The 72089-nt window shown below is 44.8% G+C and overlaps 2 protein-coding genes across 2 annotated transcripts; one reads left to right on the top strand and one right to left on the bottom strand.

Annotated features, from left to right (window-relative positions):
- Positions 1-47560: 47560 nt before the first annotated feature.
- Positions 47561-49402, bottom strand: LOC310780176 (uncharacterized protein). Its single transcript, XM_083640753.1, has 3 exons — positions 49205-49402; positions 48490-49064; positions 47561-48387 (listed from the first exon to the last, which is right to left on the bottom strand). The coding sequence occupies exons 1-3, from the start codon at positions 49313-49315 to the stop codon at positions 48138-48140; spliced, it is 936 nt and encodes a 311-aa protein (XP_083496879.1). The 5' UTR covers positions 49316-49402; the 3' UTR covers positions 47561-48137.
- A 2713-nt stretch (positions 49403-52115) lies between these two features.
- LOC310779405 (high affinity choline transporter 1-like) lies at positions 52116-65175 on the top strand (the record flags this gene model as incomplete). Its single annotated transcript, XM_083639941.1, has 5 exons — positions 52116-52246; positions 54163-54189; positions 54406-54485; positions 62720-62937; positions 64609-65175. The coding sequence occupies 5 exons, from the start codon at positions 52116-52118 to the stop codon at positions 65173-65175; spliced, it is 1023 nt and encodes a 340-aa protein (XP_083496067.1).
- Between the last annotated feature and the right edge of the window lie 6914 nt (positions 65176-72089).

Here is a 72089-nt window from a genome sequence, read left to right as displayed (position 1 = left end):
CACGCGCACGTTTTTCGCTCGTGCACAGGCGCGCGTCCACGCGAAAGAGGTGCGCTAGCCAATCACATTATGAACAGCTGAGTTGATCCACGCCCACACCCATTTCCACACCCATTTCCTCATTGAATGAAAAAGCGCAGCCACAGTGGGATCAGAGATTTTAGCGGATATTTAATGTAACCTATGGCAGAATGAAAATCCGCGTTGGATATAGTTGGGGGAAGGACTGTCTAAAGCTGCCGCTTGTATTCACATCAGTCATTTGATTTACTTTGATCAGCGATTTCTGTCTCCTACAGCTTTGTGCGAGTGTAAATGTACATTAAATGTGTAATCTCAGTCTATAAATTTCCATCTATCACTCATTATGTGTGTGTGGTTGCACTGATCGAATAATTCATATATAGGCTATAATAATGATATCCTAATATAAAAGAGAAAACTGCTGGACTGAATTGAGACGATGCGGGCATACTTTTCATTGATAAAAACTAGCCTATTTTTGCTCATATATTGGCATACAGCCTACAGGACACAGTTCCAGCTGAAACATGCAAGAAGCCTGCATATTTAGTATTGGGGCTATCCCATATTTATCCCATCTATATTATATGTATAGGCTTTTCTGGCATGTAGGAGAATATCACCCTCACTCCATTTGAGGCTCCGTTTAGCCTATGATATGCGCTGCGGTGATTAATAGTGATCATATTTCTCCACGCATAGTTGAGCTGTTAAGACATAAAGTGGTAAGTAGGCTTAATTTAATTATGTAGCCTACAGAGCCACAAATGTTTTTCTTGTTATATTCTCAGTTGACTGCAATCTATTTTTCATATGGCGATCTTATATGAACGGTGAGTGACTCCAGAGAGCCGATTATATGGGCCGATTATATGGGTCTGCAAAGCTAACCTGGTCGCGACCAGGTTAGCTTTGCAGCGTCAGTTGCCATGGTGATTGAAAGTTAACTTGCTTTGTAGTACGGCTAAACCAGGTTTAAACTCAAACTTACTCGGATAAGGCATTAAACTAGCTTCGTAGTACAGGCTACAGGTCTGAGAGCAGGTCACGTGGAGGCTGGGTTTACCCAGGCTAATATAACCCACCCTATAACCCATAGGGGATGGGTGATGGGCCAGATTGTTTCCCAAACTTTTTCACATCAAGGTCCCCTAAACTAGACCACAGACCCCCAATTTTGTGCCAGGGTCCCCCATCCAATAAAACTTTTGCTTTTAGATGTTTTCCTCATGGTTGCCATGGCAGCCATTTTACTTTCCACTATAACCTAATTATTTTTGCATCAAATCTCCTGAACCAAACATGATGACAGAAAAGGTGATGTCTACCCCTTACTGTATGTTTTCATGGTATGATCCAGTGTAGGAAATTAGCCAGGGGCAAGGCCAAATATGCTCTAATAAATCTCAGAATGCACCAAAAAAACATGATCAAGGGGCAAAAATTGTCCCCAAGATTTTGATAGGCCTAATTATATTCTCATTACATTAATTACATTTTCATTTGCTTCTCTAACACACACTAACACAATTAACTTTTGTAAAACACCCCAAAAAGGGACCTGGGCTTGGCCTGGACACGAAAGTTAAAATTAAATCCATGCCATGGACCAGCAGGGTACAGAGGAGGTCATTTCCATTGTGGAGCACTTCACAATCTCCTCCACCAGCATGACCATGCTGGTCAAGCAATCCCCAGCACAACCATGTTGGTCCACCAGCTTCACCATGCTGGTCCAGCAACTTCACCAGCTTCACCATGCTGGTCCACCAGCTTCACCATGCAGGTCCACCAGCTTCACCAGCTTCACCATGCTGGTCCACCTGCTTCACCATGCTGGTCCACCAGCTTCATCAGCATGACCATGCTGGTCCACCAGCTTCACCAGCTTCACCATGCTGGTCCACCAGCTTCACCATGCTGGTCCACCAGCTTCACCATGCTGGTCCACCAGCTTCACCATGCTGGTCCAGCAACTTCACCAGCAAGGCCATGGTAGTTTACCAGCTTCACCAGCAAGTGTTAGCTGGTGGACCAGCAAGGTAATGCTGGTCCACCAGCATCAGACCAGCACTAACCAGCATAGACCAGCATCAGACCAGCACTAACCAGCATAAACCAGCATAGACCAGCAAGAAATTCATGCTGGTCTATGCTGGTTTTTTCAGCAGGGAGAGTATAAAAGCTCCACACGTTTCCTCGTCAGGATTCCGTGTCTCTCATTTCCGTGCGGCCGGCCAAAGCGTCAAGCATAATCCAGGCTTAACTCATGCTACCTCCACAGTTAGCCCTCGGGCTCTTTCTATGTTTGTGTCAACACTACACTGTAGTAAGAGGCCTCCAGCTAATTTCCGTTAGGTAATCTGTGTCGTGCATTAAACTCATAGGTGTAGTGCCGGTAGAATGCGGGGGAACGCCGTTCCCATACTTCTCAAAGCGGTGTTTTGTGTGTGTCAACGTGTGTGTGTATGTGGAGCCAATAAAACTAGTGAATCTGGACAAAGTTGTCATTCGTCTATATTTAAGGTGGGCTGAATGATTCACACGGCATCAACTCGTGGCTTGCAGGAAGAAGGAAACATTCCACCTTAACTAGCTAGTGGCATTTTCAGCATCAAAATATGTTTTTTCCCCCAGTACCTCACGATAACAAGTAGCCTAAAGATGAAAAGGCAACCAAACATCCTTTCATTTTGCGGACCAGTTGCTAAAAAGGTACGTTTACAATCATTTACAAACAATGTTAAAAGCTGTTTTGGCACCAGGCAGGCACACGCCCCCTTAAGCCTGGAGCTAACAGTCAGGTAGGTTGGTTAGCTTCTGACGCTAGCTAGGCTAGCTGCTAGTACTAGCAGCATTGATGATGACGACTACAAAATTAGCACCAGCCAATGCTGGTAAAATATGCAATATGTACCTGGTAGATTTGCTTTACATTCATGCAGGGCTGCCAAGTTTCAGCCACAGTTAGGAGTGAGATTTGCCAGCATTTGGCCCTTTTTTAGGGTAGATTTAGAGGGATATCTCAATTTAAATTAACATTAGGATTACTGTTGTGATGTAATTATTCAGTCTTCACCCCCATGCCAGTTGCTCTCCCTGCACTGTCAGCCTCCTCGTGCTCTCTCTCTGTCTTTACTCTCTTCTACTCCCTCATCTCCTGTCTCCCCTGCAGTCTCATTCTCTGTCTCTTCCACTATTTCATCCTCTGTGTCTTCTGGAGTCTCATTTTCCTCCGCTCTGTCATTTTCTGTCAGATCCTCCACTGTTTCCTCTGACCTGGCAAGTTTGGCAGGGGGTGGTTGACCCTTCACTGCCCAGAATGACAGCAGATCTCTCTGCTGCTTCTTCTTCCCTGACATCTTTCAAACAGACAAAAATCCAAGTGTGCAGTTAATGTAAATCCCCTTAGCTCATAGTAAGTATCAATTAGCTCACACATGCGTGATGATTTTAATGAACACTGATTGTCACGGTTGTTTGATGTTAAACCCACAGCAGCAATGTGCCACGCTGTTCACTTACCCCGTTAGCCGGGCGCTTCTCGCTCATACTGAGCACATTAGTGCCCGGCGAACGTCACGCATTTCCCATCAAACACTCTGCCATTTTCACGGATATAACGCCAGCTCCTACCTGAGCCTTCACGTGAAGTGAAGACGCTATCCGATACGCAACATCCTCTATTATACGGCTCTGGTTAGATGTAGGCAGGGGGGACTGATGATTGGTTAAAGTTAGGGTAAGAATATCGGTCAGCCAATCAGAGGCAGAATAGGGCGGGCTCACCCTGTGACAGACTCGAACTACGGCAAGCCGCAAGCAGCAAGTTATGGAAATATAAGAAGTGAGAGGGGAACATTTATGAGCGTGTGAAATAGCAAGTGTGGCGTGTGCGCGTGTGAAGAGGTTAAATTGCGTGACTCTCACTCTCAATGGGTGAGACTTGGCAGCTCTGTTCATGCTTTACATTCATGCAGCAACAAATAAATAAATAAATAACAATTTAAGAGTTTATGTGCAAAAATAGATAAAAGACATTCTTAACATTAATAACCAAGTAAACAACAGCTGTTTGAAATTCCCACATTCGCCACAAAATGGTAAGTTACTAAAAGCCAGCCGCCGTGCCAAATCATGATCAATTATGCCTTGTGCAACTTGTGTGATGCTTGAGACTTGTTTAGCTTAGCTGTTTGTGATAACTGACTCTGTCATGGGCTACTTCTGCAGTGTCTAGAGGACACAATAAGTTAAGTCGTGTGTGTCAGTGTAGTGTGTGTGTGTGGGGGGACCTGTGCGTGTGCCGGGGGAGGGGGGTGTTCCGCATAATAGGTGCGTTCCCCCACTTCTCAAGATAGCACTACACCTCTGATTAAACTCACCTTATTTCTGCACTTTGAAGTCACAGGTAGCACCCGTTCTACTATGAATCACCTTGAAGCAATTATTTTCCATTGAATGAGGTGATTCATAGTAGATCAGGTAGCCTGGGGCAACCTGATTATAACTGAAGCCTAGTTGTGCCAAAAAGTGAGCGGTTGTTCTTTTAAAAGACAAAGTTTGACGAGAATCACCGAGCAAACTGGCATCATTTGGTGATTCCGCTGGGAAAAATAAATTGAGGTTGTGGGCTAGTGCATGTTAAAAGTTTCCACCGATTGTACCCTTTTGGGCATTTGTTTTTAAAGGTTGTTGGCAATTTGAGCAATGTGTCACATCTGCCATCTTTCTGACTATCTTTGCTGTCTCGCGTTTGGGGCGCTGTCTAAAATACATTGCAGAATGTCTGTAGAAGACGAAATGATGCCAGTGCGCATGCGTCTGGACTTGTGCGCTCCGTGTTTTGTGGGTGCCATGGCACTAGTCCGACACCTCACTAGTCCGAAAAATGACGCATTGGACAGACATCTCGTTAAACGAAAATCTCACTAATCCGACATCTCGTTCAGTCTAGACTGACTGATTCATTCAGTCTAGACTGATGCCTATAAACGGCAAATTTCTCCTCTGGTTTTCTCTTCTTTCTCTCTCACCTCTCCCTCCCCCCCTCTCTCTCATGAACATACTGTTTTTGATCATTCACTAATTCCAGTAGGCTACTGTATGCAGAGCCGGTCGGCCCTATACGCACACTACGCAGCCTGCGTAAAGGGCCCCAAAGCAGAAAAAGGCCCCGCCCCCGCAGATTGTGCAAAAGAAATTGCGTTGATCAGAAGTGACAACTAATCTATGCTTCCATTGCAACACCAGCGCACACCCATGGCGCACACAGGCAGCAAGTAGTGATGGGAATTACGGCTCTTTGAAGGGAGTCGGATCTTATGGCTCCGTTCCTTTCTGAGAGCCGTTCAAAATAGCGGCTCCTCGTTCCTTTTTTTTTTTTTTGGGGCGCGCACTACTGTTTCTCTGAGAAATCACTAATATAATGATATGGTATGATTTGGATCAGATTTGATTAGACCCACCACTATTTCATTTTGCATCAGTGGACTGCAGCAGCATGAAATTACTCATACAGTATTTCCAGACCTAATGTCAATAAACTGCATTGTAAACATTACACAAGGTGACACCATATCATCTGCTTATTTAGTCAGTGAATTTACTGACTAAGCTGAAAGTTGGCTGTCCTTGATGCATTTCATGCAACACTTCGCTACTCAGAAAGTCAGCAGATGCACTCCGGTTTTGATATTAAGCTGAGTCCGCCCACCCAGGCCAGCTACAGCATGCGCCTAACGAGTGCACCCGACCTATCCTCCCTGCCCCATGCTGCCTGCTCAGTGGACTAGCAGAGGGAGGGAGGAACCTGTGTGTGTGCTGGGGAGCGGCAGGCAGTAAAATTTGGGCACAACATTAAAACGAACGGCTCTCAAGTAGGACTCGGTTCCCTTCGTTTATAGCAAAGAGCCGTTCAATAGATTCGGGTCGTTCGCGAACGTCACATCGCTAGCAGCAAGCCTGCTGCCATTTTAGCCTGGCTGGAAGAGACACCTCTGATTGGCTGTCACGGTCCTGTGCTGTTGTCCCATTGGCCAAAAAAGTAAATGTTTCAACTCTTCTTGCCTTCAACAATCTTTGGCAGTTTGTACGCACGCACCCTCGCCTTCCCCAAACACGTGTTTGTTGAGCATCCATTGAGACAGTACAAGTTTGCTCTCTGAAATATGAAGCGTGTTTATCCCTTTGACCATGAAAAAAGAGAAGAAGAAGCAGCGTCAAACTGAATTGCGCCAACAGCAGTCAGGTAGGCAAGACATGTGTTGCACACTGTTGTTGTCAGTGACTGACGAGCTAACTAGCTGAGGTGCTAACGCAGCTTGCAATCTCTCTCTCTAGCTCGCTGTAGTCTGTATGTTTGCTAAACTAGTGCATGTTTGTTGTTGTAATACTAGCCACAGTCACAAACTTGCAACGGTGTTCATAGGCTACTATAAACGCGTTGCGAGTGCACAACAAAATTACACAGCACCACTAGTATTTATTCAGCAAAATAGACTGGATCACTCCTGATAGATAGATCTACAGACAGACAGACAGACAGACAGACAGACAGACAGACAGACAGACAGATAGATAGATAGATAGATAGATAGATAGATAGATAGATAGATAGATAATCTCAGGGAGAAAATGTTCTTCATAGTTGGGGGTGGTGCACTGTGCACACAAAAAAGAAAGACACAATGCAAAATAACAGCAAAACAAACAATAACAAGGCCAAAAACTAGATTTACAATAATAAACAAGACAACCTATAGTCTATCAAACTCAGTCAAGATTTAGTTAAAAGTCTATAATGCAAGATGGAAAGCAAGGTATTGACATTGACTAAATAGCTATTGATTAAATATCAACTTATAACTGTTGGGCATACTGTAAGCTAATTGCACAGTTGTATAGGTTTAGTATTTTTTAATGTACTACTATTTTGAGACAATGCTGCCTGCAGCCATAGCCTATAGGCTTATTTACATTGTACAGCAAAATAAGCTAATTGCACAGCTGTATGTTTAATATTTTTTTTACTGTTAATAGTATTTTGAGACAAAGCTGCCTGCAGCCATACTGTAGCCTATAGGACAAATCAGCGTGACGTCACTTGCCACGCAGAAATGCAGTTAATAGTATGAGTTGTGCCAAACAAACGTTAATATCTCCAAAACTATACATCACATCACTTATATTTTGATATTCTGAGTGAACGCAGAATTAGCTGCTCAAGAGTTTCATGTATAATATGGATGTTGTGCTAAAGTTGTGTGAACTGTCACAGTTTTAAAAATGTAAACAGAGTTGCCGGCTAGAGTCAGACACACAAGCCTCGTGCCACTTGGGCTCCATAGGGTTCCATTGCCGTTGCCACCCAGTGACGCGGTTTGTTTACCAAAATGCTGCTCGGCTGATCCCTCGTATAGGCTTATGTTTACATTGTATAGCCAAAGCTAATTTTGTGAAGACTAGACTAATTACCAGGCAGCAGAGCCAAAGCTCAGTGTTGTATTTTTCTACATTTTATATTTTCTACTATTTCTTGCTTAATGTTAGTATTCACTTATCTTAAGATTATATTCAAAATATTATATTCAATAAATAATGTTTGTTGGCCCCTGGACCAGACTTTAGGGTGAAGCACAGGCAATAAGCACCAACAGTCCTCCTCTGCCGAGGCATGGAGCACTGAGCAGTGAGCACATGGCCATAAGACCCAGGGGCACAATGTGCAGCTGTGGAACCCATCGGCCCCCAAGGAGCGGAGGCACCCTCTCCAGGTCACCAATGAACCGGGACAAGCAAGCCTGAAGGCGGCTTGTCCTCCAAGAGTTAAGGAAGTTCCCATTCTGACATCCCCGTATGTATGGATTGTATCCACAAACCAATGAAAGAGCCCTGCCTTGGAGACTGGTTTCCCAAGGCAGCTCGGTCTGTAATGGACTGAGTCCATTGCCCTGTGCGCACGTGTCCAGTGGAACTGCACTGTCAGGGCCCAACGGCCACAAGTGACTGCCCACTCCAGCCCTGCTTGACCATCCTGGAGAGGGTGGAAGGGCCAGTCTGACAGACTGACTGGTTTGAGCCTCGGACCAGACCTAAAGCGGGGAGCAGGCAATATGCAGCAACAGTCCCCATGTTCTGAAGAGCCAGGGGCACAATGTACCATGGAAGACCTCAGCCCTAAGGCAGGGACACGATCTTGCCCTGGTCCTCAACCAGACTGGAACAAGCCAGAGCCAAAGGCAGCTTGTCTTCCAGGTCTTAAGGAAGAGGCATCTTTTGAAGAGGCGGACATACTGGACCAACCTCAAGCAAAACCGTGGGCGGGAGAACCCGCTGACATGCCTATGGTTCTACCTCCACCTCCATGTCCCTGAGGGGAGGAGGATATCTGGCATCTGGGCCTGGTGAACCGGACTGCCTCTGTGCAAAGCTTGTAAGCTGCAGGTACCTCAGACTCGTCCACAGAGATGCTGCTGAACCCATATCACTCTCTCTAGAGTGGTGCATAACAGGTACCAAGGCAAGGCCAGTGACAGGCTAGGGTACGGTGAGCCCAGCTGTGTGTGTGCAGCCTCGTAAGCCACCTATACGCAGACCCATCGCCATTGCTGCTGACACATCGCACTCCCTGGAGTGGTGTGTGGCTGTCACTGAGGCACAATAGAGTGAGCTGCGTGTAAAGCTCCTAAGCTGCAGCACATCTGCTCATTATCTGTGTCACTGGAACCCCCTCCAATGAGAAATGGGACAAGCAAGCCGAGGGCGGCTTGTCTTCCAGGAATTCGGGAAACTCTTCCCGCTCTGACCTCCGATCCCCTATGCCTGTTGGAATATATTCCTAACCAAATAAAAGAGCCCAGCCTGGGAGACTGGTCACTCAAGGCAGCTTGGTCTGTGAAGGACAGAGGCCATCGCCCTGCGGGCACATGTCCGATTAAGATACACTGTCCGGCCCGATGTTACATAAGAGTGAACGCCCAGTCAGCCCTGCTTTACCGTCCTGAGGAGGGTGGCAGGGCACAGTTAAAGATTGACTGGTGTGGGCCTCGGACCAGACCTTAATATGGGGAGCAGTTAATAAGCAGCAACTGACTTGATGCATCGCAGGCATGGACCTGCTTCCCAACCTAACTGGGACAAGCAAAGGCTAAAGGCAGCTTGTCCTCCAGAAGTAAGGGAAAACATTTTGCCATAATTCACTCAGAAAGTGGAGGCACCATGATAACTCCCTGCTGACAATCGCTCTGTTGCACCTCCCTGATGGGAGACAAGTGGCACTAGGTGAACCCTGGTCCCCGACCTAGGGCCTTCTACTGGGACAAGCAAGCCTGAGGGCGGCTTATCTCCCAGGAGTCAGGGAAAGAATTTGCAGCATCCTTAAAGGCACTGTGTGTGATTTTTTTGTCCACTAGATGTCGCCATTTCAAACCATAACAAAACTTGTTTACCAAAACAATCTCGATCCCACCCACCAGCGCACAGCACTTCCTGGTTCCCCCACCTCCCTCCCTCCCAAGCAACGGAGATATAAACAACTATTTTGTGCATAGCCTACCTACTGCAGACGTAAGTACATAAAACAAGCACGAATGCATCTCGGCTATGTATTTGGCTTGAGTAATGACAAATTTCACATGATAGTCATAAACCTTTAGGATATTGACAATAGTCCGCTTGGTAAGACTTATTTGTATAATCTGCTAACCGATCAAAATCCATGTAATGGTTACATGGATTTTGAAAAGGTTACATTGTAACCTAACCTTTTGCATAGCCTGCCCTATTGCTAAGTACAGTTAGGCAAAACGTTGTCTAAAACCAGGTTGACATAGCTAAATTAGGATGATTTCAATTCAATGTTGGGGACATCGCTAGCTAACCACAGCTGTCTGTCAACAGTGAGTAGCTTAGCCTGTGTTTTTGTTCGTCTGCTAATACCAAGACATGGCCAAAATGTATTCATAGTGCAACGCTAGTATTTTCTCATTGTTAGAGTTGTTCAAACTAATTTCAAACGCTTGAATCACTGCTGTATTTTATAGGCAGGCAAACCAAGCTGTATGCCTGAAGCCCAGGCTAGCACCAGTGGGACAAAGAGGAGACAGGGTCGCAGAGAGGAAGGTCGGCTGTAGGACGATAGCAGATCTTGTCGACATCCTGAAGAACCGCATAGCTGATGGAACTGGTCACGTCATCCTGGTGTAGCCCATATTTTAGTTTTGCAAATAAAGTATTTTTTCTGATAAACGAAGTTGTGAAATCAATGTACTGAGAAACATCACATACACTGTCTATTATATAAAGTAGGCTATATATACACAGAAACACAAATACTGGTAGGCACTAGGCTACTGTAGCTAGACACACTCCGCTTTAGGCAAATCTAATGTTACAATGGAGAATAGTGGCCAAGAGACATGGATGAAGTCATATCAACTTTATTGGTGTACAGAAGATTGCAGACAGCAAACATCTAAACATCAAAGATGATAGAACATGTATTATACAGGTTTGCTATAAAAGCACAATTTCTCCATCTCAAATATCATAATGGTGGGTCCACTTGTTATGCCTCCGCCGGCGATAGCCAGGCCGGAGGCATTATGGATCCGGGTTGTCCGCCCGTACGGCCGTACGGCCGTACGTCCATCCGTACGGCCGTACGTCCGTCCGTACGATGTTTGTTAACGCGATATCTGAGGAACGCCTGGACGGAATTTCATCAAATTTGCCTCAAACATCGACTTAGACTCAAGGATGATTTGATTAGATTTTGGTGGTCAAAGGTCAAAGGTCAAGGTCACTGTGACCTCTCGAACGCCATTTTCAAGCTTGTTAACGCGATATCTCAGGAATGCCTTGACGGAATTTAATCAAACTTGTCTCAAACATCGACTTGGACTCAAGGATGAACTGATTAGATTTTGGTGGTCAAAGGTCAAAGGTCAAGGTCACTGTGACCTCTCGAATGCCATTTTCAAGCTTGTTAACGCGATATCTCAGGAATGCCTTGACGGAATTTAATCAAACTTGTCTCAAACATCGACTTGGACTCAAGGATGAACTGATTACATTTTGGTGGTCAAAGGTCAAGGTCACTGTGACCTCTCAAACGCCATTTTCCAGCTTGTTAACGCGATGTCTCATGAATACCTTGACGGAATTTCATCAAATTTGCCTCAAACATCGCCTTAGACTCAAGGATGATCTGATTAGATTTTGGTGGTCAAAGGTCAAAGGTCAAGGTGAGCTCTCGAACGCCATTTTCAAGCTTGTTAACGCGATATCTCAGGAATGCCTTGACGGAATTTAATCAAACTTGTCTCAAACACCGACTTGGACTCAAGGATGAACTGATTACATTTTGGTGGTCAAAGTTCAAGGTCACTGTGACCTCTCACACACCCAATTTCCAAGCTCTGTAACGCAACATCACAGGAGCGCCTTGACGGAATCTCTTCCAATTTGCCTCAAATGGCGATTTGGACGCCAGAATGAACTAATGGCGAAGGCATAAGTCCGCGTTGCGGTCGTTCTAGTTTTCTATCTTGTCATCTTCTGGATGACTGGATGACTGGCACCTTGAAAATCAGACAAATGGAAACGTGTTTAGTATTAATTTGAATCATCTATTTTGTAGCTGGTAGATATCAAGGCAGGGTTCCTCCACATTGTCATGAATTAGATACTTTTACCAAACCTTGATTTGTTTGGACGGTGTTACAGCTATTTTCTAATGTAACGTTGCTAGTGAGATAGAATAGAACAACAAACTGCTAACATTAGCGAAGCTAGCTTTTCTCCATGGCCTTTCTAAGTGTTTACACATTACTATACCGTTCTGCGTCATAGTGACAGCAACTGGACGTAATTATAAACAGAAAATGCATGCGAAATTTGTAATGGAAAGTAACGTTATGTCATTCATGTCAACTTGTCACCAGAATGTCTGTGTATAAGTTATACACGAACGACAAGCTAATCTAATCAGGCTACACTAGCAGTGTAAAGTCATTTGAATAGCCGTGAAAAGCAACAGTTAGCCAAGTGATTACAACATTCACAGAACAAATTCACAATATCGATAACAACTTGTACATTTCGCTATCATGCGTAACGTTACTGAAATGGGACATGCAAACGCGATAACGTTACTTACCACTGTGTACAGGAGAACACGCCAGCTCCGAGTCACTTTGCAGGCCAGATATAGCTGCTCGTAGGGCTCTCCATCTAGTGAAAGCCAGACCGGCAAGGTTGACTCTGGTCTGAGATATTTCTTTTCGGCGGCGATTTGGCTAAAGTATGAAACCGCATATATAAGGTGGATCAGGGAATGTGAAAAGTCAGGAATGCCCGCATCAGGGTTCCGCCATCTTGGTCTACAAAATTCTGTTTTGGGCTGTGGGCTGGGAGGGGCTCACTAGGTCGGCTTCTCGGGGGAGGGGTTTCTATGTAAACAGATTCGGGATGTTAGAGGGGAAGGACAGAGGGCCATCACAACACAGGGAGGGGGCGTGGCTTAGTTGTAAACACAGAAATAAATCACTATACCTCCTCTATATATACAAGGTATTAGTTTGGGGATATTTAATAGTGCAGAATCTTACACACAGTGCCTTTAAGGTAGCATGCAGGCAATAAGTAATCAATCCATTACTCATTTCACATTTATATAGCGCCAAATCATAACAAAGTTATCTAAAGGCGCTTTACAATAGAGTAGCTGGTCAAGACACGCTCTCTATATTAGGCCCACCAACAATTCTCACATGCACTGACTACAACCTCAATGGCATGGAGCACTGAGCGCATATTCAGAAGAGGCAGGGGCACAGTCCTCCTGCTCCTCCTCTACTCTGCTCTGCCTGCACACACACATTTTCCTTATTTCCCTCTATGCACCGGTTGTCCACATGCAAGCTCGTAGCTGCAAGTACGCGAGACTCTGAAACACATCGCAAACTTCAGTGGCGTGTACAGGTGCTAAGGCAAATCCGGTGGTAGGCCGGATGCATGATGGCGCGCAGACACATTGCATCTGTAGTGGTGTGTGTCAGCACTGAGGCACCCTGTCTTTTCTCTTCCCCAATGCCTCCCCTACACGGAGGCCATTACAAGAGCAACACTCCAGAGCCCCAAGCAATATTAAGCCTTACATTGCCTTTATGACCCCGCTCTCTAGGCATCCTTATCTCACCTGTCAAATTTCAACAGCCTAAGTTGATGAAAGATGGGGAGGGAGTGTAGTCGTTCCAAGTAGGCCTCACTCTGCCAGAGACACAGGGAATGATCTCCCTACTCTGCAATGTCATTAGAAACTAATGCCTACAGGCTTTGCCCTCTCCTCTGCTTCCTTCAACCAGCATAGTATACATAATATACATGAATGCTATTATGAACCATCTGGGACATGCCCAATGGCACCACTTCCCTCATATGTTCAACTTGGAAGCCAAATAACTGGGGTTATTTACATGTCACTGACAATGTACTATCTTACATACATCCCCAATACACATTATACATAATATGTATTATTTTTTATTTTTTTTAATATATATATGTGCGTGAACCATGCCACATATTTGACACACAATGCCCCCCATGGGAACAACAGAGACAAACCCTAGTGTGAATGTTTTGATGACTTCTTTAACATTTACAAACATCCCACACTTTCATCAAATATCTTTAAGATACATCACTCCTGGCATCTTATCATGTGAACATTTCTGAAGCCAGAGTCTGATGCAGGCATTGACCACATGCATAATCTTTATCTGGGTGAGCTACAGCCCACCTCGTTTCATTTCATTGTTATTTTTGTATTTAATTCATACATATATATGTATGCACCCTGTTCAGAGAAAGTTTGTCTCGTTTCCCCTCTTTTACCAGACTTTATCTGAAAAGGATCGATCACTGCTTAGTAGCACTATTATGTGAATGTTTGCTGATTCTACAATATTCATCCACTTCCCATTCCCAAGGAGAACACTGCTTCCCCCTTTTATCATGGCAACACTGTTTACAGGGAGAATCTGCAGAAAAAGGGAGGTTTTACTTCATTTCGAACCTCGAGCTCTCACTCTAATGAGAGCTGTTGTGCTCGTTATTTGGGTGAATTTAGTTAGGTAAAATAAAATATTAATAATCCGAAAATTATTAATATTTCATAAAATTATTAAAATCAAATATGTAATCCTTGGTAAGGATTAACCTAGGGGCACCACCGGCTTAATCACCGGACCTAATCTGAATCACCTTTAGTCTAATCTGAAAGGAGAGAGTTCTTACACCTTAGACAATAGTTTACCACAATTCCACAAAATCACTCTGAAACAGTTGAATTCTAATAAAAGTTGACAATATTTATTATATATAAAATAAAAGAGAGGGATTGGCAATACAGTCAGTGAATTCAAGTTGTAACTGAGTTACATTCTAAACATTTCAATGCATGGTCGGTAAATGTGAGGTAGGGGTATTTATCTGCATCAAAAGTGTAAAGCACCGGATGAACACTAGAGGGAGGCAGAGTGTGTGTGTGTGTGGGTGTGTGTGTGTGAGTGAGGGGTCTGTTCTCAAAATGGCCGACCCGGAAGGACCGACTAGACACAAAATGGAGGCTACGGGGGTGTGCTTTCGGGCCAAAATGGCGATCGGCCCAAGATGGAGACTAAGGGAATGTGTTCTCGGCACAAAATGGCGGTTAGCCGACTAATAGCTATGTGTGTGAGTATTTAGCAAGGAAGGGTCCGTTCACGCGCTTGCGCACGTGCCCGTGAGTGAGAAATAACACCGTCTAGATGAAAAACAGGGCCGTGAGGCTCTTACTTCGCCACGATTAGTTAATCGACTTTGAATTGGCGAAACAAGTTCCTCTCAGCTCGTTGGCTATATTAGATCCACTCCGTGGATCGGTGAAGAAGTAACTGGCTAGCGTCTAAACACTCGGATTCAGTAATGCATGTATAACCCACAGTCACAGTCAGATATAAACAGTCACAGATTCATTCACAGTATCATATCAGTCAATCATGTATATCTAAAGATATATATATCATCTAACTCTAACAATTCTAAGCCCGGACTTGAGTGATCAATTCAGTCAGCTTACTTGGCTTGTTCGTTCAGCTCTGCAAACGCGGATGCAGGTTTGTTGCGGTCGGACTCGCAAGGTTCCTCCAGCGGGGAGGAGGGGTGCTCGTGGAGCGGGCGGCCGCTTGTCTCGAAGAGGAAGACGTGGAGGAAGGAGCGGGGGTTTGAGAATAGGCAGTCGATCTCAGCTGGCCACGCTGGGTTCTTGCATCTGCTGTCGTCTCAGTGGAGAAAAGGGGGAACCTCACAGCTCGCTTCTTCGGGTTGAGGGCACTCAGGCGATGCGGGTCGGTTTCAGGATATCAGAGCTGGCTTAGCTCTGACGTGGAGGTCGTCGGCCTGGTTGCGGCCTTGGCTGCTCGGGTCCGGGCAGGGGGGAAGGGCGGTTTGTCTCGGGATACAAACGCACGTCCTGTCGCGACGATTAGTCACTTAGAACTGAAGTTTTCAGGTTCCAAACCTGTATATGTTTTGGGGTGCAGGGCGTGTCTTTGCTGTGGTTTAGGCACACCGATTGGTTCCCCTTATCTCGCTGCTGTGGGACAAAGGAATCGGCTCGCATCCCTGTGGCTTTATCACGGGTGTGGTATTCAAATTGCCCCAAATGGCCAGGTATGTGGGGGTTGGGTGCTCCCACTGTTTCCACTAGGACCAGCCAGTATTCAACAACATGTCTCTCATTCAATGTCAGTGTTCAAACAACATGTCTTTCATTCAATATCACTGTTAACTCAATATCAATATTAATTCAATATCAATATCAATACTCCAATATGTCTGGCCCAACAGAGCTCTCGTTCTCACTCGTAAAACCTGGGTTGTAGCACAACCCCAACATTTCCCTTCTTTTATTCTGAAACGTTCCCCAGGAAGTGTCACAACTAACACAGTCTAGCTTGACTGATTTTATCGCCGTTTACTTCCCCTTAAGAAGGCTAGTAGGCGAGTCTGCTTTGTGTGTGTGTACTTATTTGCAATTTTATGACTAAGCATGACTGAGGCCCGTCCATATATTCCCCCGCCTTGGGCGAGTTCGTCTATGGACTACAGGACAGCACACGGACCACAGACTCGCTGCTACCGCTGCCTCCTGCCCCAGCCTGCTTTTGCTGCTGCAACGTTCCTCCGCCGTGGGCAAATTCCAGTCACAACAACACAACAGTCAAGTGTGTGGACAACACTAAAAAGCATGCGCCCCGAGAGAGGCCGCTCGCGACCAGCTCTCTACTCTAAGTAGGCTATAGGCAGCGATGCTTTTTCCTTCTCTGTCCTACACACGTCTACTTCAGTCTCACACGACAACAAATGTCTGCTCGCTGGAAATCAGAAGAGCAAGAGCGCCGCACCTGAGAGTAGATTATATAGCCGAGTCCGGCCAAACAGCGTGCAGGCGCAATTGCACCCAGGTGGTGCTAGTTAGTGTCTTCAAGAGTAATCCATGACAGCTGCGCTGGATCAGATAATCTCATCATGAATGGAATTCATGAGGGAGAGAAGTCGACTGACAGGAAACACACACACACAGGTATGGCGGCTCAGAGAAGAGGTCTTCTTCAGTCGTGTTTGAAGAGCACCTTGCATTTTTCGCATTGACGTATCGTACTGCCTGTCATCAGGCCATTATAGTCTATAGCAGTACCGCAGCCTACTGGAATTATTGAATGATCAAAAACATTATTGTAATAAACCAGGCCGGAAAGGGCTCTGTCGGAGACCAAACAACACACAACACGGGAATATGGAAAATAGATAGGCTTAAGCTTGATTTTTTATGAATGTAACAAAGCTAAAATACGTGGAGGGAATCACAGGTGGATTACGGCGTTCCAAATGTCAGCGAGGGTCTATTCCCCTGTCTCAATGCAAACTACTAGAAACTGATTAGGTGAACCACTAGAGTTTTAGAGTTTTATTAGGATCCCCATTAGCTGCTGCAAAGCAGCCGCTAATCTTCCTGGGGTGCACACATAACATAAAAACTAGGGCTGTCAAACGATTAATTTGATTAACCGCGATTAAGATTAATCGCGATTAATCGCATCTTTGTATCGCAATTTTAAAATGCCATTATTTTGCATTTCAAAGCATTTTTAATTAGATATTAATCATTCTTAGTGTCATGATTGGGAATCAAATGAATGCAAATAAATGTACTTTGTGATCTTGAATTTTAGATTTGGAATGTAGACAGGAGGTAACAATGTCTACAAAATATATCTAGAACCGATACTTCCGGCGGCGGCGCTGTGGAGCAGTCGAAACCCAAAATGACACAGCCGAAGAAGGCTGTGTCTGAGCCATTATTCCATGTGAATAATGGCTCGGTATTGGAAACTGTGTATTGATAACGTGTATATCGCGTAAAGCCATTGGAGCCGACCTCCCAGTGGTTAGAGGACCCGTGCATCCGAGACTCTGAAGGAAGAATGAGTGATGAGTCTCGCGCTTGCTAGCTGGCTGCTAGCTGGCCGCTAGCTACTTTTAGGTGATGGCTCGCCTCAAACTCGATGTACTTCGGTGATATTTTAATTCCGTTTTACACAAGGTGCAAACTATGGCTCTTGACTTGTCCACTGTGACATTTGGGGAGTTTTTTTAAAGTAAAACGAGCAATTTAAAAGCGTATTGCTGTCGTTCTCTTCGGGGGCCACCCGCTATGCCGACCACCCGCTATGCCGACCACCCGCAATGCCGACCTTAGGTTTAGGCGTGGGGGTGGGAGAGGTTAGGTTTTGGGGGAGGTTAGGTTTAGGCATGGCATGGGGGGAGGTTAGGTTTGGCGTGGGGGCTGGGAGAGGTTAGGTTTTGGGTTAGGGTCTGGGGGAGGTTAGGTTTAGGCATGGGGGGAGGTTAGGTTTGGCGTGGGGGCTGGGAGAGGTTAGCTCCACCGACACGCTGCACGCCGCCTCGCTCAGCTGGTTCTGCTTGTGGGCTATCGGCATTGCGACCTGTCGGCACTGCGGCCTGTCGGCACATAGACGCGGCACCGTTCTCTTCCATGCCTCCTGCACAAGCAGGAGACAGGAAACCGAACGGCTTGACTACAAGTACGGGTGCGACGAAGGGACAAAATAGCAGCATGCGATTAACGCGCGATTAACGTGTTAACGCTGACAGCCCTAATAAAAACATTACATTAACTCAGACCATTACGATACAAGACATTAAAATTGACAGCCAATATTGGGACAAAGACAGTTACAGGACAAAGACATTAAAATAAACAATGAACGGAGAAATAATAACAAACAACACAAAATAAAATAACAAAATAAAACCGGATAATAATCTACCATACCTACTCCACCAACCTAACAAAAAGGAAAATAAATTCCTATCAATGAGTGTGTGTGTGTGTGTGTGTGTCTGTGTCTGTGTGTGTGTGTGCGCGCACGCACGCACGTGTGCATATGCCTGCATGCACTCTCTACGTACTGTATGTGTGTGTGTCTACGTCATGTTCCTTACTACTTTTGAGATGCTATAAGTGACTTTTCAGTTGCTTTTTAAAGCCTGGCTTAGTTTAGTCTTTGATGATCTTCTCTGGCAGTGCATTCCATGCTACCATTGCTCGATACAACACTGTCCTTTGCATTGACTCTTTTTTAGCTTTAGGCAGTTGATAGCAACCCCTGGTGGCATGTCTCGTCTTATATTCATGTGTATCTGAGCTTAATCTTAGTTGAGTATATGAACAGGTAGGGTATTTTGACACTCTGATATTTCTTAAAAAGACAAGGAGTGATACTGTCAGCCTGTCCTTGACTTTCATCCAGGACAGCTTGACATGCATCTCATTTACATTTGACCTTGATGTACATTGAAGGGCAAGCCGAGCTGCTCTGTTTTGAGCCAGCTGCAGTTTTCCCAGGTCCCTCTGGTTTGCGCTTGACCAGATAATTGAGCAGTAGTCTAGATGGGATAGGATACAAACGCAGTAATAGGATTACGCACAGCACGGCACACAACTGGGACAGATAGACGACTCCAACAGTAGGCTACCCACAGGTAAGTTGGCCGCCCACAGTAAAACCTCCGACTCTTCTTCCTCTCCTTTTACGCACGACATTTGATATATTTTACATTTATTTCATATAGCGCTTTTCAATGACCCAAAGACGCTTTCAATAGGAGACCACTGAAAACAAGAAAAATAGAAACGAGCAACAGGCAACAGATACAAATAACAACTAACACATCAAATCAGCGATATATGGAAAAACAGAGGGGAGGGAGGGACAGGGGAGAGAGGGAAGGGGAAAGAGAGGGTGGCAAGGGTGTTTAAATACCCTGGAAACCGAAATCCACAAAAACCTTCTAACTATGTAATTTCGGGTCTTATGTGAGTAATTATAAGCCTCCAAAAATTTGAGGCATTAGTTTCAACACAAATCCTAAATATCGCCATTTCAATATTTAACATTTTTCTGGAGGCAGCTTTGAATTGGGCGGTGCTGAACTGCTTAGAATTCCCCGCCTGTTGACATCACTAGGTGGAGCCAATCAGCTTGCAGTTGACCGTTCCGCAGCCCGCTGGGACTCTGTCTGAATGGGGCCGGCCGTGAGAGTACTGCTCCACCAAGCAGCAGACAGCAAACAGTCAGACGACTGTCTGAGCGAGTCAACTCACTTTCAGACCGAGAGAAAGAGAGAGAGAGAGAGAGAGAGATCCTATAATATGAGATGACACATCTACCTCTCTCTCTCTCTGTGCTGTGCATGCAGCCGCGGAGTGCAAAACGTGAGGGAAGGGGGGCGGACAAGAGAATACAGTAGTGGTCAGAGAGTGAAAATGAGAGGGTGGAGGTTGGAGATGGGTAGGGAGTAGTCTCGTTAGCCAGCCTCTCTTCCTTTCCGTCAGAGAGTCTGGCGCTGTGGAAACAGGCAACAGGGATCAGCCCGCCCCTGCTCTAAAGCTGCTCTCCCATTCGAGCGGCTGTTTCGGTGGCAGCAGGATATCCGCTCCCCCGCTTGCAAGCTCTGTCACGCTCTGTTCATTGGCTCCGACCATGTCAATCAGAGCGGCTTCCGCTCCCATGTGTGTCGCTGTAATGCTCCTGCCGAACGCTAACTAGCTAGCGTAGAAAGCTAACGGCAGAAACCTACAGGCTAACTCGTTGCTACACGCTGAAAATGGCAAGTTTTGAAGAAAATTTGGATTGTGCAATAAAGAAGGCCTGCTCGGCACAAGTTCCACCCCGAAACTATTTTCCAAGGGCACTAACGCTAAGCACCGCCCAAGACGAGGCTGATTGGTTAACGCAAACAGAGCATTTTTTTCGCAATCCCACAATGGAAACCTGCGACGCCAGACTCTCTGACAGAAAGGAAGAGAGGCTGGCTAGCGAGACTAGGTAGGGAGCAGAGTTGGGCAAGTTACTTTAAAAATGTAATATATTACATATTACTAGTTACTTTGATTTCAAAGTAATAAGTTACTTTACAATATTACTTTCTGTGTAGAGTAACTCGTTACTTATTACTTATTACTTTTGCGTTACTTTCACCAAAATAAGCGCAGAATTACAACTAGACATTATAAAATGAATAGTGTCTCAAATGGGGGTACCCTAGGGGATATGTAGGTAATGCAGGGGGTACTTTAGATAAAGGGGGGACATTGAATGGAAGAATGAATCATGAAAATAAATGAAACATTAAAATAAATCTGTCAGGAGGCACTAATTGCAACTATTCTACTCCATTTCTTATTCGTAAAAAGGTGGGCAATCATTCATTCATTGCATGATATGCTATAGTTTTCTCTTGCAGTTTTGCAAGCAAAACATTATAGACGGATAAAAGGGGTTCTTGGATTCCAAATTCAGGGAGGCTCACAGTCACAGAACGACAAATGGCATATGTGACTTCAAGAATGAATATAAAAGTGCGCTTGGAGGAAAACCAAATTGTATCCTGCCCTGAAATAGCAGCAAGCAGAGATCAACACAAACAACCAATTACTCATTGCAAAAATATGGCTACTTTCAGTCCCACATACAAACTTAGGCTCGGCTATGTTAAATTGATACATAGCCTATATCAGTGGTAGGCAAACTATGGCTACTATTTGAAAAATGCATTGGTGCTGAAATTAAACTTTATAAAAAATATAAGGTTTAATGTGACTAGAAAATAGACAACTTAATGACTGCTGCTCCAGACTACCACAAATGTAGTGACTGAAATTGTGTATAGCCTGATATACTTACAGGTAAGTGTCCAGAATAAACAGGGCGGGAGGCAGATAGCTCAAAAGTTATAGAAAGTTTACACAGCCACAGGATTTTTTTAAACATTATAAAGATGATAAAATGCAGAAGGTATTCATTTTATGTAGCCCTGCCCACTTGACCCAGTTGTGTTATGACCTGTTCAAAACACTGTCTGTTTTACCTGCTCACTAGTACTGTACTGTCACAAGTAACTGGCTGACCCCTGTGTTGGAACATAAGGTGAATAAGCTATTGTCTATTAAATTTAGGACCCAACAGAACACACAAACGTAGAAAATATAAATAGCACACACAAAATCACTGCACAGTCAGTGCACACGTTAAGAATCACAACAGAACACAAACAAAAATATTAATAGCAAAAACCACTGCCACTATATAAAATATAAAGAGCAAAAAACAACACTGCACACGTTAAGAATCACACAAATCAAAGCAAACCAGGAAGGGTGTCTAAATTTATAGAGCCTATAACTCCCGTTGAAATATTGCATTGCAATCCAGAAAGTAATTCAATAAAATAATACTTTTTTTTACAGTGAGTCTTATAAAAACAGGAGGGAGGGCTAGTCTATTCCTTACCACTAAAATACCTGTTAAAATGCATCAAGAGAAAGCCACTGAAAGCGTCCATCACAGAGACGGTTTCGTTTTGGTGTGAGAACAAGGTTCCCAAGACTGAAAAGTCTTTCGACTGGTGCACTGGATGGTGTTGGGGCATTATAGCGGAGTGCTATTTTTTTTATTATTGCGAACTGGTGCAGGCTTTCCATCGTAGGGGCAGATTTGAGATACTCCATCACCTCGGTTTCCACAGACACGGGGGAGTCAGTGGTGGCATCAGGCTGTACATCAAAGGAAAAAAAGTAGTCCTCGCTGGAGGCGGCAGCAGCGGGTTGAGGATCCGGCGTCAGGGCTACAGGCTCTTCTTCTGTAAGGGAGCAGCACTCCATAGTGAGCAGGTGCTTAATGTGCTCTCTTCTGGCTTCTTCTCTTACCCAGCGCAGCTCTCGTAACGGGACAAGCCCCGTCTCTCTCTCTCGTAACGGGACAAGCCCCGTCTTTTATTGTCACACGAACACCACAACACATGCATGCGGCCACAACACATTCCTGCTGACGGTGGCCGGTGAAAAGTGTCCTCTGCATTTAACCCATCCAGGCATGTCCTTTCCTCCGGGGGGCAGGCCAGGAGCAGTGGTCGCTTTCTCGTACAGCGCCCGGGGACCAACTTCGGATGTTGTCGTCACTGGTCGGATGACGATGACGATCTGATCTTCTGCATGTTTTTAGTGGGGGGGTTATATAAGGAGGAACCCCCTGGGGGAGCACGGGGAGAACATGCAAACTCCACACAGAGAGAAAGGCCCTTACGACGAGATACCCCACCTGGGCAGTAGGCACTGAAGATATGGGGGGAACACAACCACAGCGCTCACAGTGTCCCAGGCGAGAATCGAACTCAGCTTGAACTTGGGCAGTGAGACAGCGCCCAGCAGCGCATCCTTGGAGTCGAGAGTCGCGGCAATTAGACCTTTGATTGCCCCCACAATAAAGTCAGGCAGTCCAGCGGTCATTTGCGATAGGCCATGTTTCACTGCCAGGGTTTTGGTCATTAGACCTTCTAGCGTTGGTTGAAGCGTTCCATAAAAACAAGTGTCCTCACCCTGCAGAATGTCCAGCGCAACTGTGAAAGGCTTCGTAATGGAACAGTATTCTTCGAGAAACTGGTATTCCTTGTTGTTCATACATTTAATCAGAAACTGTGTGCAGAGGTTATTGATGTCGGCAAGAGGCATTTCTATGATCCGTGCATAGGCGTTATGGAATGAGTTCCACCGGGTTACTGTGGGGACAATCAGCTTTTTTTTACTGATCTCTTCCAGGCACTCTGATGCTACTGTGAGGCTACTGTGGAGCGGCTGGCCTTTGTCCACAGTGCTGAACATTTGCCTGTAGCACTACGATACACAGCCCTCGATTCTGGATTAGATGCCAGCTATTTATCAACCTCATTGTTCGCAATAAGATTAAGTGTTGGGCTGCACATCTATGGTGGGGAGGGAGTACACATGGACCGTTTTGGGCATCATCGGTGGTGAGCACACTGTGGAGGTCTGTAAAGTTCACCTCACCATCATCATCCTCCTCCTCATCAGACTCAGAGTTTACTTGCTGCTGTTGGTACTCCTTGAAGGCTTTCACAAAGTTACTTCCATTGTCCGTCACACATGCAGTCACTTTATTGTTGGTCAGTCCAGATCGGGAGAAAATGTCCTCTAGCTCTGTTGCAATTGCAGAGAACGTGTGCCGGCTGCTGAATCTTTTACATGCTATCGCCGCCTTCTCTCATTTCAAAGTATCTGCATCGATCCAGTGCACCGTCACCCCCATGAAACTCTTGTTGTTGGCAGTCCATATATCTGCTGTTGCTGATACATACTGCTGTGCTTCAAGGGTTCTCTTCAGCTCTTTTTCCATTAAAGCATATGACTTGTCCAAATCTTTGGCAAATGTCTTTCTGTCTGGTAGTACATGCTGAAAAATTAAGAAGATAGCGTGGTATTAAACTCATGCAATGGTTTAAATGAACAGTGATCTGTAACCACCAGTTGTTTTCAATTCAGTTTAGTTTCAGTTAGTTTTCAAAGTCTAGCTTGTTTCAGTGTAGTTTTTATTGTTTAAAAATGTTTAGTTTTTATTGCCGATAGTTTGAGTATTATTTTATTTTATTTATTGTAATGTGTGTGGGGGGGGGGTGTCAGGGGCAAGATTTAAGAAGTTCAGAATAGGTATTACAATAGACAACACTTTGTGAAGGCAATTCAGTCACAGTTACACATTTCAGGATCAATAAACACAAACAGTCATACAGAGTGACAACACAGTTTTGAAAGGGGCTAACGTTACATAACTTATGCTCCAAACAGGGGTCATCTCGCCATTCCGAAGTGTCGGCATTCCGATCATTGACTTCTATGCTTTCGGAGAGGCGGCCCTTTTTATCTCCAAAAAATGTTTCGCCATTGCGAAAGATATTAGGTCCGCCATTCCGACATAGTATATTGAGTTATTGAGCTTACAGGGGTGGGAGAGGTTAGGTTTAGGGTTAGGTTCTGGGGGAGGTTAGGCTTAGGCGTGGGGGGTGGGAGAGGTTAGGTTTAGGGTTAGGGTCTGGGGGAGGTTAGGTTACGTGGGGGCTGGGAGAGGTTAGCTCCAGCCGGTCCCCCGGGTTAGGGTTCTTTCGCAATGGCGAGACAGATCTCCATTCCGACAATTTTGTCGGAATGCCGGTATTTCGGAGTGCCGACATTTCGGAATGCCGAGGTGTCCCCCTCCAAACATCCCCTTTAATTTGGCAACCTACCAAATACATGGCAAGGCGATTCAGGGCGTCATGCAATTCAGGGCAGAAACTAGCCTCAACGCGAGAATCAGCCTTCATTCTTCAGACTGAAGTCTGAGGAATGAAGGCTGAGTTTCGCGTTGAGGCTAGGCACAAACTACCTAGTCCCGTTTGGAACTGTGTGTGTGGAGGGAAGCGACACAGTTCCAAAACAGGGCTAGTCGAGACTAGGCATAAAACAAAGCTGATAACTTTATTTAAATTAACGTTAACGTTAAATGACGGCCACTAGTGAAATACACAACAGGCAACGTTGTTAACTCACCTTGGTTTTGACAGGAATTTGGCTGATAAGCTTTATAAAAGCCGGTGATTCTACTGTTGACAGGGGCTTCATATCTTCCACAACATACTCTGCCACCAGCCTCCTCACGTCGGGAGCGTACCTATGTTCCCCGGGTTCTATGTTCCCCGGGTTCTATGTTCCCCGCTCCTGCTAAAAAGGGTCTTATGTTCCCCGGGTCCTATGTTCCCCGCTCCCGAAAAAGGGTCCTATGTTCCCCGGGTCCTATGTTCCCCGCTCGTATGCGTAAAGTCGGCGAGTAGCGCACCGCCGGACGCCTCCACAACCATCCTTCACTTCACCCCCAGCACCCAACACCCACTGCCCAGAGACAGCGCACCTTTTTCAGCGTGACTCCATACTACAGTGCACTGCCTCGGGTCTCTGGCTCTCTCTGGCTCATCTTGAAAATATGGGGTTCAGCTTGCAAAAGTTTCTGCGATGCGCTATGGCGCTGTAGGCTATGCCTCATGTTTTCCTGGCACAATGCCACGATAAGAAAGTTTTCCCTAGCAATTTGTAACATTTATACAGAGGCTAGAGAAGCATATGTCGGCCACGTAGTGATATAACACTTATTATTTCGCTTTATTTTTTCTTCGCCCATTATGCTTGCGAAGTAGCCTGTGGGAAGTAGCCTGTTGCAGAGGAAAGCAAAATTAAACAATTTATTTGAATGGCTTTACAGAACTTGTGCATGTCTGTGGGTTATATAGGAAGAGGCGATTTGTGCTGCGTGAATGTTGCAAATATTGATCTCTCTCTCTCTCTCTCTCTCTGAAAAATGTAATATTATGGATAGCATGTTGCTGCTCCTGCTGCTGAATGTGTGCATATATCTGAGCCTATAGACTCGAGCTTTCCCTCATGCAGTCTGTCAATGAAGTCTCACAACCTCGAGATATTGTGGTTTGCAGTGCACTCGCCGACTTTACGCATATGAGCGGGGAACATAGGACCCTTTTTCGGGAGCGGGGAACATAGGACCCGGGGAACATAGGACCCTTTTTCGGGAGCGGGGAACATAGGACCCGGGGAACATAGAACCCTTTTTAGCAGGAGCGGGGAACATAGAACCCGGGGAACATAGAACCCGGGGAACATAGGCATGACCCCCTCACGTCTCGGGGTCCAAGCACGTCAGAGACAGAGAAATCCAATTTCTGTTGTTTCGAGTTGCTTGCGATGTCATCCTCTGCCTTTCTCTTCTGCTTGCTAGCTTCTCCCTCAGTTAGCTTCGTGTTAGCATGAACCCTCTCCAGGGGTTTCTTCAGGTTACTTGTGCTATTTCTCGCCGTAGAAAGTTCCCTTCTGCTTCCCTACACAGAGTTTGCACTTGACCAGTATGTTGCTGTCCTTTTCTTTAACCTCTAAAGGATCGGGCCAAATTTGCAAAAAACGCCTATGCAATGCATACCCAAAGTAAATTGAAAGCTATTCTTGAACCATTTGTAGCTGATGCATAGTTTTGGCCTCTTTTGAAAGGAAACACCTCAGAATTTCTTCCACAACAGTCAGAATTACTCCAACTGCTACTGTCATAGAGTTACAGAGGTTTGACCACACTGAAATAAACGTTTTTTTAGTGTTCGTCTGAATTATTTTGCAAACAGATGCCTGCAGATGACTGTAGCTGGCAGTTATTAGCTGGAAAACACAATGGGGCCATAGCCTGAAGTCTTTCCTAGTTCAGGTCCAAATTTGATAACAATAACACAGAAAATGAGTGTTTTACACATGTTTTTCTAATGATATTTTTAGGCGAATTTCAAAAAAGGACATGGAGACTCCAAAAGGACACTTGGTATCCACAGTCACATTCCTATGATAAAATGCTATAACTTTTGAACGCTTCAACGTACAGTCATAATCTTGAGCTCTAATGAAAGGTTACACATAGAGCTATTGACTTTTTTTTTTTTTTTTTCACCATCCAGATTCACCCAGTATTACTGAAACAGCATTTTCCCCTTCGTGAAACTAAAGTTTGTGCATACAAAGGAGTCAGTACAAGTGCTATGGTAGAAAAAACGTTTTTTATTCAAACTGAGGTTTTGTAAAGTATCATTGAACATTTGAAATGGATACAATACTTATTTGCAACAGGTATCAATAGTAGGGGTGTCACGATACACTCAGTTCACGATACAATACACGATATTGGGTTCACAATAACGATACGATATTTTAACTTTTTTTTTTTTGTAATTTGAGGGGGCATCCTCCACGCTAATTTGAGTAATTTCACCATTATCATCCTCCGTGTCTGTAACGTCCCTCGTCTGTTCAAACAAAGCAATGAAAAGGAGAGCGAGCATGCAATCAGATGCAGATCAGTGCCACCATGTTCAGCTTCTTTTTCTCGCGATATGAGATTTCATCTCGACGATACATATTGTCACGTTTTGATATCGCAATATATTGTGGGACGATATATTGTGACATCCCTAATCGATAGTATCGATAAATATCAATACGAAAAATTGTAAATGGATGGACGCAAGTGCAAAGTTTTATCTGTGCGTGTGAAATGTGCGTCTGTCCGTCCATCTGTCTAACTTTATTTGTAAAAGGAAATCAAGAGGGCTGAGGCATTGCCTTGAAAGTCATGAATAAACGTCAGATTGCCTTTCTGTGCATACATCACAAGAAGACACTACCTGGAGGATTCCTCGCCCTCCCACACATGAAAAGGCAGCGAAATTACCCACCAAATCATGCAGCCGCGTGGATCAAAAACGGACCGCTGGGGGAGAGGAAGGGAGGGGCTGGAAGGGGGGGAGGTAGAGGGAGAAAATGAATCTCTTAGTAAAATGGATCCCTGTGTTAACGATAACCCATCTTCTCTCAGCTACAGAAAGCTGTAGCTCTTCACTGTAGCAAAATAATAATAATACTGCAATCATTTTTTTTATGATTAGAAGTTTTTATTATTTTCGTTAGACAAGCAAAACAGACATCCATCACAGGTAACAGCTTCCTGTTAACACTAGACAACAAAATAAAATAAAAAGACAGCAAGACACAACAAACAACAAAACACAACATATTGGTGATGTACAGAAAAGTAAAAGATCAAAAATACAGCCTGACCGTCATAAATTGGCAATTTATGTTCATCTGAGCTAGAGATGCCACTATTTTTCAATATATGCGTGATAATGCCCCCATTTCAAATTATATTCGTCCACCTTATCAAGCAGCCTGTATGATAGTTGTTCAAGGGCAGCCAGCTGCCCAAGAGAAATGTGCCATAAAGACGGTGCAGGAGCCGAAGAGGACTTCCACTCCTTAACCAATAATCTTCGTCCTAACATTAAAGCCGTCTGGATCCAATTAGCGAGTGGTGGAGTCAAATCACTCAATGTTGCGGAATCACCCAAAATAAATAGACTGGGGGTAAACGGAATATCGAGGCCAACAATTTTTTCCACAAGACCATGAATGGCTAACCAAAACTCCTGGACTTTTGGACATTCCCAAAGCATGTGCACCAGAGTGCCGCCTTCTTCTTTACACCTCCAACACTCCGAGCTGTCCACCAGACCCACCCTATGCAGCCTGGATGGTGTCCAGTAGATTCTGTTTATAATTTTGAATTGGATCAATCTCGTTCTCAATTCCCTTGACATTTTCTTTCCATTGTCGAGAATTCTTCCCCATTCAACCTCTGTAAATGATACCTTTAAATCAGTTTCCCAAGTCAGTTTAAGGGACATTGTGCTTGAATCTGAGACCGCCAAGATCATCGAATAGTAAGCAGAGGCTTCATGACCCAGCCCAAAAATTTTCAGAAACATCTCAAGTGTGTTACCCCTAGGTGGAGCAGTTGAGGGGGAGCCAAACGATTTCACCAGTAAGTGTCTTAACTGCAAATACTTCCAAAATTGATTGTGTGGCAAATCAAATTCCTGTCTGAGAGCATAATACTGCAATAATGATTGACCATTACAATGTGAATTTGCTTCTTTTGCATGTCTCCAGGGGCTATTTCTCAATTCCTCTAGTCCCTTTGCCAGTATAGATATTTGTTAGATATTTTCCTGGGCATCAGTAGAAATTCTAGTGCCACAGGTGTACCTACATTTTTTTTTATTTACATGTTATTTGCAACATGCCAGTTATTATAACAGTCACGGTTTGGTACAAAGCACAAAGGCACATCACAGGAGGAACACTTTATGGGTGTCTTGGCATGGCACAGCCTGCACTTCAGCCGACCTGCTGAGCTGCTCCCACTGATGTGTATCGGCCTGTGATGTGCTCCTTGTGGAGCAGGAGGAGGTACAGGTCTACTAGCTGTGGAGGGAGACGCCACCTCTGCTAGCTCGATGGCGAGGGTCTCTCTGAATGCCTTCTGGTGCATCGGCACTTCTCCTTTACCTTTTGCGATGTCCTTCTGGAGGAGGAAGGCGTTCACAATGGCGATGTCCATGAAGTGATAAAAAAATGTCTTATACCACTTCCGGGTCTTGTGGAGGACTTTATAGTATCCGATGAGGGCGTCTGAGAGGTCCACTCCGCCCATACACCTGTGTGAACAGAAAAAAACACATCATTGAGAAAAAAATACCAAAACATAAATATCAAACACACATTACATTACGTCATTTGGCAGACGCTTTTATCCAAAGCGACTTACAATAACACATTTTTGTCAGCAATAGAGCAATCAACTATGCAGCACAGTCTATGACAACTACAACTTCTGAAGGAACAGTGGTACAAGTTTAGTTTATATACATATAACTGAATGTTGAATATACGTACTGGTTGTACTCCTTCACTCCTTTTTCTTTTTTTTTTCTTTTTTTTTGTCACAGGCAAAGTGGCGCCGGGAGAGGGCGACCCGCTGAGCGCTCCATAACTTCCTAGACAAATAGGCTTTTTTATTTAGTGTAAACGCGTTTTAATTTAATTTCGTTGCCTCGATTCGCTTTGTAAATACCTAGTGTATATAACAGTGTTTTTAAATAGTGTACATAGTAGCGTCTTCGCACTTTTCTTTGCAAGAAACTACACAGACGGCTGTTCGCTGCAGCCGTCCGCTCCCCACAATGGAGGAGAACAAAGACGCCGACACCAGCGTCGGGCAAAAATACAACAGGGACGCGCTGATCCAATTCAGGAACACACGGATTTATCCCAACAGTAACTGGCGAGCTCCCGACCTCACGGAATTTCCTGAACTTATAAAATACCAACGGAAAAGAGGTAGGAGAGGTGGCATACTCGCCCGCCTAAGAAGGCGCGCCAACAAGCCCCCGTTACCAAGCGTCTTACTGGCAAATGTCCAATCTTTGGAGAATAAGCTTTGTGAATTAAGAGCGCGAGCACAATTCCAAAAAGACATAGCGCGATGTAACGTTTTATGTCTGACTGAAACCTGGCTCACCCCTGATACAACGGATCACTCTATCACTCTACCAGGATTCAATGTATTCAGAGCAGACAGAGATGAACGATCCGGGAAAATGAAAGGCGGAGGCGTCTGTCTAATGATTAACGAAAACTGGTGTGTAAACACCACAGACATTGGGAAACACTGCTCAGCAGATCTTGAATATGTAATGGTACAATGCGTGCCGTTCTGGAGTCCGAGGGAATTCACGACAGTCACCATCATGGGTGTATACGTTCCTCCACAAGCGAACGTGACTGTCGCACTGAAAGAGCTGCAACGCGCCATCAGCGCACAGGAGACAAAACACCCCGAAATGGCCCTGGTGGTGACTGGGGATTTTAACAGGGCAAACCTGAGAGGCAGAATGCACACATTGTACCAGCACATTCACTTCCCCACGCGAGGCAGTAACACACTGGACAAATGTTACTCAAACATCCGACATGGCTACAAAGCCATCCCTCGCCCCCCTTTCGGCAAATCGGACCACGCCTCCATTCTACTTGTACCCAGGTACCAACAAAAACTAAAAAGACAACCCCCAGCATTCCGAACCGCCCACTGCTGGTCAGACCAATCAGACGACATCCTGAGGGACTGCTTTGACCAAGTGGTGTGGGAGGAGTTCAAAGCTGCAGGAGACCTGGGCGAGTATGCAGATACGGTGTCATGCTTCATAAAGAAGTGTACCGACGATATAGTCCCCACAAAAAGAGTCAAAATAATGCCGAACCAAAAGCCTTGGGTCAACAGCGACGTCAGGGCTGCCCTTCACGCCAGGACCACCGCCTTCAGCTCTGGCACAACTGACCAATACAAGCAGGCACAATATGCCCTCCGGACCACTATAAAAATAGCACGGAGAGATTATGGAAGGCAGCTGGAGTCAAAACTGGACACTAACAACCCCAGACACCTGTGGAGAGGGCTCCATGCTGCCACAGACTTCAAAGAGGTGAAACGACAGAACCCCAGCACGTCACCCACCCTACCGGACGAACTCAACGCGTTCTACGCTAGGTTCGACCCCTCTGCCAGAGCGCCTCCCCTCCTCCCCCCCCCCTCTCCCACCCCTCTCCCCCTCTCCTCCCCCCCATCACCCCCCCCTCCCTCCTCCCCCCCAACACCCCTCCTCCCCCCCTCCCCACCCCCCCTCCTCCCCTCCCCCTTCACCTCTCCCCCCCATCACCCCTCTCCTCCCCCCCTGCCACCCCCCCCCCCCATCACCCCTCCCCCTCTCCGCCCCCCCCACCACCCCTCCTCCTCTCCCCCCCCGATCACCTCCCCTCCCCCCTTCCTCCCCCCCACCCCTCAGCACCCCCACCCCCCCCCCATTCCCACCTAACCACCAACCCCGCCCACCCTCCACCCCCCACAGACCGCCCCCTCACCATCACTGAGGATGAAGTGTGCCGGTCGTTCCTGCGTATCAACCCACGCAAGGCGGCCGGCCCGGACGGCATCCCCGGGCGGGTCCTCAAGGCCTGCGCCCACCAGCTGGCAGCCGTGTACACAGACATCTTCAACCAGTCCCTCTCCCTCCGACGAGTTCCCTCCTGCTTCAAGGCAGCAACAATCATCCCCATTCCCAAACAGCAAAAAGTGACCAGCCTCAATGACTGGCACCCTATAGCCCTCACGCCAATAGCCAGCAAGTGCCTTGAAAAGCTGGTCATATCAAAGATCCGTCCCACACTCCCCCCGGACCACGACCCGCTACAGTTTGCATACCGCCCCAACAGGAGCACAGCGGATGCAGTGGCACACGTGCTCCACACCGCCCTGTCCCACCTGGAGGGGAAGGACACCTATGTGAGAATGCTGTTCGTGGACTACAGCTCAGCATTCAACACCATAGTACCCTCCAGGCTGGTAAGCAAACTCAGGGACCTGGGACTAAACACAGCGATGTGCGACTGGATCCTGGACTTCCTGACAGACCGCCGCCAGGTGGTGAGGGTGGGCAACCTCACCTCCTCCCCGCTGACCATCAGCATAGGAGCGCCCCAGGGGTGCGTCTCCAGCCCCTTCTGGTACGACCTCTACACCCACGACTGCGTGGCGACTCAAACTTCAAACACCATCGTGAAGTTTGCAGACGACACAGCAGTCGTGGGGCTGATCTCGGGGGGCGACGAGACGGCCTACAGAGAGGAGGTGAGGGTCCTGGAACAATGGTGCCAGGACAACCACCTCTCTCTGAACGTCTCCAAGACCAAAGAGATCATTGTGGACTACAGGAGAGGGGAGGGCACACACCCCCCAATCACCATCAACGGCACAGTGGTGGAAAGGGTGGACAGCTTCAAGTACCTGGGAGTCAACATCCACCAGGACCTGACCTGGGCCGGCCACACCGCCACTGTTGTCAAAAAGGCCCAACAGCGAATACATGGACTCAGGCGCCTGAAGAAGTTTGGGCTAAGGAAATAAATCCTCAGGGACTTCTACAGAGGCACCATTGAAAGCCTGCTGACTGGCTGCTTCACCGCCTGGTACGGGAACTGTACCACCATGGACCGCAGGGCGCTACGGAGGGTGAGGCGCGCGGCCCAGCACGTAACAGGAGACGAGTTGCCAGAACTGCACGAACTGTATAACCAGCGGTGCCTCAGGAGGTCCCTGAAGATCATCAAAGACACAAACCATCCCCACAACAGCCTGTTCTCCCTGCTACCCTCAGGGAGGAGATACAGGGTTCCAAAAGCACGCACAAATCGCTTGAGGAACAGTTTCTTCCCGCAGGCCACGAGACTCCTTAACATACACAAATAGTGTAGTAGTCGTACCGTACCGTACTGCAGCTGCTACCATTATGTATGCCTAATGTTTAATTGTATGTCTAACAAGGTGCATGCTATTTGCACCTGTATGTCAATTACGTCGAATTTAAAATGTCTGAACACGTCTAACGTATGCACAATGCCTAATGTTTAATTGTATGTTTAATAAGGTACATGCTATTTGCACTGTATGTCAAATACGTCGAATTAAAATGTCCGAACACGTCTAACGTATGCACATGACGTGCACCTATGTGCAATGAATATGCCACTGACTTGTCTTATCGCTATTCTGCCTCATTGCCTATTGCTGCTTAGTATTGCTTATTGATGCCTATTTCTTATTGCCTATTGCTCATTGCTTGTTGCCTATTTGTACTATGTCGTAAACGGAGTCCACAGCACAAGAATTTCACACGTGATACTTGTACCATGGAGTGACAATAAAAATCTTGAATCTTGAATCTTGAATCTTGAACTGGGATGCCCTTCTTCTGCCAGGTCCCATCTGCACCTTGGACCCTCCTCTCTATCGTGTCACCTGCATGGGCCGTGTGGATTGTTGAGCACATGAAGACATCCCTTGTGTCTTTCCACTGGACAAAGATGAGGGAGTCCTTCCGGATCCAGCGAATGCTGCCACGGGGGTCTTTTGAGTGCAGACTGTTGGTTTTAGTTTTAGGGAATCCAATTCTGTTTGTGCGTATTGTTCCGCATGCCCAGATCCTCTTCTGAAGGAGGTCCCGGAAAAGGGTGGGACTTGTGTAAAAATTGTCTACAAACAGCTTGTAGCCAGTGCCAAGCAATTGTGTGTTGATTAGCTCCATCACCGACTCATAACTGAGCCCCTTCCCCGTGTTTCCCTGCAGCCTTCCCTCATAGACGAAGAAGTCCCAGGTATAACCATTTCTTGAGTCTGCTAGCACAAAGAGTTTATATCCCCAGCGAACAGGTTTGTTTTTCATGTACTGTTTTAGTGCAATGCGGGCTTTGGAGGCAACCATTCGCTCATCAATGGCAATTTCCTGGCCAGGGTGAAAGTTTCTTTTACATGCGTCCCTCATCTCCACATACAGTGGTTTTATTTTGCAGAGACGATCAAAGGCTGCCGTACCTCTCTTTCGCTCGTTTGCAGCGTCATCTACAAAGCTATTCAGGTGAAGGGACCTGCAGATCCTGAGGAACTTCCTACTACTCATTACACTTCTCGGGAACGGCAAGCTGTACAGTTTACCCCCTCGCCAGTAATCTTTAAGTGAAAAGCATTTCACTATGCCCATGTAAATGACCAAAGCTATGTATCCATACAGGTCATGCAAGGTAATGTCAACCCAGGGGTTTGAGGGTCGTGAGCGGTGCGTGGAGCCATAGTCATTGGTGTTTTGAACTATTGTCTGTAAAATTGAGTTTGTAAAAAAAAGCTGGAAGAGCTGCAGGGCTGTGTACGTAGCTGAATCTATGAGCCGGGGTCCTGGTGCAGGGACGTGCACAGAACATTAGAGGGGCAGGGGCTCAAATTCATAAAAGGGCACTACAGCCGCCGTCCGGAGGGCGAAATTTGAGGCAATTTGAAGGCCAATTTAGGGGTATAACTCATTTTAAATATTCCGATTTTAACCAGATTTAGAGGAATATCTCATTTTAGGATGAGACTTGTCATGGAAAAATAACTCCATAACTGAATAATATTAGTATATAAAAGTTGCATGCTGTTGCAATACTGTTGTGAAATCATTTAAGCATCAATATTTATTTGCTCCTTTTCTGCCTTTAGGTTGTTGTACTACAACAGATAGCAACACAGGCAGAAACATTGAACGATACTGAGTGAGGCTTGTAATATACCATGCATTTTAACCATAATTCTAAAAAGCAAGACAGAAGATTTAGAGGTGTATTAGATTTTTTTTTTTTTTTTTGCTGATTCAACAACACAACATCCCTTTCCAATAGTGTAAAGTAAAAAATATTTTCAAGAGCAACAATTCTGCATTTGTTCCCTATATTTTGGTTATTTATTTATTGGGTGGTTTATTTATTTATGTATTTATTTATTCATTCATTTTTGGGTTCATTTTTGGGTTGGTGCCTTCAGGGGCGGTTTAGACAAACACTGCTCCATGCAGAGGCCTATTACAAATGGTGCATTCAAGGCCAAGAGAGCTCGGAAAACGCATTTCTCTTTGAATGCTGCCTTCAGTGACGGCATGGAAAGGGCAATTTCCATACAAAGCACCATTAGAAATGCATTCATGGTCAGGAAAGGGCACTTTTTATTTTATTATATATTTATATTATTTTATCGTGTTTATTTTATGTGTCTGAGCTGTTTGTTTTGTTCATGTGTTGTTGGAATGAAAATGAAAAATGTACTATTATTAAAAAAAAGAAAAAAAAAAGAAAAAAAGGCACTTTTTACAGACTGAAAAAAAGGCAGGGGCTCAAGCCCCCTTTCATGTCTATGTGTGCACGTGCCTGTCCTGGTGGATTGGCTGGCCTGAAAGTTGGCTGTGGCGGTGTCATGTCTGGATCAATTACATCATTCCACTTCTCTTCAGGCGTGTCGGTTGATGTGCCTGCTACACTGCTGCCTCTTCCTCTCCCTCTTCCTCTCCCTCTCACCCATCCTCTTCCTCTCACCCTCCCTCGTTGCGTGGTTCGTCTGCTGCCACCTAAACCTCTCTTGGAATGGACAGGGAGCTCCTCCTCGCTGTCCGGCTCGTCCTCACTGTCTGGCGCCTCCAATCTGTGCTTGCTGACCGGCTCCCAATCCTCATCTTCATCAGATGATTGCCTGTTATATGAAAATAAACATCACTTAGTCATTTACAAAACTAGAGAAAACGTTTTTTTTTTATATCAGCTGATCACACAATAACCCCCCCCCCCCCCCCCCCACACACACACACACACACACACACACACACCCTAATGATCATTCAGTATTGCCAACTGTGAAAGCTAACCTAAACACATAGTTTTATGTAGGCTGTAGGTCAGAGCCCAAATAGTGACCTGTGCATTGTAATAAATGCACGGAATTGCAAGTCAAGATTCACGTCATCTATGCCCCATCGGGCTGGACGTTACAGTATATATTTATATAGAAACACAGTAATATAATAAAATACTCACGTGTCCAGTGTAATGTCCTCTGCTGCGCCCGAATCACAATGTAGAAATTCGTCACTGTCATGACTGTCTGACGATTCATTATCCTCCTCGTCACTCTCTCTTCCACGGAGAACTAATTCAAGTGCCTCTCCGGTGGTAAAACGTGTCTTTGACATTTTCCTCACTCAAAGCAAACAAAAAAACGATAGGACAAGCTTCACAGCTGAAGGCAATCTTTTTTACGCACTAATTACGCACCTACAATCTATTTTGCGCACACGTGTGGAAAGAGGTGTGTCAGTTTACGCAGTGAAATAAAGTTTATTTTCTTTCATTTCCCCGTTTACCACGCACATGGTTCTTTTCAGAATTTTAGTGGCTACTCGAACTGTCAATCATTTTCAGCGTCAGTTGTGATTGGACCAGTCGTTGAGAGGCGGAACCAGCTGACGTCACGTTTTCACAACTGAAGCTAGTTGGCTGTTTGAGCTTATATCCCGAGATTGGAAGCATATAATAGGTCAAGCATGGTGTCAATCAAACAACGACAAGCATAGCTTTCAAACGCTATGCTGGTTCAGTAAGACAATGGGCGCCAGCAGAGGGCAGTGAACACGTTTTAATGTGTGGCGGCTCAAAGTAATGGGAGTATATCCATTTCGAAAATGTAGTACCTGCCCGTTCTGCAGCCATGATGAACGCGTTAGCATACCGTCTTTTGTTAGCAGTCAGTCTTCTTCTTCGGGGGTTTTATCTCTTCTTCGTTGGGTGGTCCAGTGCACGGTGTGTTTCCGCCTTCCACCTGGTAACGCGCGTTACTTCACATTGTAACGGATACATATTACCCAAATCCCATTTGTAACGCGTTATATTACTGCGTTACTGCTAAAAGTAATATATTACATGTAATATATTACTTTTGTAACGCGTTACCCCCAACACTGGTAGGGAGGCAGAGCAGACTAGATCGAGTGTGTGGCCTTTTACATGGATGGGGAAGTTAATGTGCTCGGTAAGGTGCAAACAGTCAAGGAGAGAGACAAAATCACATGTGAGGTTACAGTTGGGTTGGGTGATGTGGATGTTAAAATCACTGTTGAGTAGGAGGTGGGTGGAAAGGGAGGGAGCAATGGTGAGGAGTTCAGATAGTTCAGAAAGAAAAGAGGGGTGAGGCTGCGGGGGGGGGGGGGTAGATTAGCAGTGCATTTATGGAGTTGGGTGTTCAAACGATGACATGGGACTTCCGCCAACAACACACGTCATTACCGCAAGTGACTTCAGTCTGAGCCAACACAAAAAACACCGTAATAAAAGTAGACCCGGCATCTAATTGAGACCGGCGTTTATTTACTGGTGCTGTTCCGCTGATGGAAATGCACTCTACAAGGCGCAACACTAACGTTACATTAACGTAACTTGTCCACCGCTCAAGTGTCCAGACAGCGTCTTCAGTATAACACGTACGTTGACTATTTCCATACTCCCACCGTACAATCCGCAACATCAAACAATGTGGTATGCATACTTGAAACATGTCGGTTAAGTATAAACAAAGCATAAAATGACAGGGGGTAGAAAGTAACAAGGTGCCTGACTTCTGCCAAAACATACTGTAATGGAAAAAAATACTGTATTTCTTCTAATAAACGCCCCGGCGTTTATTATGCTAAATTGGGTCAACGTGTTGGTCTTGTATAATGCAGAGATTGCGGGTTCTAAAACCAGCCTCGCCTGTGTCGTGACAGTATTTTCAAAATACAAAATACGTATTTGTATTTCAAATACATTTATCAGACCAGTGTTTCCTGTTTGTATTTTTTTAGCGAGTATTTGTCATTTGTATCAAAATACTTTTTGATGTATTTTCGCCCATGTGTGTGTGTGTTGTGTATTTATCCCTCAGCTACTTGGATTGGAGGAGGCTCCATTCTCGGCGCAGCAGAGTTGATTTACACCCCCCATTCAGGCCTAATCTGGACTTTCAACTGGGTTGCAGGAACTGTATTTGCTTTTATTCTCGGTAAGTCTGTCAACATCAGAGACATTATATTACATGCGTGACCAGGGGTGTTTCTAGGGTCTGAAGACCTTGGGGGCTTAGCCCAGCAGGGGCCCTGGCCGGCGCGCCGCCGAGCGAATTTCAGGCCCAAAATTCAGGCCAAAATGATGCCTACAAACACAACCCGAACTATACACCAAACTCATCTAACTTATAATTAAAGTGCAACTTGCACCCAAAACACTTTTTTTTCAGCTTTTAACCAATATATATGGCTTTTGGGGTGGTGTGTGTGTGTCTGGTCAAAATGTCCACATTTCCACAATTTGAGACCAAATTTATAATATTCTACAATCTTTATCATTTTCAACAGCATAAGTGCCCTCTATGGGTTCAACCCTGCTCTTTAAGAGAGCAATCCATCATGGGACCCTTAAATCTTGTGCTTATGTTTTCCTTAAAATGTTTAACATTAAAGTCGAGCTGAACCCAAAAATGACTTTTCTTTTCTTTTAGTTCAAATACCGGGGTATGCAGTGCACCTATTTAATGATGTATGCAAAAGAAAATCACAAAAATCTAATTCCTTTAGTTTTTCACACTTTTTCAAATCAAAAGTTCATTTTTCAAGATTTCATTGATAACACTAATCTACAGTTTGCTGACGTCACCTAGTACTATCAAATTTCTACCCCATTTCAACCAATCATATCACGACATGCAGCTGTCAATCAAATCTTCATTTCAGGATAATTTTCTCTTCCAAATGAAGTAGAAAATGGCGCCTAGTGCCTGTCATCTGGCAGAATTCCTATCCCATAAACTAACTACTAACTTGGCCAATTGCATGAAACATGAACAAAAAACAAAAACTATAATCTCTAAGAATGGCTCGTTAAAATGCGCATTCCAGGAATATCGTATTTACAGAAATAGCGTAAAAGGCGAGCGCTTGAGAGCGTGGTAGTCAGGGGTCTCCCCTCGGAGATTTCAGGCGGGTGGGCAGCACCCATGCATCGGATTGTCCGCTCGCTCCGCACGAAGCAAGTGGCTGCCTGGTACTCCGCGGATCCCACTCGCGTAGCACGACAACACGCTGAATCCCACTCGATGTGGGGGTGGAACACGCCATGATTGACCAATGCCAAAGCCAGTCGACAGAATTGTCAAATCAAATCATCGACGCGCATATGGTCCGCCTATCAATTTGTTTTCAGTCTCCGACGCTCGTGCTATTGCATTCGCCTCCGGTTCACTTCGACTTTAAGGAGAAGATTTTGTGTTTTTTGCAGCCGATTCTATTATATGGACACCTTAACTCTGACCCTAAGGGACATCTTAACCTAAGGTGCTTTGTGCAACTGGGCCCAGTACTGTAACTCATACCTCAAGTCAACCTAAGCATTCTGGTGAGTTACCCCCTTTTGGCGTTGCAGGGCAGAGCATTCAAGATTCAAGATTCAAGATTCAAGATTCAAGATTTTTATTGTCACTCCATGGTACAAGTACCACGTGTGAAATTCTTGTGCAGTGGACTCCGTTTACGACATAGTACAAATAGGCAACAGCAATAAGTAATAGGCAATAAGAAATAGGCATCAATAAGCAATAGGACAGCAATAAGGCAATAAGAAATAGGCATCTTATAAGCAATAAGACAAGTCGGTGGCTTATACGACAGTGGCATATTCATTGCACATAGGTGCACATGTCATGTGCATACGTTAGACGTGTTCAGACATTCCAAATTCGACGTTTTATACATACATGTGCAAATAGCATGTACCTTATTAAACATACACTTAAATTTACAATTAAACGTTAGGCACCTTATTAAACATACACTTAAATTTACAATTAAACGTTAGGCATCCGTAATAGTAGCAGCTGCAGTACGGTACTGCGGTACGACTACTGCACTATTTGTGCATATTTAGGAGTCTCGTGGCCTGCGGGAAGAAACTGTTCCTCAAGCGATTTGTGCGTGTTTTTGGAACCCTGAGAGAGTGCAGTCAAACCAAACCAAACAACCTGATGTTACCTCAGTCTGGCTTGGCTTCTCTCGGGCTTTTGGAAGTTACTGTAAATATGACCCCGTATTTTCTCAAAAACAACAACAACAACACAATTGACTCAAGATATTTTTCCACATGATAAAGGAGATCTTCAATGTTTTCATTTCTGACAAAAAAAAATGTGTTACTCCCTTTTGGCTTTGCAGGGCAGTATAGCCCCGGAAGCCCAGGCCTAACGATGCCACTGCGCCAGGCTGTCACAGAGTGTTTGGGAATTGGTTACCAGTGGTTATGATGGACTCACTCACCAAAAGGAGAGATTGTTATATCATCACTGATTCCTTCCTAATGACAAGAAAATAAATAAGCAGTACCTGGGTTGACAAGAATAAGTGGCCGTTCACACTATATGCCGAAGCAACGCCAAAGCCGCGCAGTTTCATTTCAGCATCCTTGTTAACAGGCAAGTCCATTCACACCGGCTGCACGCCACGCCATGCTGAAGCCACTCTGCGCCATGCCAATGCCACGCCGAACCCATAGATTCAGCTTCTGTTCTATTTTCCAAGCGTGCTGATCCCGAGCTGCCAGGCAGGCAGTCAATGCAATTCGTGAGGGGTGGGAGGGGCCGGAGCAGCAGCTCCGAGCCCAGCGCAGAGGAAAAGACACTGCTCCTGGCGTGACCGGTTAAGCATCGGATCAGCTAGAGCCTGCTTCAAGCTTCAGTTCTGCATGGCTTTGGGGTAAGTGTGTTTGGCCACTAAGATGTGATCTGTCTTGTTAACAGAATGCAACTCTGTCTTTGCTTTATTAGGAGGTCTTTTCATTGCGGGGCCAATGAGAGACAGAAAATATGTGACCATGATGGATCCTTTCCAGATGAAGTATGGAAAAGTACCCACGGCTGTTCTGTCGATGGCTTCACTTCTAGCTGACATTCTCTGGGTGACTGCAGCATTTATCAGTTTAGGTATGTAAGCAGGGAACGCTGAATGCCAACAAATACAGAGAGCATAATCACGGCTGTTACGGTCAGGGTTAGTTTGATCAATAACAATAACCAGGCTCATGGCTAGGGGTAACATGTAATAAGAACAGGCTGCTATCAAATGAGACACATTAGCTCACCTGGCCAGTTGTCTTGTTACAGCCCAGGCGATGAGACTGGGCTGGGATCAGTCTGTTTGGGTGCGTGAGGGCTCTATGACCATATTCCCTCATGATATTAGGTTTCAAGAATAACCCACAAAAAAATATATTGAGAATCAATCAATTAATTAGAACTTCTATTTCGGTTAAGCCAGTTCCAGTTCATCCGTTTCCTCAGTAAATTCCTCATCCTGCAGACCAAGAATTGGCAACGATAGCATTCTTGCAGACATTAGGCTTGGCCTAGTTTTGGGTGAGGCAGTTTCTCTCCTCCTGCTCAATGCTCTTATGGTGAGGTCAGCATCGTCTGTCTGCCTGTCTGTCTGTTATAGGTGCAACCATGAGTGTGATTCTGGATTTGTCCTACACTGTAAGCATCTGGATCTCCGCTGCAGTGGCCATTACATACACACTGATGGGAGGTCTGTACTCCGTGGCCTACACAGACATCATACAGCTCATTCTCATATTTACCAGCTTGGTGAGTCTGCTTCAATCCCAACATGTTCTAACTGTAATACCAGATGAATTGCCCCAAGGGGGATAAATAAAGATTCTCTCTACTCTCTACTCTACTGACCATCGGTCAGGACCCCTTTGCGTCACGTTTTAATGCACTGGGTAGGCTACCCTTTTTTGTTTAAAGATTAAAGATGCAATATATAAACTTCTGTAAGATTATTACATGAAATTATCTAAAAATGAGTAGACCTATGTCGTACACCTTTTCTTGTCTACTTACATTATCTTAAATGTTTTCAACAATGTTCCAACTGAGAGAAATCCTCAATTCTATTGAAAGACACAGAGCGTTTTACATGATTGCATGTAGATGACGCCATCGCCTCTTTACCGAAAACGCTGATTAGGAACCAAAGAGAAACATTTCAAGACTGAAGGAGGAGCCGGGACACAAAACACCAGCGCACAGCTCGCGCTCAGGACTTCACCCCCCCCCCCCCCCCCCCCCCCACCCCCACGTAGGCTAAATTAAGCTTCTCTGGGGGTAACTGGTGGGAACGTACCTATGTTCCCCGGGTTCTATGTTCCCCGGGTTCTATGTTCCCCGCTCCTGCTACAAAGGGTTCTATGTTCCCCGGGTCCTATGTTCCCCGCTCCTGAAAAAGGAGAAAACAATGAAATGAATGGCTTTCTTTAGCGGATAAATCACCTCCACCGGCAGCTAATAGGTGGTGGCCAGCAGTTTCTCACCAGTTCTTACTTAGACTACTTTGAATACCAAAATATAATAGCCTGGGGCTAGGCTACATATCAAGTGAAATTAAACAATTTATTTGAATGGCTTTACAGAACTTGTGCATGTCTGTGGGTTATATTGGCAGAGGCGATTTGTGCTGCGTGAATATTGCAAATATTGATCTCTCTCTCTCTCTCTCTCTGAAAAATGTAATATTATGGATAGCATGTTGCTGCTCCTGCTGCTGAATGTGTGCATATATCTGAGCCTATAGACTCGAGCTTTCCCTCATGCAGTCTGTCAATGAAGTCTCACAACCTCGAGATATTGCGGTTTGCACTCGCCGACTTTACGCATACGAGTGGGGAACATAGGACCCGGGGAACATAGGACCCTTTTTCGGGAGTGGGGAACATAGGACCCGGGGAACATAGGACCCTTTTTCGGGAGCGGGGAACATAGGACCCGGGGAACATAGGACCCTTTTTCGGGAGTGGGGAACATAGGACCCGGGGAACATAGGACCCTTTTTCGGGAGCGGGGAACATAGGACCCGGGGAACATAGAACCCTTTTTAGCAGGAGCGGGGAACATAGAACCCGGAGAACATAGGCATGACCCCTAACTGGTGACCAAAACATTAATTTGTTAGCAAGTACAAGTCACACCTTTCAATAAAATAAGTTATGAAAATGAAAATTCGTTGCTTGGTTGCTGAAGGAAGATGCTTTTTCCGTGGTCAGGTGGATTCATTCGCAGACACATGACGGTCGTAAAAGGCTTGAAGAGTAAACATGGACTGGCCATGGATGATTCTACAGTCTGAAAGTGTGAAGCTGGCAGAGCTGACTCTTATAGCCCTCGAACGTGACAACATTACCGTATGACATAAGTGAAATCACTAAACTGTCTCTTTGCAGTGGTTGTGTGTCCCATTTACTTTGATGAATCCTGTCTCATTGGACATCACCCAGACGGCCCTGAACAATACCCTCCAGGCCCCGTGGATCGGTACTCTGGAGGCAGAGAGAGCCTGGATTTGGGTTGACAGTCTCCTCATTTTGGTAAGATGAAATATCAAGGAAACATCAAAGTTCTAGTTAGGACTATATTCCTTCATAAATAACTGGTCATTGATTGTGTCTGAACACTAATGCTGAGTCACATGCAAGTTCAGATTTATACACACGTTGGTTAGGTACATGCTAAATTGCCTTCACTCCTCAAACTTTTTGGTGTTGTGAGAGAATTATCATGAAACTGAAACTAGGGAACGCTACTTACACAGGATGGGGGTCCCCGGACGCTGCGCGACATGCCCACCCCCTCCCCCGCCCTATCAGGATATTATTTATGAATGCTTGACTGTTTCATAAATTGATTTTACTCATACCATTGCAGGTACATAAAAAGTTCCTTAAATAAGATTGCCGATTGCTGATTTTTATACAAACTTGATGACACATTGATATTGTGTGATTGTGATTATAATTCCGTCCCCCTTCTCGTTCTCACTGTTCCCTCTCAACTTTTACTCTGGGAACTCCATTCCGGTCCCCCCCCCCCCCAACACTATTTCCACCACTGGTTGTTAGAGAATAATCATGAAAATGTCTAGTTCAAATTCACATGTCTTTATTTCTGTAGCCCCTTAATCACATGCATGTCTCAGAGGACTTTAACTCATTGAGTGCCATGGACGTCTTTCGACGTCCAATTAAATAGTGACGTAGAGTGCCATGGACGTCTTTCGACGTCCAATGCGTTTTTTGACGGTGGGGCGTCGATCAAAGCCTCCTGCATCTCCTGTACAATTATTGTAGGTATTGGAGGTCTATAACCTATTTTACAAACCCATTAGGTGGCGACAGTGCTCTCCCGATGAGATAAAGTGGAGTAGAAACACAGAAGAAGTCATTGGGGAAACGGAAACGCGGTGGTCCTTTGTAGTGAGCGGCGATCCTTTGATGAGGCAGACATGGCGAAGCGTAAGAGGAAACCCGAGAAGTACAAGCAGCTTACTCTGCAAGAGAGCTTGTATTCTGTGCCTAAACGTGTGGCGATCGCTGGAGAAGGCACTAGTGGTGATACCGGTGCCACCACTTCTGGTGGCGACCAGGAAAAAACTTTTCCCACTGCAGAAACCACGGTGCAGCTTGGTGGAGCTAACGGTAGCCCAGCGCGCTCTTCCTCTCAGCGTATAGTGATCGATGCACAGATGGGACTGGCTGCCTCTGTTGCTAGTGCTACCACGGCACCCCGTATAGTGATCGATGCACAGATGGGACTGGCTGCCTCTGTTGCTAGTGCTACCACGGCACCCCGTAGAGTGATCGATGCACAGATGGGACTGGCTGCCTCTGTTGCTATCACGGCACCCACCACCAGAGGTAACGTTAGACCTGGACGCTCTTCCTCTCAGCGTATCGATGCACAGATGGGACTGGCTGCCTCTGTTGCTAGTGCTACCACGGCACCCCGTATAGTGATCGATGCACAGATGGGACTGGCTGCCTCTGTTGCTAGTGCTACCACGGCACCCCGTAGAGTGATCGATGCACAGATGGGACTGGCTGCCTCTGTTGCTATCACGGCACCCACCACCAGAGGTAACGTTAGACCTGGACGCTCTTCCTCTCAGCGTATCGATGCACAGATGGGACTGGCTGCCTCTGTTGCTAGTGCTACCACGGCACCCCGTAGAGTGATCGATGCACAGATGGGACTGGCTGCCTCTGTTGCTACCACGGCACCCACCACCAGAGGTAACGTTAGACCGGCGGCCTCTTTTACTGCCACGGCACCCACCACCAGAGCTAACGTTAGATCTGGGCGCTCTTCACAGATGGGACCGGCGGCCTCTGTTACCACCACCACAGAGCGTGGGAGAGCTAGGAGTAGGCGGGTGCGTTATCCCTCTCAGCGTGCAGAAGAACAAGTGATCGATGTAGACACCAGAGCCGTTAGACCGGGGTGCTCTTCCTCTCAGCGTAGCGTTAGCTCTCCACCCACCACAGTGAAGCATGGTGGAGTGCGCGCTTCCTCTCAGCGTGCAGAAGAAAGAGATGAAGAAGACGATGGTACTGGTGAAGAATCGGACATATTTTCATCTCAGCAAACTGAAACTTCAGATACGTCGGATGAATTCAGTGAGCCAGATCCCGATTCATCCGACGAGTGGTTGCCTGATTATGGATCTGCAGGTAGCAGAGATTCGTCGCCTGACGGAGGTAGCAGAGATTCGTCGCCTGACACACGCAGCAGAGCAGGTAAAACTTTTTTTCTAAATAGCCATAACATTGCAATAACACAATGTATATTTATGGTAGATATATTTCCACAGATCATGGATTGAGCAGGTTCAGGCATTATAGTCAGTAAAACTACAGCAATAAAACTGTGGTCAATTGTGGTTGATAATTGTAGCCTATATATTTCTACAGACTGTGGATCGAGCAGAGACACTCCCACGGCTTCCACGGGCAGTGCAAGGAAGACAGGTAATATATATATATATATCCTACACATCATAAAACCAAGCAATAATGAAATGTATTTATGATAATTTATATATATATTTCAATAATTTACAGCTCCTACATCGAGGAGAACACCCACTCCCACTCCCACATGCAGTAGAAGGAAGAAAGGTAAAAAAATATATACATATATATATATATATATATATATATATATACACATAACCAAGCAATAAAAAATGTATTTGATAATTATATATATTTCAATCATTTACAGTTGCATCGAGCAGAGGTGGGGAAGATGCAGGCTGGCAGCAGGCAGACTGGGAACCAAACCCGATCCCCTTCAGTGCAACGCGTGGACCCCAGAATGCTGCTGCGGAGCTGGATTCCGGCCTGCCAGCTGACTTCCTGGAGCTGTTCCTGACCGATGAGCTGCTCCAGCACATTGTGGACCAGACAAACAATTTTGCCACTCAGTATTTCCAAGCACACCCGGACAGTCTGCCACATAGCAGGGGTAATGCTTGGAAACCAGTGTCAGTCCTAGAACTGAAAACATTTTTTGGACTCACGTTCATCACTGGTTACATAAAGAAACCAAGCATTGCATTGTATTGGAGTACTGACGAAATAGATGCAACTCCCTATTTCAACAAGACAATGGCAAGGAACCGGTTTCAACTGATCTGGCGCTTCCTTCACTACAGTGACAGTGCAGCACAGGATGCGACGGACAAAATGTGACACCAGCTGGTGTTTTGACCCTCAATTAGGCCTAGGGCATTTTTCTGATTTTTACAGATTCTGAAATGGCAGACTGTAAGCTTTCAAATGATGTGTCACACATTGTAATCTGAAAAAAATTGAAGGAGATATGCTTATTTGATTGTTCACAATCTGGGAAGGTCTGGGGAGAAGAAACCTGAGAAAACCCCTCTCAAAGATTGTGAACTTTTCACACCTGGATGAGCCAGGCAGGGGGGAGTTAACAATGGCTCCTCATTTACATTGACCACTCCCAAACCATTAAGCAGTCAGTCTCTGTCACTAAGAATGACAGATGAGAGAGAGAGAGAGTGCACACAACTGTGGGTAATTTATTTTCACTATTATTCCACTATTATTCCATCCATAAGTAACAGAATAATAGATGGTCATGGGTGTCATACATTTCTGTATTAAAATATCTAAAAGCAAAAATGGGGGTCTGCGGTCTATTTTTAGGTGAAGTTTTGATGTGAAAGTTTGAGAACTATTGACCTTTTCCTTAAAGTTGTAAGCAGAAAACATATACCATTCAGTCAGTGAAAATGTGAAAATAAACTACAAAAATATTATCCTAAAAAGGCATTTATTATAACAAAAGGCATTTAATATAAAACCAATATTCAGTAATACCAGAGATGCTCACAGGTCATTTTTTGCAAGTCAAAGTCAAGTTTCAAGTCTTTGGTCACAAGTCCAAGTCAAGTCTCAGGTCTTTGGTCACAAGTCCAAGTCAAGTCTCAAGTATCTTATGGATGAGCGTTCTATCATCTGCTGCATGCCATCTGGTCTGCTTAGAACACTGCATAGCTAAAACTAAGGAATTCAAAGCATGTACTGTATTATCCTCACTCCTTTATCTATTAGCATACATTATCAGCATTGATTGGATGACATCAGTATAGATTTCCTTAATGTTAATGCACCAAAAAAAAAGAAAAAAAAGAAGTAAAAAGTAAAAAAATTTACAAACGACAGAACACGACAGGAAGTGCCTTGCTATCCAGGTCGGTTTCGTATGACATTCTTAACTAAACCACCAGTCCTACTTAACTAAAAGTTAAGTAAAAAAATATCAAAAGAACTTTGACTTCAAAAGCTCAAAAACGTTTGTGGCATTGCCAAACCCCCCCGGAGCAGGGCTGGGTCTTGAATGCTGGTTTTTTCAGGCTGGCTAGCGAGGCCTCCCAGCCTGTAGACATGCAGGTGGAGGGCATGTGATGTCTTGTGCTTCATCAGAACAGAATTCTCTGATCTTCTCAAAAAGATACTTCTGCCTGGCCATGTCCAGTCCAGGCGGAGTCTGTACAGGAAGAGGCTTTAATGGCGGACGGGCATCTACGTTGCGTAGCAGCTGAAACTCCACTGGTTCTGCTTCACAGTGTTTTCTGGCGACAACCACACCAGGCCTCTGCGCATCAAAGCTGTAAAAGAAAGAAATGGCACATTTAAAATCTTAATAAAATAAAATAAAATAAAATAAAATAAAATAAAATAAAATAAAATAAAATGGGAATGATAATTACCTGAAGTGCTGGTAACTCTTTATGTGTGGCAGTTTTCTGAAGTATTGTGTCAGGTGTTCTTGCCAGTCGTAGGTTTTAAAACACACAGTGCCGTTCTCATGTCCGACAAGCTGGGGGATGTTCACATGTGCCACAGGAGAGCTGTCAGTCACAACCTTTTCGATGTCGGCCAAAGTGCACACTTTGCGCTTCCTGAAACACTGCTTGACCAGTCCAAAACACCAGTCGGGGCCAAACTTGGTGTGGCCTACAATCAGGAAGTGAATGCTCAGCTTTAAGTGTTGTTTGTGCATCGTTCTCCATGCGGCGTACCAAAGAACAAAGTTATTTTTGTTCTGCCCACTGCAGTTGTCACAGTGAAGGTCCACATCTTCTTCTCCAACTCCATATTTCTTGAAAAAATGATGCAGGTAATTGATGACTGCATTGCTTCCCTTGCCTGATGCCATGCCCTCATCAATCAGGTAATTCACTTGCTTAGGCATGCCTTCACAGTGGACACCAAAAAGGCCACACTTGCGTGGAGTCAAAAAATAGACAGGCCCAGGCTGTTGTGGATCAGAGGGGTAGTGCACCTGAGAGACGGAGAGATAGGAAAAAGATGAAATACAAACTGTAATCTGTGTGTGTGTGTGTGTGTGTGTGTGTGTGTGTGTGTGTGTGTGTGTGTGTGTGTGTGAGAGAGAGGTGTGATAAGATAAATATGTATTCTCACCTGTTGTGCAAAATCAAAACTGTAGTGCATGGTGATCGGCCTGGTTGCAGGTTTGTTCTTCCCAAATGACAGCTGCAACTCGTCACAGGTCTTTCTACAGGCGGCAGTCATCTCTTGATAAAGTTTTCGCTCCCTTGCAACAGAGTCGAGATGCACTTGCTGCTTCTTGACACTGTCAGATTTCAACTCATCTGGTTTGTTGATGCTCTGGATGATTCGGTCGTTGTTTTGTTGGCACTGCCAGCAGAGATCCGTTTTAGGCTTGGTGCTTGCAATGTGAGGGACCAGTGACTTCCACAGCCTTGTGAAGCTGCACTCGCCAACCGCACGCTGCCCTGCAAAGACAATGTTTTTATGAGCATCACTGTACTTTACTTATCAAAAACAGATCACATAGAATAGCCTAATGGTTAAAGACACACACACACACACACACACACACACACACACATTCATGTCGCATGTTTTATTGGGTCAGAGGTTTGGAATGGAGAAGGCTGCGGAATGTTTGCATAACTATGACAATAGAAGTGTGTGTGTGTGTGTGTGTGTGTGTGAGAGAGAGACTAATACAAACTTACCAAGCTGTTCCATAGCATCTTTGTACAGGCGCCAGACTGAAGCTTTAGAGGCAGAAGTTGGCAGAAGCTTAGCACTAAAGTCTCTATGCGCGGCATGACGACCGGGCAAAGGAATAGCGTGGTCCTCTGCATAGTTTGCTATGAATGTAACGACTCTTTTGATGTCATCATAGCCGAGGTAATTCTTGTTTGTGCGTGGTTGTGTCTTCCTCTGCCGTGGGACCAATCCATTCTCTTTGTAGGATTTGATAAGGGCTTTCAGAAGCTTTGTGCTGATGCTGGAATAAACAAAATAAAACATTAATAATCAGATTTATATTTTTTGAAACAGTCTTTATCCTGACATTATAGCCTAAGCTAGTTTGCAATGTTTGTCCCTTGCTTAGGCTATAAATGTCACGATATATAACAAAGACTGTTTCAAAACTTTCAATCTGTTTCAATAAACTCTTTCAATAAACTAAATCTTGTTTGTTTGCAAGGTTAGAATAACACTAGCGACTATCAGCTTACAAAGAGTATTTAATGCAAGAGTCGGAATTTCAGTCCTGAAAAACAATAGCGCGAACGCCATTTTGGCGCGCAACAAACAAAGACGACCCAACATGGCGGGTCTGCACGTTTGCACACATAGGTTGCCGCCATTTTGACAATGACCAACAATGCCATGAAGATGGCAGCTCTACACGCTTCTCTTGCAACATACTATCTTTGTACTGTAAACATGGGCACGCTCTCACACTATCTCACACAGACAGACAGACACACACACACACACACACACACACACGAGTTAAGATAGATATGAAACTCACCCAAACGCAAAGCAGAAGGTCTCACGGCAAACAACAGTCGCCTTAACCATGTATTGCGTTCGGTTCTTTTGTCGCTTTTTATTCACTTGCTTTGTGGCTTGAGTCATGTCAGAATCATTCGTCAAAGCGTGATACACAGCCATAATAGCGATATCTCTACATTCTGGCGACATAGCAGAGTAATCCAGCCTCGTGTTGTAAATGACGTTGTCACAAAGTTTCTTACTGCAGGAGATTGGCTGGTGAATAGAGTTCTCTTTACGCCTGGCCTGGCATTTGCAGTCAAAGTTCCGTATTTTCTCGATTTCCTGATCATAATCTGTGTCCACGGTTATGGGATCCACTGATGTTAAAATCGCTTGCACGCTTTCAATGACTGCGCTGTCGGGCATGATCTCCGCCTCGTCTGGGTCTGGATCTGCCACCACGTCTTCAGGAAAATATTCTTCATCGTCCTCATCGTCGCTTTCATCAGCGCCCTGTGTGCCGCCGGTCATGTAATCCAGGACATACGAATTCATCAATTCTTCACTGTCCATTCCACCTGGAATGGTGAATTTGTTGAGGAGAGCAGCAACGGCAGAATCATTTTTCTTCATTTTCGCCTGGTGCTTGTCCATCTTGTCTCAGTCTCAGTCAGCTGTTGAATGTTGATGTTGTGTACAGCTCAGGTGGCTACTGAATATTTATGCTGGTGCGCGTCCTATCGCGCGCCGTGATTGGCGGATAGAAACAAAGGCCGGCCGACACCCAATCGATACTACTTATGCAAATCCAAGACACAGCCTGGCTCACTCCCGTCTCCTTGACAAAACAGGGACTTTTATTTTACAAAATTAACGCATTTAATGACCCCAAAACGTCTTCATTTTATATGGAATGGATAGTTCAAATAATATATTTTGTACTATTGGGAAAAAGAAAAAAAAACATTTTTTCAAGAAAATACTTTTGACGCTCTGCTGTGAAGAACGGCCACGGCCGAATTACGGTCCCTCTCGCCAGCTGGTGTCACAAATGACTAAAGTCCGTCCTGTGTTGAACTATTTAGTCAACAAGTTCAAGGAGCTGTACCAACCAGGTCAAAACATTTGTATTGATGAGGGTATGATGCTGTGGAGGGGCCGTCTGTCTTTCAAGGTGTATAACCCACAGAAGCCGGTAAAGTATGGCATCAAATCGTATATACTGTGTGACTCTGCCACAGGGTACTGCTTCAACATGCAGCCTTATGTTGGGGTACCTAGCACTCTGCCAGACACTGTGTTCTCGCTCCTCGATCGCCTGCCAGGTCATGGTTACACGCTCTACATGGACAACTTTTACAACTCTGTTGCACTGTGTGAGCGTTTACTGGGAGCACAAACTAATGTGTGTGGAACGCTGAGGAAAAATAGGGGGGAACCTCCGATCATCAGGGAGGTGACAAAGGCTGAGCTGGGGGTGGGGGGAAAAGTTGTGCGTCACAATGAGAGGGTGATGGTTTTAGCTTGGCAGGACAAACGGCTGGTGAAGATGGTGACAACGTGCCACAAAGACACCATGCAGAGCGTGGACGTGTGGCAGAAGGGACAGACAAGCAAAGTGGCTCAGCTCAAGCCAGAGTGTGTTGTAGCATACAACTCCTCCATGAATGGGGTGGATAGGTTGGACCAAAACATAGCCTACTACCCCTTCATCCGGAAGACACTGAACTGGCCCAAGAAGTTTGTAGCATATCTGTTCCAAGTGTGCATGTTCAACGCCTACATCCTCTACAAAGCCAGGAACCCAGGGGAGTGTAAAACCCTCTTGGAGTTCATGCGGAGGGTGGTGAAGTCATGGACCTCAAAGCTACCTGTGGAGGAGGAGGAGGAGGAGGAGGAAGTTGCAGTTGAGGGGGGTGAGGCACGCAGGGCACCATACAGGACCGACCCAGACTGCAGGCTCAATATCCCGATTGGCAAACACATTCTGGATTACCTGCGGCCCACCAGCAAGGCAAGACCAGCAAGAAGGTGTAAGGTCTGCACAAGCAGGGGCAAGCGCAGCGAGACCAAAATAAGGTGCAAGACCTGTGATGTCGCCTTGCACTCAGGAGTGTGTTTCATAGCTTACCACACTCAGCTGGACTACTCACATCCATAACTGTACATCATAACAATAACTTTGAACTGGACTTGCATCGTTGCAGCATCCCATAGTACATACATACATAACTGTACAAATTTATTTTCTTTTTTCTCAAAATAACTGAACTGTACTTTGAACATTTGAACTGTTCGATGAAGACCATGGTACTACTGGTAAACAGATGGGACCGGCGGCCTCTGTTAGCACGGCGTGCTTTTCCTCTCAGCGTAGAGTAATCGATGAAGACCATGGTACTACTGGTAAACAGATGGGACCGGCGGCCTCTGTTAGCACGGCGTGCTTTTCCTCAGCGTAGAGTGATTGATGAAGACCATGGTACTACTGGTAAACAGATGGGACCGGCGGCCTCTGTTAGCACGGCGTGCTTTTCCTCTCAGCGTAGAGTAATCGATGAAGACCATGGTACTACTGGTAAACAGATGGGACCGGCGGCCTCTGTTACCATTTGAACTGTTCTTTGAACATTTTTGGTCAAGGGGATTTGAATTTGAATTATTCAAGAAAGTTGTGCATTTTGAAATGCTTACACATGTTGTACACACGTGTATAGCGCCACCTATGGATGAATCCTGCCCATTCTTTCTGGCTGTTACGACCCCAAGTCTAGGTCTGGGACCAGAACATGAAATACACAGAAACAAGTTCAAATATACAAAAACATGTTTATTTTTCAAATCATAAAAAGAAAAAGGAGACGATACGCTCTAGCTGACAGAGGATCTGGTCCAGCAGGCCAACACTTTACTATTACCTGATGTTACCGGTCGGCACTACTGGTCCCTAGCACAGACAGGCGCATCGCTCCTAAAACAACAAGAAAAACATGAATTAACACAGGCCAATACATGCAATGAAGAAAATACAATGTAATGAATGATGATGTGCGGATGAGAGAGTCTGGGCCTCACACATCCCAGAACAGCTCTGTCGCCATGTTGAATAATGACGCCTTTTATAGGCAGACAGACAGGGCTGCCATCCAATCAGCAGTCTCTGCAGGTGATTAGTGGATCCAATTCTCCAACCAGCTGCACCTGGTGAAAGACTGAACCAAAGACACACTTCTCTCTGAGAGCAACACCCACACACAGGAAGCATGTCAGGAGAAATAGCACATGAGTAAATGGACTGGACTCAAGTCCATTTACGAATCTACCTTTAATTAGAAATAACAAAGTACAATAAGAAAAGAAAACGACACAGTCGTAACACCCCCCAACCCAGAAAAAAGTTCCCCCCTCAAAAAAAAAAAAAAGAGAGGACAATCTAGAAAATACTTTTACCTTTACCTATCTGTGCCCGTTAATGCAGCACCAAAATCTAAAGGTCGTACTTTAATTCAAGGAGGCATCTCAATGCGCGAAAGAGCGTCCGCAAAAACATTGTCTGTGCCCTTTTTGTGTCGGATCTCGAGGTTGTAATCCTGTAGGAGTAATGACCACCCCATCAACCTCCGGTTAGCGTTCCTCATCTGATTCACAAACACAAGCGGATTATGATCAGTATATACCATCACAGGCAAATGTGTTGAACCAATGTATACTTCAAAAAACTGTAAGGAAAACAACAACGCAAGAGCTTCTTTCTCAATTGTACTGTAATTGCGTTGAGCATCCTTGAATTTCTTTGAAAAGTAACATACTGGATGAACACCTTGCTCATCTTCCTGCAGTAACACCGCCCCAGCGCCAAGATCACTCGCGTCCACCTCCAGCTGGAACGGCCGCGAGAAATCCGGGGCTGCCAACACCGGTGCACTGCAAAGGAGAGCTTTACAAGACAGGAAAGATTGTTGACAGGGCGGAGTCCACCCAAATGGCAGTTTCACACTGGTCATAGAAGTTAAAGGAGCAGTCACGTCAGCAAAATTTTTGCAAAAACTACGATAGTAGCTGGCCATGCCTACAAAACGGCGGAGCGCACGTCTAGAGCCTGGAACAGGATAATCCAGAATGGCCTGGATCTTTCCATTAACAGGTCGCACCTGTCCCTGTCCCACCTGCTTACCTAAATACGTTACCGTCGCTTTCCCGAATTCACATTTAGCCAGATTTAATGTAAGACCAGCTGTTTGTAATCGCCCAAAAACGTCTCTAAGGGTCCTTACATGGTCTTCCCAATTACTGGAGTACACCACAATGTCGTCGAGATATACATCTGTATCTGAAACACCGGCCAGCACTATGTGCATTAAACGTTGGAAAGTGGCCGGTGCATTACGCAACCCGAACGGCATTACAGTGTACTGGTAGAATCCATCTGGTGTTACAAATGCCGAAATTTCCGAGGCATGTGCAGACAATGGGACCTGCCAGTAGCCTTTAAGAAGGTCCAATTTGGTGACAAATTTTGCTGCTCCAACCCTGTCAACACAATCCTCCATCCGTGGCAACGGATACGAATCAGCCTTTGTGACATTATTTATTTTACGATAATCAGTACAAAAGCGTGATGTCTTGTCAGGTTTAGGCACCAACAAACATGGTGAACTCCATGGACTGCAACTTGGCACTGCCAATCCATTGGTCAAAAGATATTCTAGCTGATATTCTACACCGATGCCACAGCAGAGGGCAGCACTACCCCACTCCCAACACCAGAAATCCCCACATCTTTCTCATTCCGAGATGCATACATTTTTATCATATTGATATGACAAACACGAGATTTTTTTCCACGATCAGGTGTACTTACCAAATAATCTGTTTCACTCAGGCATTTCTCGATCACATATGGACCACCAAATTTCGCCTGCAAAGAAGAAGTTACCAGAGGAAGGAAAACAAGCACCTTATCACCTACAGCAAAACTTCTTTTAACTGCTTTTGTCATAATTTTCCTTCATCTTTACCTGTGAATCTGCCAATGCACCACGAGCTAACTCGCAAGCAGAGTGCAAACGTTCTCTGAATTTGCACACATAATCCAATACATTTGTGGGAACACTGGCAGTTTCTGACAGGAACTTCTCCTTTAACACACGAAGCGGACCGCGTACCGTATGTCCAAATACAAGGTCTGCTGGACTAAAACCAGTAGACTCCTGTACACTTTCTCTAGCAGCCAAGAGAAGAAACGGCAGGCCTTCATCCCAATCTCGGCCTGTCTCTAGACAGTACTTTTTGATCATAGACTTTAACGTCTGATGAAACCTCTCCAGAGCACCTTGTGACTGAGGATGATAAGCACTAGAATTGTGATGTTTTATAGACAGTGTCTGTAGAACCTGAGCGAAACATTTGGACATGAAATTCGTACCCTGATCAGTTTGCACTGACTTTGGCAAACCAAATGTAGAAAAAAAACTCACCATAGCTTTGACAACACATTTTACCTTCAAATTGCGCAATGGCACTGCTTCTGGGTAACGTGTTGCCGCACACATCAAAGTCAAAAGATATTCACAGCCTGATTTTGTTCTTGGAAGTGGACCCACACAATCAAGAATTATGTGCTCAAACGGTTCCCCCAGCGCCGGAATAGGGCGCAATGGAGCAGGTGGGATAGTTTGATTAGGCTTCCCACAAAGCTGGCACACATGACATGACCTACAAAATCGCGCTACATCTGACTTTAAGCCAGGCCAAAAAAAATACTGCAAGATACGATGGTACGTCTTCCGGACACCTAGATGTCCTGCATCACCATCATGAGCCAAATTAAGTACCTGAGGTCTATACTCCTGGGGAACAAGTACTTGTTGTACCCCACCCCAGTCTACACGTGAAGAATCAGCAGACGGCTGCCAATTACGCACCAAAACTCCATCCTGGACACTATACATACTCACAGTATCTGAGTTGTGCGCTCCCGCCGCTGTCAAACAAGTGGACAGGCTTGGGTCAGCTTGCTGTGCTTGCACAAACATGCTGCGATCCACTTCCAAGCTCAAACTCGCTGCTGCAGTAGACAAAAAATCAACTTTGTCAGACTTTACTTTCAACATGTCAGACTTCAGATCTTTTTCCTCAGAAAACAAAAATGAGTCGGACAAATTCAATACATCATCAAATTTACGCGCCTGTGCACGCGTCACAGCACAGTCAGGAAATCTCTCTTCCCCATTTTCAGTAACAGATACTATGACAGGTTTCTCTCTAACTTCAAGCACAGGAGGATACACATTCTCACCGGCCAAATCGTTACCCAGAATCAGCGTAATACCATCCATTGGCAATCGTGTACGCAAAGCTACTTTAACCAGCCCGGTAACGAGCGGTGATCGTAAGAAAACTGTATGTAAAGGTGCACGGAATTCTGTCAACGCTACACCCCACAACAATGCATCAGAACCACATGACGTCTTTTCAGAAAACGGCAAGACTCCCTCCAGTACAAGCGACTGGAAAGCTCCAGTGTCCCGAAAAATGGTTACTGGTACCTGCTCTGTGTCTTTACCTGACAGCGAGACTGAGCCCTTGGAAACGAAGGGACGGTAGCTAAGCGCCACCTCATCACCGTCAGTCTCCCTGTCTGAAGACAGAGAAGGCACTACCTGCGTAAACACCACAGCTTTGGTAACAACGATTTCTTTTTTCGTACACTCCGCTATTAAATGTCCCACCTCGTTACAACCATGGCACCGGCGTTCCCGTCCACTGTAACTCGAGCGCGGCGACCCTGAAACAAAAGACTGTTTATATGGCACTTTCTGACCATTTCCATTCTCCCCTGAAGACGAAAAACCACTACGCCCCACGGACGCATTACCGTTTGGATTACGCACGAACGCGTTCTCGGCGCGCTCCCGACGCCCGAAATCTCCACGTTCACGGCGCACATTAACAAAACTGGCTCTATGGGTCAACTCAAACTCATCCGCCAACACACTTGCCTCGGACACAGTATCAACTTTTCGCTCATTTAAATAGCGAACCACCCTCTCTGAGATACAGTTTTTAAACTCCTCCAACAACAACAATTCTCGAAGTTGGGCAAAATCAACGACTTTACACGCTGCACACCATTTATCAAACAACATTGCCAGTCGTAACACTGGCATAGTCACTCATGGTCTCTACTTGCCGTATGTACATTTTTATATTTTTTGGTGAAGGGGTTTTTGAATTATTCAATAAAAACTTTGGAAACAGCCAAAGTGACGATCCCACAGAGCTGCTGTTGCAGCTAAAAAATAATATTTTGCTATGAAAATTCCTTTGTTTTTGCTGTTTTATTGAAGGAAATGACTGTTCAAATGTTTTAGGTGTCACTAAATCAGAAAATATTAGGTTCAGAGTCAGTGATGTGCTTGAAATATTTCCTTTCACAAAAGTGTGATTATCTCAGCTTCTAAGTTGAAACGGCTGTTTTTCCTCAAATCAACCCATCTTCTCCGGCTGATAACTAAAGAACGGAAAATGGTATCAATAAACTTTTTTTTGCTGATGATACAATAGAGTCTCCTTGTTCTTTTTGCATGTTCAGTGTTTACATAGTAATATCACACAATATTCTGTGGGCCTCGAGAAATCACTGAAAACGCTCTGAAAACTCTGGCACTGGGAGCGTCCGTTCTCCAAAAGTGGCTGGCACTCAATGAGTTAAGGAAGATGAGCCTAACTAGTTTGTCTTTGACTTTGTTTGTCACCTCATTTGATTTGAACTGACTTGACATTTCTTTGATTTGAAGAGTTTGGGTAATCTTGGCTATGCAGCATTCCACCAGAGGACATTGGCTGCATCTTCATCTGCCAGCGCCAAGATCAGCTGCTTGGTTGCTGGACCCATTTCCATTGTATTCCAAATTCCTCCTATTCTGATTGGGGCAACTGCTGCATCCACAGGTATAAACAAGTTATACTGTTATATTCTTGATCGTAACCGGGGGTCTCAATTATCAATACTAGGAACAGAGCGCGCATGCTCCTTTCTAGCCTACCGTGCATCGTGCTCTTCCTCTGTGTGTGTCTGTTCCCTCTTTGTTAAACTCTTTGTCTGGTCCAGAGCGGAAGTACCGGCAACAGTCACCGCCATGACAGTTGCGGGCACTTCCGGAAAAAAGTTTTAGAGTCACAATATTGTCCCTTGTTGGTTTCCCCTCGAGGTCTCGCCCGCCGAGAATCCCTACTAAAACTCTGAGTAACTCGTCCAGTGACTGTCTACTCGATCCAATCTGTGTTTCACAATCTAGTGTCGTCTTGCAAAGGTATTCAACGCGAAAAGTAGTGATGTAGGGGGGCACGGTGGCACAGTGGTAAGCGCTGTCGCCTCACAGCTAGAAGGTCCTGGCTTCGATTCCCACCTGGGACGCTGTGAGCGCTGAAGGAGTGCGTGCCCGTCCGCATGTCCTCGAGTGCCCACACTCCGGGTGGGGTCGTCAAAAGGGCCTTTCTGTGTGGAGTTTGCATGTTCTCCCCGTACCCCCTGGGGGTGTCCTTCATAGAAACCCCACACCAAAACATGCAATATCCTGGTCGCTGATGTGGTGCCTCCTCTGGTCATTAGGGGGGCGCCTGTTCGGAGGGAGGGGAACTCAAGATTCAAGATTTCAAGATTTTTTTTATTGTCACTCCGTATTACAAGTATCACGTGTGAAATTCTTCTACTGTAGACTCAGTTACAACATAGTGCAAAATAACAGGGCATATAGGTGCAGGAAAACAAGAGAAACAACAACCAAAGCAATAAAGCAATAAAGCAGTAAAGCAATAAGACAAGCCAAAGACAGTGACATATTCACTGCACATGGGTGCAACTGTCATGGACATACTTTAAACATAATTAAACATAATTAACATTCTGTTTGCACAGGTGCAAATAGCATATATACTTAATTAAACATACAATTAAACATTAGACATACGTAATGGTAGCAGCTACAGTACAGCTACTACATGATTGTTGGGAGTTTATTTGTGTATGTTAAGGAGTCTCGTGGCCTGCGGGAAGAAACTGCCCCTCAAGCGATTTGTGCATGCTTTTGGGACCCTGTATCTCCTCCGGTAACAGGGAGAACAGGCTGTTGTGGGGGTGGTTTGTGTCCTTGATGATATTCAGGGACCTCCTGAGGCACCGCTGGTTGTACAGTTCCTGCAGTTCTGGCAGCTCACATCCTGTTACGTGCTGGGCCGCGCGCCTCACTCTTCTTAGCGCCCTGCGGTCCATGGTGGTACAGTTCCCATACATACGTTTTTCAGTGAATTATAGTTGATTGCCTCACTGAATGGTGAGCTATGTGCCGACAGTCCGCTGTACCGACAGCCCACAATGCTGATAGCCCACAAGCAGAACCAGCTGAGCGAGGCAGCGTGTCGGCTGCATGGAGCTCCTGCACGGCTCCAGCGTGGTGGGATCCAGCCCTAACCCTAACACTACCGGGCTGTCGGCACTGCAGGTGGTCGGCGTAGCGAGCGGACCCCCAGTAAATAATCTGCGGATTTGAATCGCAAAATGTTATGTCCTGGCGTGGCACCTCCGTGCGTAATGACCTATCCAATAGGAATTCCCCTGCACTGCACTCCGCGACATGGAGAATAATGGTGCGCTCAAACGCAGCGGGTTATTTTTGCGCTAAGAGGTATTAGAAATCTAACACGTATAATAACTTTATGTGGAAGTTATGGGGGTTAGGTTTAGGGTTATGGTTAGGGTCAGAGTTAGGTTAAGGGTTTGGGTTAGTGGTTGCGAGTTTGTTAACGTTACTTGCCGCCATTGTTGCCGCCAAACTGCACGCCAAATCACGTTTCTGCGTATATATGACACGAGATAACACCCCGCGTGTCATACATACGCATTTCATGAGACTGGACTGTATAATTATAACAGGCATAGAGGTATTTAGCGCGGCAGGGAGAATACAACTGCACTTAACACATTAAGTGCCATAGACGACCTAACTCGTCTTACATAATCCAGCGCTTGAGTGCCAAGGACGAGCTAACTCGTCTTACATAAACATTTTTTTTTTTTGACGGTGGGACATCAATCAACCCCTTTTACATCTTCGAGATAACTATTGGAGCAAGAGAATGTGTGTAATCTATTTTACCGACCACTAAGTGGCGACAGAGACAGAGAGAAGCCACAGCCACGGGACCCGTGGACCAAAAGCAGCCGCCTCCCGCGGAAATCGCTTGGCGATTTTACAGTCAGAAACGAAGGAGCCTCATTCTCATACTGTAGGCGGGGACGCTTCGCGCTGCTGCGGTGGGGGGTTCCAGAAATGGACTGAATGAGCAGCATAAAGCCTAGAGTCGCACGGGGCTTAATCGGGGCTCTCAAACCCAAGAGACAGTGAGACCTATCCACACTCGCTGCCAGGGAGAGGCTGCTCAACTCGCTGGAAACTCCCAGCAGCACAGACGGAGGGAGGAGCCCGGAGACACACACACAGAACGGACAGAGATCCCCTCCCCCCAGAGCCGCGGAGCAACGCGCGAACACACACACACACACACACACACACACACAATACAGTATACAGACTCGCCCAAAGGCACCCACAATCACAGGCAGGTGACTGTTCTGCTGAGTTTCACAAAACTGCGATTATCTCAGCTTGCTGTCTCATACGCTAAAACCATGCTGTACTCAACGGCTAATATCTACATAACTACTAACTCTGCAAACTAACTCTTTTAGACAGAGAAAGCACACATTCTATTAGTTATTTTTAGATGATTGGTGTTCACGAAGTCTTAACAGAAAACAGATCCTCGGCTGTTGTAAAATGAGCCAGAATCCTCAAAAAAAAACCTGGCACAACTTACCCACAGGATTGAAAAAATGGCTGGCACTCAATGTGTTAAAGGCCGGCTTTACCGTGGGGAATATGAATATATATTCAATCTCACGCCCCTAAGGTTTTCGAATCCGTTTAAATTTTTGAAATTGGTTGTTTCCCGCCAGAGATATCACCAGAAATGCACTCTGTGTGTGTGTGTGTGGGGGGGGGGTGGTGGAGGGGAGGGGCGGGTGCGGGCACCCGAAATACTACATTTCCCACAATGCACTGGGCTCGCGTGGCCTTCGTTTCCAGGCCCACCCCTCAGGCATTTGGCTGATATCAAACTCCAGTAGGTGGCGGTAATGCACATATATGCTTGCCAACCGCCATAAAAGTCGAAGAAGAAGAAGGCTTCGACATAAAAAGATTTAGTAGAAGAAGAAAAAATTACAAAACATCAAAAAAAAAATTGCCTCCAAATTGCACCAAATTTAAACGGTAGTATATATGTCCGGAGATGTCTTCATAAAAAGAAATTCATGCATTTTAAGGCATTTTTGTAGGAGTTTGACGTTGTGACTAATTCATGTAAAAATGTGTAAAATCGGGTACATTGCTCAGCGTTGATTTCGTTACTTCAAGCCACATACTACTAGATGTAAAATTTGACGAGCTTTCCAATGCCGCCAGTCCCGTGTCTGTCCGTGCTTCCGTTCCAGAGATATGGTCTCTTTGCAAGGAGCTATGGAAAGCTAACCTAGCTACCATAGGCTAGGCGGTTGAACAAGATGGCTGCCTTTTGCTTTTCTTCGAGACCTCTGAAGGGGCGTGGAGGACCTCTAGAGGCGGGACCATGGCTCACAACACTTGTAGTTCATAGGCGCTCGACTTCCGCAAGGCGGACTCGGGCCAGATGACGCGTACCGCGTCGGCTGGCCTGAAAAATATATGAGAGATGGTTGATAGGTCAGGCAGGGAAGCACCAATTTCAAAAATTTCAACGGATTCGAAAACCTTAGGGGCGTGAGATTTAATATATATTCATATTCCCCACGGTAAAGCCGTCCTTTAAGCACGCCCCCATTTTACGCTGCGCTCGGAGTTAAACACACGCAAACGTAAAAATACAACGATAGGGCCCCACATCTTTTATTATCAAATCAAATTAACATCAACAACAAAAAGCACAACAGAAGACCAATAATTACACATAACAAAAACAACTTAGACCATGTCAACAGCAAATTATATCAATTACATAAATCTGAGTGAAACCAAGTCTATCTCAAATGTTTACATCTATGTGTCCATACCTCAGACTGGAACCTGACTACCTATGGTTCTCCATCTCCATTTGAACGTGGGGCGGCGGCACTAGTCTTGCCCCTTGTGCTGCAGCACCTCACCCCATCCTACATCTCCATCATCGGTATTGGAGCCATAGCCGCTGGTGCGATGTCATCATGTGACTCCGCCCTGTTGTCTGCAACCTCCATCTTCACCTCCAACATCTACAAGAACATCCTGAGGACCCAGGTGAGAAACATTACATCACGTCACCATACTACTACATGATATACATGTCATAAACCATACTAGATGTTGAAAACCACATCAAACACACTCAGGCTCACATTCACACCTATGCAACATTTCGGGCTCTATCGTCGCAAAGGCAGTAATTTTGCGCGTTTTGCGCCCGAATATGCCGTGCAATGCACTAATTGTGGGCGTGTCGGCCCGCTGCACTTGGCGTCACCTCAGGGCAAACCTCCATATAGGCGTGTTTAAAAAAGTATTCACAGGTGTGATCATGTCCTTCCCCCTTAAAAGCCACAGCATCACGTCTGTGACAGCTGCCATAGAGACGCAGCTTCCAACACGCTGAGTGCAGGGTGCTTTTACTGAGACATAGGGCAAGGGAAATTAGAGATAAGAAAGGCAGACTTGATACATGACAAGCAGGCCAATAGTTTCCTAAAGCACAATGCTATGACAGTGAAAATAATCCATCTGGGAGAAGGCAATTCTAGGCAAGTGAAAAAAAAAACAAGGATGAACTAGTTTGGATTCAATATACAGTAGATAAACGATATTCCATTTGAAACGCATCAAAGGGCTGCCACGCAGTGAATATCCCCTTGGTGTTATTATGTCCCAAAGCGTGCGCTTACTGTAATTTGATGTTTCGTTTATATAGGCTACATACACATGTAAACAATATTTGTGTCTTTAATAGGGTAGGGATGTGTGAGAATTTAATTCTAGCCTATATCAGAATTCTCCTCTCGTGAGAGAGAGAAAGAGGGACAGAGAAAAGATAGCCTAGATGGGGAGAGGGAGAGAGAGATGTGAGAATGTCATGCATATAAATCAAATAACGTGCTCATGCCCACCTGTGAATCACCTGTGTATTATTGCCATTTCATATGCTGAAAAAGGGCTGCTGCCCAAACGTCTGACTGTATGGACGTATGCTTATTCCTTTTCGGGCTCTCTTCTCCTGCATCTCCGCATGCCTACTGCATGCGTAATTGTGCAGCATACTCATGAGAGCCGGAGATGAGTGATGCTGCTCTATTTGAAGTTGAATTTCGATCCACCAGCACACATTTTATTAATCAGCTATTTTCTATGCGTTTCTATTAATATATATACATCGAATCCCACCAATTTAGCCCGTCATTTCCCCCTTGGCGCACATAAAGACAGATGCTTCCGTCACTGTCTGCTTGATGGGGAGAGGGTGTCTCTCTCTCTCTCTCCCCCGACGAGGGAAGTGGAGAGGGCTATATGGTTGGAAAAGATCAACATTTGCTTTTTATTTTCTCCTACCCTCTCCTACCTAAAGTAATCTAATGTTACACCACAGACCTGTATGGTTGGGAATTATGTAGCCTAATAAAACCATGACAAACAAATTCTAATTTTTAAAGCAAGGTGTGTTTTTTCTGCAATGTAGGCAATAGTTGACACGCTAGTTGACACGTTGACACTTGCGCGAGACACATGATAGGCTAGAGGCCCACCGACATGCTGCCTGGACCACAGCGCACAACTGGACGGTGGAGGCAGACGACAGCAATAAGAGGCGCGCAAACGCAGCGCAAATGAGAGCGCCATACAATGATAGGGCCCTAAAAGTCTCCAGTTCACCTGACCTCCATGTCTTTGGACTTTACTTCCTTACATGTCTTCTCCCTTCAGGCCTCAGAGAGAGAGCTCCAGTGGGTGATCCGTGTCACTGTGGTAGTTGTGGGTCTGGCCGGCACATCGCTTACCAACCTCAACAATAGTGTGATGGTGTTTTGGATTCTCGGTGTAGTGCTAACCTACATCGTAATCTTCCCTCAACTGGTCTGTGTCCTATTCTTCAACATCTCCAATGGTTACGGGGCCATTATGGGCTTTCTGGTGGGGCTGTTGTTAAGACTGTTGTCTGGAGAGCCACTGCTAGGGATACCAACTGTACTCCAATTGCCAGGAGGCACTCTTGAGGATGGTGTTTACGTCCAACGCGCTCCAGTCAATACCATCTGCATGCTGTGTGCCTTCATGGCCATCTTGCTGTTCTCCTACCTGGCTTCTCTGCTCTTCAACAAAGGCCTGCTTCCTGAGAAGTGGGATGTGTTGAAGATGAAAACCCAGCAGTTGCCAAAACGACTGGTCACACCAACAGGTGGCGCCAAAGGAGAGACCAAGAATGATGATGAGAAAAATGATGCTTATGTAGATCCCTCAGCACCGATGATGAGCACGAGCACTAGCTGCTAAAAACAAAAGGCTCATATGATAGACATGTTAGTGGATCTGCAGAAACAGTTTTTGACACAGGGCCATGACAAAATGTTACTTGTCTTCATTTTTCTGTGTGCATTGTTGTCTTTTACCCTTTCTGTATAAAATATAATAAAGATAAGTCAAATGTAATAAACAGAAAACTAAAAATGTGTCACTGAACAAAATGCAACTCATGAAAGTTTTTTTTTTTTCTCCATGTTTTTATTCCCTTGTTTTATAGAATTTTTTTTAAGTGATCTGCCTGGTAAAATAAAGGTTTATAATAGTCCATTTGGCTGAAAAGTTGCTGTATATGAAGGAAAACCAACAATAAAAATAACAACTAAAATGTTACAGATGGTGGGCAGAGTGGAAAAAAGCAAACCTATACATTCAGATTCTGAAATAGTAATCTGATTACTATTTCAAATACACTAATTATATTAGTTACTAATCCAAGTAATGCTGACTTACTTCGTTACATCATTGCATGCCAGAATGCAGTGTTTTTTGGCTTCTCTCTCACACACACACACACACACAGGTTTTGAATTCATCTTGATTGCAATGTTTGATGATTTTTAGCATATAACGAGGATACTTGACTTCGGATTAGTCAACAACAATGACTGATTTCAGCTTAAACAGTGACAAATAAATTGATACCCACTTTAGCCACCAACAATGGCTATATGATGATTTCCAGCTTAGCCCACCAACTATGACTGTTAGCCAAACCATGACTATGGCAATGATATTGAGCTTAGCCAGCAATGCTGTATGGGTCCGGAGTGACCGCATTGATCAGATGAGTTGATGAGCTGAAACAACAATGTTATGATGCCTGGATTGGATCACTAGCAAGAGAGACAGCCAAGATTACCCAATGCAATGAACTTTCATAAAAGCAAGGAAAACTATACCTGAACAAATAGGCAGAAATAAAATGCAAAACACGGACAGCACAGTGGATAAGTGGTGAGCCGTGCCGCCTCACGACAGAAGGTCCCGGGTACGACCCCCGGTCCATTTTTTAGACAGCTGTTGGGGCTTTGGACAGCAATGGATAGAAGGTCAGCAGAGACCTGTATTTAAGGTCAGTACTGAGTTGACCCAGATCAGCAACGACCTGCATAATCGGGGCTTTGGACGGCAGTGGATAAAAGGTCACAATGACCTGCATGAGCATAGCCAGCAATGGCTTAAAGGAATGGCAGTGGATAATCAACAACGCCTTTGAATTCAGCTGATTGGTCACGATGAATTTGATTTTCAGTTTAGACAACACAAGGACTTGATTTTTGCATAGTCAACATCAACAAACTGACTGAATACAGCTTAAGCAGAAGCTTTTTAAGATTTCCAGCTTAGCCAAACCATGACGGGTGATGAGATGATGATTTTGGGCTTAGCCAGCTGTATGGGTTAGCAGTCATCACATGATGATTGATGAGCTGAAAATAAACAATATGACACATGGACAGGATCTCTAGGTGGAGAGGCAGACAGAATTCACCTGATGCGAAATTCTTATAATAATAGCTTCAACACTTTTCAGCCCTTTCAAGGACAAATTATTTCAAGATTACATGCCAATAATTAATGGGAATGCATTCATAGGGGTGTCACAATATATCGTCCCACGAAATTTCACGATAGTAAAACGTCACGATATGTATCGTTGAGATGAAATCTATATCGCAATTTTTTTTTTTTTTTTTTTTTTTTCAAAAAATAGACTAAGAAACGTCTTTGTTTGTTGAAGTTCAATGTGTGGAAAGTAGTTCAGTTGAACAAGTCTCTGAAGAGACACATGAGAAGTTATACAGGAGACAAACCATTCAATTAAGTTTCTGGCAAAACTGTTTACTTGACAGGAAAAACTGAAGATGCATAAAAAATAGATTAAGAAAAGTCTTGTTGTTTGAGTTTGAAGAAAAACTGAAGATGCATAATGAGAATTTATACTGCTGAGAAACCTTTTAGTTCAAAGTAAATCTAAGTGACGGTGTAACTCATTCTATTTCAAGATAAGCCTTATCTCCAATCTCATGTTTTTTCTAGTTGTTATTGTAATAACAATTTCCCACAACAGCATGTTTTGTATTTGTGCATTTCAAATAAAATACTACTTTTCCAGTCATATATTGTCATTATTCAAGTTTAAAAAAATATTGTTAAAATCGTATCGTATCGTATCGTTATCGTGAACCCAGTATCGTGATACGTATCGTATCGTGAACTGAGTGTATCGTGACACCCCTAGAATGCAAGCATTATTAGTAGCTATTAAGTAAGATACAGTGACGATGAAGATGATGATGTCATCAGATAGCGACCATCTTTTTCCCCCAACAAACGCCTGTTTGCTATGGACTGCTCATAGCCCTGCTGGCGCAGCTGAGGCCAGACCATGTGGAAGTCTGGGCAGATTCATGGTGATTGAAGGGACCCAGCCTGGAGAAGCACTGATGCTGAAGTGCCATAGCATCTCGGACACGCAGACCAAAAGATCCATGGGGCAAACTGTTCATTCTGGTTGCAACCCTAGCGCTGAAACATAATGCTTAATGCATGAGATATAAAGAAACTGGTTAATAAACAAATAAAAGAAATAAAATGGTTTAACCGCCTTGCAAATACACTATAGACTGCTAGTTGCAACTCGCAGTGATATCTTATGGTTGGCAAACATATAACAATGGGATTCGCAGCCTCTTGCTACATGACTAGCATGTCACTGTATTAATTATTTTAGCTTTGGCATTATTTATGGTTAAAAGAAACGCCAAAGGCATTTTACTTTGAAATTCATTAAGAACAGGAAGTGGTGTGTTAAGACTGGGTAGCTTGACACGGAAAAAGACGTGAAATGACAGACAGCTGAATGTAAACAAAGATGCTGTTACTGTCGGAGTGGTAATAAAACAACACTGCCTCAATGCAACGTTTCCATATCACATGATCTCAACAACATGCTGACAAGAAGAATTATGAATGAAATATGCAATGTGCGGTGATCAGGCAGCGACGTAACAGCTTTCAACTGACACAACCTCCCGTTTATTTACGGTTTAAGTAAAGACTTAACTCCCCGGTGATAGCAGAGGGATCCACGCCTGCTGTACAACTGACCACAGGCAACGTGGAATGGAACGGCCTGGAGATGCCTGCTTGCTTGGAGAAGCCTGGAGACGCGATGATCGCTGCCCGGTGCGGAAGCCTGAACACCCACCCGCTGAAAGAATAGTGGGGCTGCATGCATTGCTGCTTGCTGAACAAAAATGTTTTTGGTCACTGATGTCCGTCTGAAGTCTGATGTTGACTTGAGATGGACTCCTGGCTGGAGGGAAATGGCCGCTTTGCTTGAGCCGATTTACTCCATGAATGGAGAGATAATCCTTAGCGAGTAAAGAGATTGATGACGAGCAAAACAACCAGAACATGAGGGACAGCGACTACAGCGAAGCCGGTAAGAGCGAAAACAACTGCTTCAGCGATGATGATCAGCAACTGAGAATGACACATGGCACATACACAGCACATAGCAAACAGAGTAATGATAGATTTCTCTCCCCAATCTATGGTATTTTGATTAAACATTTCCTCCATAGGCCCAGTTTGGACTCAACAGGAGGCAGATACTTCAGCATGGCGGCCCTGCATGCTGATATGAAAAATATGCAATTACAGAGATGATCTTGTCATTTGTTAATTCAAATATATCTTTGATTCCTGAAGTACACTTGTAGGTCATCGGAGGAGCGGCTGAGTTTGTGTAATGATGAACTTTCTCCATTTCCATTAGGAGACTGCTGACCATGGGGATTAACCAGTAGAGGGTTTAGTGGAAATTGAACAATGTTTTGTGTGTGACAAGCTGTTGTTTTAAGCCTTGTTTAAGGAAGGTCTGGAGAACATTACACAGGGTCTCGGATGGCCGGGTGGATAAGCTGCACAAGGACGGTCATTTAGGATATGGTCGGGGCAGAGGTCACGGAGATCGGCTGACAAAAGGACATTCTTTTAATGTCTCTGCTCAGTCACTTAGTCACTTTGGGATAGGGACTGGAAAACAACACAGAGTTTATGGCTTTCTCTAAGACAAATGGCTGCAGAGCATCAACAGAGGAGGTGGGAGACACATTCCACAAAGCCCCCAGAGCATGAGGGGTTTCTGTGAGAAGCATCACAGTGTTGTATGTATATTGATGCATATTGTGCATATATATCTTACTGATTGACTGAGATGATTGGATATCTGATATGAAATAAAGTTTAAGAGCATACATTAGATGCGCTGATTTTTCCACAGAAAAGAGAAGATATGCTCAAGGACACAGCACCAATGAGAGGAGAGTGATGTTGTGTGTTGATTAACTTCAATTTGTCCCACTTGCTGCACGATAGGAGAGTGCTATAATATTTAGATAAATGATAGCCTATTGATATTATTGTAATTATAGAATGGAAAATAAAGGTATAGTCGAATTAGTTAATAAGTGGTAATTGATAAGAGTTTCTCATCCGGGTTAATCAGGGTGAGTTTTTCTCTGTTTTGATTGAAGAATACGCTCTCATTCTGGTTACATCCTTATAAGGGTGGTTACAGACCGAGAGACAGTAAGTCTGAACTGTAAGATGTTTTAAATCCAGTTCAGACTGGGATTAACCCATGATTTAGCTGAATTTGATCTTATCCAGAATATAGTTTAAGTTTATCAAGTCTAACAATAACCTTACATAATGTTCTAAACTAGGACTTTAATAGGTAAATAGCTAAATTAGCTGACCCAAATTATAAGAATCAAAATAGGAATTTAAAGTAAATATATTGACAGTTGCTTTGGTAGATAGGAACCAATAGATAACTATTTCAAGGAGAAGGTTAGTGCTGTGACCTCCAGTGGAAGCCAGGTCACAGGATGTGGACAAGAGGGGGAGAAAAACACGCCTGTCAAGTAGGTGACGACCAATACCAGCCCAAGCAGTGAAGGATGTCCCCAGATGGAGGAGGAAACCTGCGGGGAGAGACCAGCCCACAAGAAAATGCAGTTTAAAAGTCCACGCAAAATATTAGAATGGGTCGGTTTGCAGGGGTCTTCTTTTGACCTGCTACATATTTTGCTGTGAGGGAAAGACCACTGGAAATCCACCTCAGAGATCTCTGATGGGGTAATATAAATACTTGACCTGTCTTTGTACTGAATATGCTAAATCCTCTATATAAAATAATGTTCTAAATATCAGAATTGCTTGTTGTATTGATTTTTCATATATCTGGAATAATTGGACACTGGAAAGGTATTAACATATGTCACACCTTCTGATTGGAGTGAGCTGTTTTTAATTAGGTTGAACGAGGTACAGAGAAATCCTTTCCATCAAATGGTGACCCCGACGTGATTATGATCCATATTTTGAAAAAGCAAGCATTCTGATCAAGCATTTCAGGAAAACAGTGGCTTAACATCCCGGGAAAATATCAATAAAGGGTTTACGGATTACCTTTTTCATAAAAAGATCTGCATTGGCTATTCTAAATTATTGTTACACTAACTGGATTCCACAAATGCTGTAATTTATCAATCAAATTTAGGAACCGTACAAAGCTGGTCAGACACGTGTTTTGATATTTTGGAAAGATTTGTAAAGTGACCGAGCGCGTGTGAGGGTCGTAATTAACCCCAAGACCATTGCCCATGACCGAGCACGTGTGAGAGAAGTGATTAATCTCAAGACCATTGTCAGACCGAATGCATGTGAGGCGAATAGTACATTATTATTATGATAATACTAATTTTCCAAGACCATAGCAAAATGTGTTATTTATACAGAACCGGCGTGTTCTGGGGGAGTCCGTTTTGTACAGAGAGCATTAATGCTCAGGTTTTTGCATTTTATTGTAATATATCTTGAAGGTTTTGGTATAATATGAATTGTGAAAAAATCAGCTAACTAAGATCATAAAAGATTATATAAAATGGGGAAGAAATAACACTGAATTGTCTAATAATAGTAATATTAATATCCATATTTTGAGTTGAATTTTAGATTCTTCCAATTTATGTTGCTATGTAAATTAGACACAAAGGTTTATGCTATAAATTCAAACAACAAGGTGAATTTAATGCAAGATTAGGTCACGTTGGGTTAGTATTCCTTTGTATTTTTGTGTTATACTGCTTTATGATCCATAACTTTGCTGTAAGTTTGAGAAGAAGAGAATGAATGTAAATGATTTTTAAATTCACTGTGCAGGGACGCCTGTCACAGTGGAACGGTAATATGTAAGAGTATAGTATATAAATAGAATCAACCATATTTTGACGCTTATGAAAAAACTGTTTGTGGAAGAACAACACACCATAAGTTGATGCGCGCAGCTTCTAACCAAGGGTCCGGGTGCAGGCAAATGGCCGCGGTGAGTGGGCTCTGGCGTCCATACAGGAGTAGCCTGTGAGTCTGTCTGGCGGAGTTGGGCTGCAGAGCGGAGAACCATAGATAGCCTATGAGTTATTTTGCCATCAAATTGGCGTAAGGTCGCGCGACAGTTCAAAATAATAGCGTATGCTTTTAACGTTAGATTTATTTAGAAATATAAATGGATCTTTTAAGAGAGTGGGGGATTCGTTAGAGGGTAAAGATATGGAATGGGATTAATGGCCTATGGCCTATGGATTATGCAAATAGATATAATAGGCGTCACATAATATGTCCTCCCAACTAGTAGACATGATGTATGCGTGAGACGGGGTAGATTATATAAGCATGACCGGCTCTTTACGCATTCAAAGAAATATAGCTCAGTTGGTAAAGCGCTCGGGTTTGAACCTGTGAAGTGTGCGGTTCCATAGTAGCCTAATGGAACAATGTCTGTATGTAGTAAACGATTGACTGTTAAATCA

Source organism: Poromitra crassiceps (assembly GCF_964638095.1).
Source record: "Poromitra crassiceps genome assembly, chromosome: 7".
NCBI lineage: Eukaryota > Metazoa > Chordata > Actinopteri > Beryciformes > Melamphaidae > Poromitra > Poromitra crassiceps.
This window is presented reverse-complemented; position numbering and strand designations above follow the sequence as displayed.

What these genes read in the sequence shown, in the direction of transcription:
- LOC310780176 (XM_083640753.1), bottom strand. Translation starts at nt 49,315, where the DNA reads ATGACTGCCGCCTGTAGAAAGACCTGTGACGAGTTGCAGCTGTCATTT. An exon ending in GTTTTGATTTTGCACAACAG is followed by an intron (nt 49,065 to 49,204) that starts GTGAGAATACAT and finishes TCCGTCTCTCAG; the next exon opens with GTGCACTACCCCTCTGATCC. An exon ending in AAGAGTTACCAGCACTTCAG is followed by an intron (nt 48,388 to 48,489) that starts GTAATTATCATT and finishes TTTCTTTTACAG; the next exon opens with CTTTGATGCGCAGAGGCCTG.